Source organism: Artibeus jamaicensis, unplaced genomic scaffold (assembly GCF_021234435.1).
Source record: "Artibeus jamaicensis isolate MK-2021 breed Jamaican fruit bat unplaced genomic scaffold, CSHL_Jam_final contig_47, whole genome shotgun sequence".
In the NCBI taxonomy this organism is placed as follows: Eukaryota; Metazoa; Chordata; class Mammalia; order Chiroptera; family Phyllostomidae; genus Artibeus; species Artibeus jamaicensis.
Window position 1 is genome coordinate 1,582,781 of NW_026521848.1, and position 70,755 is coordinate 1,653,535.

At 44.1% G+C, this 70,755-nt stretch overlaps 4 protein-coding genes and 1 pseudogene across 4 annotated transcripts; 2 read left to right on the forward strand and 3 right to left on the reverse strand.

Moving 5' to 3' along the window:
• Positions 1 to 3,945: 3,945 nt before the first annotated feature.
• On the reverse strand, positions 3,946 to 5,405 carry LOC119037100 (interferon lambda-3-like). The gene is made up of 6 exons (XM_037129145.2): positions 5,396 to 5,405; positions 5,110 to 5,291; positions 4,705 to 4,782; positions 4,328 to 4,471; positions 4,131 to 4,214; positions 3,946 to 4,044 (listed from the first exon to the last, which is right to left on the reverse strand). Exons 1-6 carry the CDS (start codon positions 5,403 to 5,405, stop codon positions 3,946 to 3,948), a joined length of 597 nt encoding a protein of 198 aa, XP_036985040.2.
• Positions 5,406 to 8,276: 2,871 nt separating this feature from the next.
• LOC119037101 (interferon lambda-4-like) lies at positions 8,277 to 9,743 on the reverse strand. The gene is given in 6 exon segments (XM_053667520.1): positions 8,277 to 8,375; positions 8,535 to 8,609; positions 8,848 to 8,991; positions 9,096 to 9,167; positions 9,590 to 9,685; positions 9,687 to 9,743. Coding segments are annotated over 6 exon segments (543 nt in total).
• A 12,017-nt stretch (positions 9,744 to 21,760) lies between these two features.
• On the forward strand, positions 21,761 to 23,231 carry LOC119037102 (interferon lambda-4-like). The gene is made up of 5 exons (XM_037129146.2): positions 21,761 to 21,928; positions 22,351 to 22,422; positions 22,517 to 22,660; positions 22,899 to 22,973; positions 23,133 to 23,231. The coding sequence occupies exons 1-5, from the start codon at positions 21,761 to 21,763 to the stop codon at positions 23,229 to 23,231; spliced, it is 558 nt and encodes a 185-aa protein (XP_036985041.2).
• Positions 23,232 to 26,050: 2,819 nt separating this feature from the next.
• Positions 26,051 to 27,496, forward strand: LOC128627797 (interferon lambda-3-like). The gene is made up of 6 exons (XM_053667525.1): positions 26,051 to 26,066; positions 26,171 to 26,343; positions 26,651 to 26,728; positions 26,972 to 27,115; positions 27,228 to 27,311; positions 27,398 to 27,496. The coding sequence occupies exons 1-6, from the start codon at positions 26,051 to 26,053 to the stop codon at positions 27,494 to 27,496; spliced, it is 594 nt and encodes a 197-aa protein (XP_053523500.1).
• A 17,384-nt stretch (positions 27,497 to 44,880) lies between these two features.
• On the reverse strand, positions 44,881 to 47,630 carry LOC119037103 (DCN1-like protein 4; annotated as a pseudogene).
• Between the last annotated feature and the right edge of the window lie 23,125 nt (positions 47,631 to 70,755).

Here is a 70,755-nt window from a genome sequence, read left to right on the forward strand (position 1 = left end):
CAAGCCTTCAGATTTTACTTCCTGTCCTTAAACACTGCTCTGAGGGCAGCCAGGCCCCATGTAAAAAAGTTCAGCCACTCAAGGACTGCAAAGCTATGAAAAACCTGACACATGGAGAAGCCACCTGCAGGTGCTGGGGTCACCACCCACAGCTGGGCTCCCAGGGGACAGCCAGCCATGCGAGTGAGCCATCACTGACACACACAGATCAAGCCTTCAACCAATCAAGGTCCAGCAGACATCTTGCTGCAAACCTGACAGAGACTCCCAGTGAGGCTCGCTCACCTGAAGTTGAACAGGACAGACAGAATGTAAGACAGGGACAGGTAAGAGGGAGCCGGCTAACTTCCCCACGGGTAACAATAATCAACTTGAGCAAATGATTTTGGAAAACCCCACCATCTGAAGGCACTGGAGAGCAACCAGAAGCAGGCAGAAACTTGAGGGGATCCAACCTCGTAAAGAACAGGTACACAATCTGTGACTAAGTTGATATGGCTTTCCCTCTGGGGACAGCCTCCATCCATGTGACAAGGGACTCATGTGGCTTGAGCTCAGGCAGAGAGCCAGTCTTTGACTGAAGATCTCAGACACCAGAGTTTGGCCCAGTCAGAGCAGCTGGAGATTGAGGGGAGAAAGCCCAACATGGAGGGAGTCCCAGAGGCAGAGGACCCAAGTCAGTATATAAATTACCCCTGAATATTCAATGTATTGAGACAAAAAAGAAAGCTCTCAACACAAGCTTCTATATCCATTGAAAATGTGCTAGAAAGCTGGAGGCAAAGTAAGCTAACTGCTGTCATCTGTGTCACTCAGCAAGAAGAAACAAAAGTGGGAGGGAGGGTATTGCCTGTTCTTCAGAGGAACAACTCACAAGGGGCTGAGATCGCTTTCACTCCCAGGCGTTGCCAGAACTAACTGCCATACAGCATCTCAACTAAAACGTGTTGTTTTCAGTGGAGCACTCCTCAGTCCACTTGAACTCAGGGGTTCTCCAAGTAATGGAAGAGGGGACAGTGAGCACAGAGACAGCTAGCGAGTCTCTGCCACTCCTGCTGTGTGACGAGAGCTGTGGCCTCCACACAGTGACCATGAGGGGAGACGGTGCTGCCACACTGAGGAGGGAGGATCAGCCAGGTGTGAAGACACTGGGTCTACTTGACATGATGCCCTCTAAGCCAGCACGGCTCAATCTGAATATTGTGGGAGCCACATATGTAATTTTAAATTTCTGTGTGGCCATATTTTACCAGGTACACAGAAATATGCAAAATTATTTTACATACACTATATTTAATGCAGCATATCCAAAATATTATTTCAACAGATAATCAATGTAAAGTTGTTAATGAGATTTTACTTTTTTACAGTATAAGTACAATTCCGTACATACACACATCTATTTCCTACTTATGTCCATTGAGAGGGAGTAGAAGCAACAATATCCCTGCAGCAGTCAGCCTACCTGGCACCCAGATCTTGGTCTCTTAAAACTGCTCTCCACTTAAAGGAACCAGAACTACTTGGAGAAATGGCTGGTTACAGAGATGAGGCAGGTAAAGTACAAGATGAGCCTGGAACGTCTTGTTCCAGAAAGCAAGGGAGGTGCTCAGAGGATGAGGGAGACACATTGAAAAGGCACAGGAGCCATCTTGAAAGAGCTCCCATGGGCCTAGTCTAGGGCAATTTGAGCATTAACAGAATTATAGCAAAGAGTGTTAATGTACTGAACAAAATGAGAATTCAGCACTCCATGCTGTTATGAACAGTTGGTAAATACACAGAGGAGGGAGGGGGGCTGAGCTCTTCCTAAGCATGCAATGCCATGGATGACTCTTCCTGGGTGTGTGCTCAGCCCATTGCTCTGGTGGTGGCAGTCAGAGTAGCCAGGCCCCCGGCAGCTCCAGGCTGTAGACAGTGGTCACTGTGATTGTGGGGTTGCCTGTGGTCACACTATACCGACTTGGTCTTGTCTGTCACCAGCCAGTCCAGTCAGTCCCCCTCCTCCAGTGCCTCTCCTCTCTGCCAGAAGCTTCAAGTGAGATTAACAGAAATACTTTAAGGAAACAGAACCAAACTGTACATGATACATCTACTTGTTAAATGACCAGCAGAGAAGACGGTTCATGAAAGACTGGCCCAGCATTTTGAATGCATGCCTGCTGCCCTTCTCTGGCCACTGCCAGCCTGAGGGCCAGTGTCTCTTCCTTTGTACCATCCTCATGTGAGCAAAGTGCTGGGCTCTGCTCGGGACTAGAAGCAGACAGATGGCACCAGAGGGCCACAGCTAGTGACCAACTGTGTAAAGCCCTGAGGCAAGAATAGGACAGCATTTCCTGGGAACATTTTGGCCATGACTATGAACAAGAACAACCATGGCCTCTGGGAAGGACCTGCTGATGTCTCCAGTCCCAGTGGCCACAGGGCTGGAAGCAGGTTGGGTTCTCTCCACCCCTGCAGCTGTTGCCATTGGGGATTTGTAGCCCACAACAAACTGTTTGTAGCCCAACAACCACTTGAGGGGGTTTAGAAGCACATTCGCCTGCAAAGAGCCTAAGACCTTTTCAGCCTCGCAAATGCCTGCATTGCAGCCTGTGAGACTCAGTCAGAGGGTGCAGGTAAACCAGGCTCAGACTGCCACCCCACAGAAACTGTGGCATGATGTGGTTTGTTTACACATGAGGGATTGTAACACTTTGTCGTGAAGCAATTGCTAACTAATACAAAGAACATACAGATGAAAAAGGCTAGAATGTCAACGAATCAATGTAAAAAGAATGATGAAATCATTTGGGAACTGACAAACACCATCAATGCTTGCTAAAATGATTGGCTCAAAGTTTGAGGAATAGCAGGTATTTGCATAGTCTCAAAGACTCTCTGGATCCTTATTATGAAGAGAAAAATAATGATTTTGTGTGGCACAAAAATTATTATTTGTGGCATGTGGACTGTAGTAAACAACACAGTTTTAAATGCACGTTGCTGTCTAGACTTCCCGTGATGCACAATGATAAACGTCACTATTAAGGCATGTTTATTTCATGTTATTTTCCTCATAACAGAATGCATCTAAGTGATCCATTCAATACCCTCCAAGTGAGCACACGCAAACACACTCACGTGCATATGGAGGAAGGACAGAACCCAACCCAAGCCCAGGAACCTGTGACTATCCCATGTGATGTGGCAAGAGGACTTTGCAGATGTAACTAACCCTTAGAGATGCCAAAATAGAGAGATTGTCCTGGTTTACCCAGCGGGCCTCCTCTAAACACATGAGTCCTGACAAGCAGCAGGCTTTCTCCACCTGGAGGCAGAAGGGAGAGGGGGCAGGAGGGGAAGGCAGAGGGATTCCCAGCACGAGAAGGCGCTGACACACTGCTGCCAGCCTTGAGATGTGGGTCCATCAGCAAGGACCAGAGAGAGGCTGGCAGAGCTGAGAAGGAGCCCTGCGTCCAGCAGGAAACGGGGACCTCAGGGTGACAACAGCCAGGGACAGAGTCCTGCCAACAGTTTGCCTCAGCTGCAGGCCCACTGTCTGCAGGCCTCGCTGCAAGAACCCCACTGGCCACACGTGAATTTCAGCCCTGAGGGGCCCAGGTCAGAGACACAGGCAGAGCCCACCTGGAGCTCGTACCCGGGAGCTGTGAGATAATAAACTTGGGCTGTTTTCAGAGGCGGGGTTGGGGTGCCTTGTTCCAGCAGCAAGAGAAAACTAGTCCTCACACAGATGCAGATTCACAGCACAGGAAGCATGTCCTTCTTATCATTTATTTGAAATATCCTTACAAAAAGTAGAAAAATAAATATTTTATCGAGTCTGAGTTTGCGAATTCACACACACAAGTACATAAATAGTGGGTGGCTGGCAATAACTTAAGAACAGTGGCACGTACACAGATAAACTCTCCTGATGGGGCAGGTGGCGGGTGGGCCTCGGGGTCAGACACACAGGTCTCCACTGGCGACACAGTTCAGGTCACGGGCCAGGAGGCGGAACAGGTTGAATGTCACAGAGGCTTCAAGGCAGGCAGGGGACTCCTGTGGGGAAGACGGGATGGGCCAGTGACTACCCCTGATCTGGGTCCCAGTTGTCCCCAGACACTGGTCACTCCCTGGTCACTCACCCTCTTTGAAGCTTCTTCGAGGCGGCGCAGCCAGCGGCGGAGGTGGCCCCGGGGCCTGGGGCCTGCTGTGGCCTGAGCTGGGACCTGTGAGGAGAGGAGGGTGGTGTGTGAGGCAGGGCCTGGGACAGGGGTGAACCTATGGGGGTCAGGGGGAGTCAGAGCCCACAGACGTGGCCCAAGGGGCCCAGAGAACTCACACAGGCCTGAAGCTTGGTGTGGATGTAGCGCAGCGTATGAAGGGGCTGCTCCAGGATGTCCCCCAGGGTGGAGTTAGCCATGGTCCCCAGGACCTTCAGTGTCAGGGCCAGCTCAGCCTCCAAGGCCACAGGGCGCTCCCACACCTGAGGAGGGCAGAGACAGGTGAGAGCTGCAGGTGAGGGAGAGACAGGTGAGGAGGACTGAGGAAGGAAAAGTAAAGGTCATGACAGGTGAGAGGACACAGCCACTGTGGGATGAGAACAGGTCAGTGGGACAGGGTGGGAGGGCAATAGATGGGGACAAGTGAGAAGAAGAGGTGAAGGGGCCACAAAGGAGCCAGATAAGTGCAGGGCTGGCCCTCACTCTGCCAACTCACCTGCAGCTGCCTCAGGTCCCAGGTCCTGGGCAGTGGGTGGGAGCTGCAGCTCCAGTTCTTCAGCAGGAGTGACTCCTCCTGGAGAGGAAGGGGAGGGTCAGTGCACAGCTGGAGGGCTGAGGTTAGACCCCTGCAGTGCGATTGGAGGGAGACTACGACATAAGGAGGGAGGCTACGACATAAGGAGGGAGGCTAACTTCCAAAAGCAGGGTGGAGGCGTCTCCACTGCAGAAGAACAGGAGTCAGCCCAATGCAGCAACAGCAGGAGTCAGCCCACTGTGCCAAAGTGCAGGGCAGCCCAGGGAGGGGAGGGGACAGGTCCACCCTGAGCCACAGGGAGCATGGGAACCCCCAGAGGGAGGGTGGGGGTTGGCCCACAGCAGGTGGGGCAGTGGGGAGACTCACCAAGGCGTCCTTGGCCCTCCTGAAGGCCTTCATGTCTTGTGGGGGCAGAGACTTGAACTGGGCCATGGGGCAGCCCCTTGCACCCGGGAGGGCACTGAGGGGCGTGGGGACAGGAACTGCTCCTGTCCTGGTCAGCACCATGGTCATCAGCATCAGCACCAGCATGCAACCCACAGGCAAGTCTGTGTTACAGAAGGACAGACAGATGAGGGTACAGACAGTGTCAGGGGCTGAGGGTGGGGGCCGTGGAGAGGTGGGGGTCTTGGGCAATGGTGTGGGGGCTCACCCAGTTGCATCCTCATCTCTGTCTCTGGTGTCTGTCAGCAGAGTGGGACCCAAGCGTCCACTGAGAGGCTGTCACCAGGGTCTCTCACTCAGCCTTGTTTTGTGTCCGTGACCTCAGTCTCCTCTGCCAGGTCTGAGTCTGCTGCTCTGTCTGCGTCTCTGCACCTCCAGCTCTGCTCTGATGGAACAGCTGCCTGAGCTCCATGGTAGAGCTTTTAGCCTGGAGAGATGGGCAATCCCAGCTGATGTAGGAAAAGTGAAAACACACTGGCCACTAGGGGAGGCCCCAGGCTGGGAAAGCCCATGCAGGGCGGGGCCTTGAGCCAGGTGAGCAGCTGGAGGGAAAGAGAAACTGACCCAGATTGAGGTTCGCCTACAGGAGGTGAGGTCCTAAGATGACTCTCAGTGTAGGGGCAGCCTCAGCTCCACAAGGGGCAGTCACGGTGCCCTGACGGGGAAGGGACAAAGGGACTTGTTCTTCAGCAGGATAGCGCAGTTCAGGGAGAGGCGGGAAAAGATGCCTTTACGGGTGGTGACTGAAAGAACCTGGAACTTACAAGAAAAAGTTTACTCATGGGAGGGGAGAAGAGTGAGGGAAAAGGCTGCTGGTGGGTGGGAGGGAGTCAGAGAGGCGAAGCAGCCCATAGTTTAGAGAGGAGACCAGCTCTTCTCTTCCTTTTATACTTGGTCCCGAGAGAGAGGGAACGGGGAGAAGGGGAGCCTCACTAACATGTTACCTGTCCAGGCACCGAGGGACACAGAAATGGGAGGCTCTGCTAGGGAACTGGGGTGTAGCCAAGGACTTCAGGGAACCAGCTCAGTTTGTGACAAACTCCTTCATTCAATCACCAAGTGTTATTAAGCCCCCGCTTTGTGTGATGCATGGTTCCAGGTGCCAGGCACAGGGCATTGGAAACACACTGAAAAACAACCCTTGGAGGAACTTTTTACTGGACAGGAGGAAGGGAGAGCAGTGGGAAGGGCTTACACACATGGAATGCGTTCCATTGGTTAACAGAAAGTAAAGGAACTAAATCCAGGTGAGAGCAGGGTGTAGGAGGGGGTGCACTGAATGAGGTGGCCTGAAAAATCACATATGAACAAAGACTTAAACAAGTGAGGACAGCAGTTATGTGAAGATTGAGAGGGGAGCAGTCAGTGCAAAAGGAAAGCAGACACACCCCATTTTCTCCAGTGCGTTATGTCCCCCTTCACAAAGGCTTTGCCACAAGGCATTGAACTGTGAAACCCACGATGACATCAAGGGACTTCACTGTACTTCATTACATTTAAAAATGGAGTGATATTGGCCGAACGGGCCACAAACTTAGTGCTGTTAACTGTTGTAGAAACAAAGTCACTTGAAACAATGAATAAGCAAATATGCAGGAAACTGCAGGGACCTAGAGATGATAAGAGACCCGCCCAAGATCACGCAGCAAATACGTGGCAAGTGCAGCTCTTCACCACGTTCCGTCTCGCACTCCAGCTTCTGTGCAGCTAGACCTGGACACAGACACAATGAACTTGTAGCACAGAGGTGCTTCTTGAACCGGAATCCCACACCAACCCGTTTCCATTATTCAAAGTTCCAGGGAGAGAGTGGACAGACCCTCAGTTGAGAGAATCAAGCTCTGATAAACAAAAGTGTTTCAAAGCCAAGGACAGGGCAGTGCCCCAGTCACCTTCCAGGGCACTGGTCAGTTTCTGTCAATTGCAGTGGCCTTAACCCCGGGCAGGAGACATTGCATTAGCAGTGAATTCTGAAAAAAGACAAAGGATGTCAAAATTCCTAAATTCATACATTTTTGTTCTAAAGGAAGTTCCATGAGGTGGTTGAGAGTATAGGAATCAAATCTGGATGTGACCTTCATTAGCTGTGTGACCCTCCCAGCTGGGCGACCCTGGCAAAGAGGCCTGCAGTTAGCAACCATGATCGCCAGCCCACTGACTTGGACTCGTGAAAAGTGCAATTGCCTGTGTATGTACGTGTGTGGTCACCTAATAGAGACCATTAGTGAAGACCATCCTATGGCCTCAGCTGGAAGCTTTAGAAACACTACTCCAATGTGCATTACTCATCTGCAAGAAAAGGACAAGAATGACATCGTGTGGATGAGGAAACTGAGGCTCAGAGAGAAGTGATTACCCGGTAACACCATGACTAAGAGGGTGACTCAGAATTGAAACTCATGTCACCTGCTTTCCCTGGTTCAGCATTTTGAACTGAAAAGTGCCCCCCAAATGATCACAGGGCATCATCCACTGTAAATGCAAGTATATTTAATAATGGCAATAAGTCACCACCAGAAGACAGAATAGAGAATTACATAGGGATTTCACAAACACAAATGTCACGTGGGTAACAGAATCCAAAATACTCCAGTCAGCTGAGGACTGTGGGCCCTTCCACTGCCAGATCCCTTAGGGGATGAGGCCTCCTCCAAGGGGGGGAGATCAGAGTCGCAGATTCACAGAATCTGAAAGCAGACACTGAGGACTGAGATGAGGGCGCGGGACCTGCCATGGGAGAAGGAGTTCTGGGCTTCTGTGACCAGAGAAGAGGAGACCAGTTCGTGGTGCCTGCAGTCAGTGTACCGTGTAGACCCAGGACCCAAGTCCCTTGGTGCCAGAGGAGGCCCCTGAAGATCTTAGGGGGACGCATCAGATGGAAATGTCTTTGCTGCCGGGGGACACACGTCTTGGTCCTTGGGAAAGTGTTTGCTCCTCCTGGCGCACCCGGCTCAAACTAAGGAGGCTGGCGGGCAGAGGCAAAGTCCCCTGAGCTTCTCTGCGCCCGGGTGGAGACTCCAGGAAAGGGTGCCCCAGCCACGATCGCAGCCATCCGCCTTCCCCGCGGAGGCTTCGGAGGCTTCGCGGGGTCAGAGACAAGGCCCCGAGTGCGCCACCAGCTTCAGGTCCCACGTGAGCAGGCGAAGGAGGTTGAAAATGACGCTGGCTTGTTGGCATCCAGGCGAGTCCTGGAAGCCGGGAAGGAGGCAAAGCGAGGCTGAGGCAGAAATTTCCTCCACAAAAACTCTCCTCCATCCATTCCCAAACTACCCTCCATTTCAGACAGAGCCTCTCCTCACACAGCCCGGCCCCCGATGCCCACCCGCTTAACCGTCAGCTCCACTCACGGCTCTCCGTGTTTTGGGGCGCCTCCTGGGTGGCCGGAGGGGCTTCCTCGAGGAACCTGGCCTCGCCAGCTCCAGCTGCGGTGGGGACAGCAGGTAAACAAAACAGTCGAAGGACCCAGTGCCCCCGACTTCACCTGCGAGCCTCCCAGCCCCAGACCAAATCCCAGATCTGCGGACCCCAGGTGGACGCTGATCACTTCTGCACGGGTTTGGGGCTCAGCGGGACCGATCGCGGATCTGGCGGCCCCACGTGGGGCCGGAGGGCGCAGAGCAAGCTGGCGGGGGTGGACGGGCCGGGCGCGGGGACACTCACACAGGCCACCACATCCCTCTGCGCGGCCGCCAGCAGCTCCAGGGTCGGCACGACGCCAGGAAACAACTCGGGGCTGGGGAGGCTGCTCAACACGGCCTGGGCGTCCGAGAGGTCCCGGGCCACGAGGCGGAGTCGCGCGCAGGTCTGCGAGGACACCACGGAGTTAGTGGCGGCCGTGCCCCCCCCCCCCCCCCCCGCTCCCGGCTCCTGCCCTCAACCTCAACCCCGGAGCAGGACGGAGGCCTCACCAAGGGCCGCGGGGGGTCCCTCCTTGGGCGGAAGGAGCAGTTGCGTGGCCTCCAGCTCAGGGTCTCTTCCTCCTGGGGTGGGGGATGGGGACAAGGGAGGGGTGAGGGGGCCTCTTCGCCAGGGGCCCCTGAAGCGCTGGGGTGTCGGGGATTCCTGGACGTGGACGCGGACTGGCCAATACAGTCGTAGGTATTGTGCGCTGAATCACAAAGCGCTCAGAGAACGTAAACTGCGACTGAAACGCACCCCCTGCGGAGCCCGGCACCCCCACGTGAGCCGAACTGGCCTACAACAGGCGCCCATCTATGACTGGCACGAAGGTACTTTCTGTGCTGAAAATGCCCGCAGCCCGCAAAGGTCTCGTGGGCCGAATTCTGGACCCTGAGGCCCGAGATGCATCTGCAAGACGCTAGGGTCTCTCGGGGCAGGGACCCCATCCCCGACCCGGGCAGGCCCAGCGTCCCCTGGGACTGGGGGTCTGCGCATCACTCACGTAGTGGTCCCTCAGCGCCTTGACTGCCTCCAGCGCCCTGGGGTCCAGGCAGCGGTAGTGCGACAGGACGCAACGCCCAGGGTTCGCCACCAGGTTCTCTTGTCACCAAGACCCACAGTCCCACGGACGCCGGTGCTGCGCCCCTGGGCCTCATTTCTGCTCCTGTAGAAAGCGAGGCACATCAGGGAGGCCCGGGGAAGGCCCCGAGTCCAGCCCCTGCCTCTGGTTAGATTGGCAGAGGGACCGACCTTAGATCGTTGGTGCTGAGCACCCGCAGGGGAAGAGACGCGGTGGGCCTTGAGACCCCTGCTGCCCTGAGCCTGTCCCCTCACTCCTCACCTGCAACGTGCCCTCCATGCCTCATGCGGGAGCGGGGTCTGACTTGTACTGTCCATTTGGAGGTGTCCAGAGTGGTGTCCACCTTGTCCAGCAGGGCCTGCTTTCTCCAGGCAGCTGTAGTGTGGCCGGCTGAGAAATGGTGAGCGGCTGGGCTTCCCGGGTCAGGTTAAGTTCTTGGAACATCAGTGCTGGCCTCTGGCCTGTGGGATGCCGGTCTAGGCGTGAGGACTTTACCCTCCTGTCCCCAGGTGCCAGCCCTGGCACTGCCCTAACTGTCTGTCACCAGTTGTGGTTCTGACCCTCTCTGAATCCAGTCTTTTCATCACCTTCCTCGTTTGTTTGTTTGTTTGTTTGTTCTAATATAGTAAGAAGCCCTTGTAAGTCCTTACTGTGTAGCGGGCTGTGTGCTGTTCTAAGATACATACATCTCATTTAATTCTCAAAGAAGGACACTGCAAGGGTGTCCTACCAACGCTCCCACTTCATAGATGGGAAAACTGAGGGGTGGTAAAATGAAGGAAGTTTTCCAAATACACAATTAGTGTCAGCAGCAGGATTGAACCTACATGCTGTTGAGCTTCAAAGCTTGTTCTCTGTGCTGAGTTCACCCCTAAATATCTGATTCAGTCTTCTCTCTCTCCATCTTCATTTCATCCCATTTCTCTTCTTCCCTCTGTACACACCACTCATTTTGTTTCTTTCTTGTCTCTCTGTCTCTGCTTTGTCCAAGTCCATCTGTGTCTCATCCCTTTTTCTAGCCAATAGCCAGACCATGGTCTTCCTGTCTCTCTCTGTTAGTCTCAATTTACCTCTTGTTTTTGTTTTAAAGTGAAATCTACTCTTTCTATGATAAAATTAATAATGCAGATTCATGACTAAAGCTTAAAAAATACAGAAATGCATAAAAGGAGACGAAAACCCACTTACAACTTCACCCACCTCTCTCCTTTCACCCCACATCTGGAACAATTTTACCAATGTGTTGAAATTATATGTGTGTGTATAGATAATTTGTGACATAGTAGCACATTCATTTGAAAGATTTAGTCCATACGAAAGAAAACATACAAGTTGGAGAACTAAAAGGAATCTTTCAATCCCACTTCCTGGAAGTAATTCTTTTTAGCAGTTAGTAGCTATTAGTCCTCTTCCTGCCCCTCCACCCCACTTTTTATGAGTGATTTCTCCTCAATGGAACCGGCTGTGTAAAGATTGGTAGCCTGCTTTTTGTGCCTTGAACATGACCTCTCATTTGCATCTCCCCACATCTTTGTACTGCATCAGTTAGGGCCGTAGCAGGAGACAGATGGCCCAATCAATTTAGGGTAACTTGAAGTCGATTTCATACCAGGAGAGTTTACAAAGGGGTTTGAGAGTGAGGTGGGGGGTTGTACAAGGGCTTGGGTCCTTCCTGGGGGAGGGTCTGCCACCCCTAGGCCTGGAGGAAGGGGATCGGGGAAGGGCAGTCCTGTGCACAGGGCAGGGAAACAGACCAGTTGTGGTGGCCCTGAAGGAAGGAAGCCTGGGGAACAATTGCTCTGACCTCTCAGAGAATAAAGAGTGTCCTTCTCCTCTCCCTGCTCCTACTGCTAGGCTACCAATTGGCTGCACCCAGTGGAGGGCAAGGGCCAGCTTCCTACAGCCCAGAGCAGGGTGGAGATGTGGGAAGAGTGGACCTGGCAGGGCAATGGACAACATGCCATATATACTGTTATTGATGCTCCCATTCAACAGGATCACTGAGTAACCAATGCCCGTCAAGTGAGCATTGACATTACTTGTGGTATTTTGCTCAAGCCATGGTTATCAAGACTGGGGGAGAGGGAGGGATCAGTCTCTCCATTCTCCTAACAATGTCTTTCATAGAGCTGCAGGTTTACATTCGAATGAAGTCCAACTCTTCAATTCATTTTTTCATGGATTATGCTTTTCATGTATGCAAAAGTCATCACCCTTATATTTTTTTCTATGATATATTCTAGAAGTTTTATAGTTTTACACTTCACATTTGGGTTTATGATACATTTTGAGTTAATTTTTGTGGAAAGTATAAATTCTGTATTCAGATTCATGGGTTTTTTGGGCGGCAGGTAAATATCTACCTGTTGTAGTACCATTTGTTGAGAAGACTGTCTTTTCTCCTTTGAATTACCTTTGCTTCTTCCTCAATAACCAGTTCACTATGTTTCTGTGGTCCTGGTTCTTGGACTCTCTATTCTCTTCATTCATGTCTACCCTTTCTTCAACACCCCACTGTCTCGATTACTGTAGCTGTAGAGTAAGTCTTGACTTCAGGTGTCAGTCCTCCAACCTGGGTCTTCCCCTTTAGTATTGTGTTAGGCAATCTGGGTTATTTGAATATCAGTATAAACCCTTAGTTTGTCAATTTCCACAAAATGACTTGCTTGGATTTTGATTGGGTTGTGTTGAATAGATAGATCAAACTGAAAAGAACTGACATCTTAACAATATTGAGGCAACTTCCGCCAAGATGGAGGCATAGGTGGATGTGCCGTGCCTTCTCACACAACCAAGTTTAGAGACAACTAAATATTAGCAATAGAAAACACAGCCAGAACATGGAAAATTGAACTTTTCGGAAGTCCGTTAACAACAAATTCTTCAGCCTGACTGGTAAGGGGCGAAACCAGCGGCTGGTGAAGCGGGGTTGCACAGGAGGACTCGGTCAGACACACTCAGGCGCGCGGAATCCAGAGGCGCAGAATCCAGGCGCAGGGTTGGACCTAGTGAGCGACCGAGTGAGCGACCAGGCGAGCAACCGCGGGGGAGACAGCGGGGGAGCAGTGCTGCGTGTTGACTGTGGTCTTGCATTTGTGTGCGGGTGGATAGGCAAGGGAGTGGGCGGTTGGACTGGGCCCGGCGGGTCCCCGCGGCAAGCAGCAGTGGAGGGCGCCGCCATTTCCCTGCTCTGACCCCACCTCCACATACAGAGTCATAACCCAGCGACTCTGAGTGGCCCGGCCCAGGTGAACCACGTAAGGCTCTGCTCTTCACCCAGCTGTGAGAAACAGCAGAGGGGGTCGCCATTTCCCCACTCTGACCACGCCCCCACATACAGCGTCACAACCAAGCCACCTGGGAGTCCAAGGCGCCGCTCCTCACACTTAAAGGGCCAGAACAGACCAAAAATGTCGCAAGAAGATCTCAAAGCCCCAGAGCCAATAGATCTAAGTGATGAAGAAATAGCAAAACTCTCAGACGCACACTTTAAAACACTGGTCATCAGGTTCCTAACAGAACTGGTTGATTATAGCCACAAATTAGACAAATATATGAAGGTGAAACTAACTGAAATGAATGGAATTGCACAGGACACCAATAGCAATGAAAAGGAAACTGGGACTCAAATCAATGGAGTGGACCAGAAGAAAGCAAATAATGGCCAAACAGAAAAGAGTCAGGAAGCAAGAATTCAAAGAAATGAGGAGAGTCTTAGGAACCTCCAGGACATCTTTAAACGCTCCAACATTCGAATTATAGGGGTACCAGAAGGGGGAAAGGCACAGCCAGTGGAAAACTTATTTGAACAAATAATAAAGGAGAATTTCCCCAATCTGGCAAAGGAAATAGACTTCCAGGAAATCCAGGAAGCTCAGAGAGTACCAAAGAAGGTGGACCCAAGAAGGAACACACCAAGGCACATCATAATTACATTAGCCAAGATCAAAATGTAAGAGAGAATCCTAGAAGCAGCAAGAGATAAGGGGACAGTCACCTACAAAGGAGTCCCCATCAGACTGTCAGCTGATTTCTCAAAAGAGACCTTACAGGCAAGAAGGGGCTGGAAAGAGGTATTCCAAGTCATGAAATCCAAAGACCTACAACCAAGATTGCTCTATCCAGCAAAACTTTCATTTAGAATGGAAGGACAGATAAGGTGCTTCTCAGATAAGATCAAATTCAAGGAGTTCATCATCACCAAGCCCTTATTATATGAAATGTTAAAGGGATTTATCTAAGAAAAAGAAGTTAAAGAAACATGAACAGTGAAAGGACAACAAACTCACAGTTATTAACAACCACACCTAAAATGAAATCAAACTAAAAGGACAGCTAGATCAGGAGTGGAAACATAGAAATGAAGATCTCAAGGAGGGTTAGCAACAGGGGAGTGGGAGGAGGAGAAGGGGGGAGAAGGTACAGAAAATAAGTAGCATAGACAGTAGATAGAAAATAGAAGGGGGGGCAAGAATAGCATGGGAAATATAGAATTTAAAGAACTTGAGACACTTGGTCATAAACTAAAGGGGGGTAATGGTGGGGATGGGGGGTAGGGTGGAGGGGAATGAAAGGGGGAATAGAACAACTGTAACAGCATAATCAATAAAATTTAAAAAAAGAAAAAAATATTGAGTCTTCTTATCCATGTACATGGAATATCTATCTATCTATCTATCTATCTATCTATCTATCTATCTATCTTATTTATTTTTATTGGCTTCTGAACCAGTTTTCTCAAATTGGAATCTTTAAGTCTCACAACATTTATTAGAGAGGCTAAAGATAAATGCTTTTTTGGAGCAGAACTGTTAGAAAATGGCTGGTTAAATCATGTTCAGCAAGTTTCTCTGCAGCAGACCTGCTAATATCCTGTGGCTCTCCAAGAGTGTGCTGGTTACTAGACCTTGGTACCCTTCTCCAAGAAACAATTAATGGGAGGAAATACCAGCTTTCTGAGCTGTGCAACCAGGAAAGGCTATTTTCCTGACAGTATTATTTTTCAAGCAAAATTATGAAAAAGTAAAAATGTATCCGATAGTGAAAATGAAAGCTGTAATTAAAGATAATTATTGACAACTAGAACATGATCCACTCTACTTTGGATGGCACTTTCTAGTTTTCCAAGGGAATTTTCTGCATCATCCTCAGCATCACTCACCCTTCCCAGATGAGGAATGAATTATTGGAATTATTTGCCCTTTTTGCAAAGAATGTTGCTGTCTGGGGAAATATCTGTATTATGAGATCTTTGATTTTTTCCATGGGTTTTTGCAATTTTTCCCGTACAGACTTGTTTATATTTTGTTAGATTCTTACCTAGGTATTTCATCTCGGAGGTGTTAATGAAAATGTTGCTTTTAATTTCAAGTTCAAATTGTTCATTGCCATTATACAAGAAAGCAATCGACTTTTGTACATTAAGGTTGTATCTTGCAACTTTGCTATAATCACTTGTTGGCTCAGAAATGTTTTTAAATGAATAATATTAAATACATAGGACTATAAAGAAAACTGATTACATTGTAACACAGTTACCAAAACATAAAAACAACATTGTGATAGGTAATATACTATGTTATTATTACATTAGGTAGCAAGATATAGCGACAGGTTTAATAACTAAGGTACTGGAGGTAGTAATGAGAGTAAATGATATTTCAGGGTATGTGCCATGAAAACATCTATGGCTTCTTTTAGTGAGAAAGTCACAGGTTATGCTAATAATATTGTGGTATGATTGCTATTATTTCTTACATTCCTAATGGAAGGAATACAAAATTGTGGCGACAGGTTAATGAGGATAAAAATGCATTTTTTCACCATGTATGCTCACTCTTTCCCAAGTCCTGTTGAGAGGTAGTTCATGAACCCCAAGTTAAGCTAGACCTACAGCAGTTACCTGGGATGAAATGGATCTATATGAATGGACATGCAAAAACCCTCAAGATATATTATAGAGTAAAGAAAGTAAATTGCTGAACAATACACTTTGTGTGACATACTTGTATTTAGAAGTACTCACACACACAAAAGTAGTTCAGTGAAGAACAGTAGCCTTTTCAATAAATGGGGCTGGAGCAATCGGATATCCACAGGGCAAAAACTGAACCTTGACTCAAAACACACACCTAAACTAAAAATGACCTCCAAATGGATCATGGACTTAGATGTAACATATGAAGGTATCTAACATTTAGAAAAAATTATGAGAACATTTTTGGGACCCATGCCTAAGCAAAGACTTCTTAGGCTTGACACCAAGGGCTCAATCCATAAAAAGAAAAATTGATCAGCTGGCCTGACAAAGGACTGGTATCTAGAAGAGATAAAGAACTCTCAAAACTCAACAGTAAAGATGTTAAACAATCCACTTGGAAGACGGACAAAAGACACAAAGGCACATTTCACCAAAGTGGATGCACAGAGGGGAAGCAGCACATGAGAAGGTGCTCAATACCACTAGCCTGTAGAGGAATGCAAATTAAAACCACAATAAGACATCATTACACACCTAGCAGGATGGCTAAAATTTAAAATAAAAAACAGTGATAGCAAATACTAGCAGGATGCAGAGAAACTGCATCACCCATACACTGTTGGTATGAATGCAAATGGTACGGCCACTCTGGAAAATAGTTGGGCAGTTTCTTACCAAACTAAACATCTAAATACCATATGACTTAATAAACGCATTCCTGAACACTTGTCCCAGAGAAATGAGGACTTATGGTACCACAGAATTCTGCACATGAGTGCTTATAGCAGATTTGCAAAACAGTCAAAAACTGGAAATGATCCAGATGTTCTTTAACAGGTAATATTTAAACTGCAGCATATCCATGCCATCAGCAATAAGTAGGAGCAAAGGCTTGATACACACAGCTATCTGGGTAAGTCTCCAAAGAATTATGCTGAGTGAAAAAAGCTCATCCCCAAAGGCAACCTACTGTATGATTCCACTTATACAGCATTCTGGAAATGGCATCAGTGATTGCCAGGGTGTAAGGAGTGGAGTCATGTGACTATTGAAAGGGCAACATGGGGGACCTTTTGTGGTGATGGAATTTTCTGTATCTTGACTGTATCAGTGTCAATATCCAGGCTGTGATATTGTGTTATATAGAGTTTTTCAAGTCATCACCATGGTGGAAGGGAACTGGGTAAAAGGCACACAGAATCTCTGTATCATTTCTTACAATGGCATGCAAATCTACAATTATGTTAAAATAAAAAGATTAATCAACACAATCACACACAAGCATTACATATTTTGGGAAGAGCTATATGAGATATATCAAGATGTATAAAGAGGTGTGCATACCTATGACCCATATTGATTAATAATGAGGTGTCTGTGGGGAGAGCATGGGAATTGGAGGGATGATCATCGGAATACCTTGTTTTATCAATAATATTTTCATTTCTTCCAAGGAGAAGAAATTCTACCTGAGTGATTAGAACAACAAACTCACTGGATATGAGGAAAATACTAGCTCCTTGATTGCTTAATTCCTGGTAGGGTAAACAATTTTTGAGAGCTTTCTTAGAGTAGAGCCCATTGGTCTGACCTCTAGACCTGATGATAGTGGCTGAGTAGAACACTGGACTGGCCCTCCACCACTCTGCCACTGTGCAGGTGACCTCTGTTGACCCCTCCACATTGATCAGTGGCCTGTACTGGATCCTGGAATACAGCATCTTAGAGGCTTCCCAGCCCTCTGGTTTGTGGTCAGGTTCAGCCAATGGGAGGTACTGGCAGGGGATTGAAGGGAGGAAGAAGAGCAAGGCTGGGGGCTTTATCCTGAGTTCCCCTGGTTCCCTCCCTGCAGAGGTGAGGTCTGACAATGGCTGTGTTCCTCAATCTAGTCGCACTGTCTGACTCACCTCACCCAGGATGGTACCTGTTCTCCATGGAGCTAGCCTCTGGATGTATCACCAGCTCTGGTTGGTTGCCTTAACTCTTCCCTCCTTTCCCCAGGTTAAACATTTTGGCTTTCTGCAGACACCACTTTTTGGATATTTTTAATTGAATTCTTTATTAAGATAATAGTAGTTTCGTATGCTTTATAAGAAATAATACAGAGAGCTCTTGTGCACTGTCTCCCGAGGTTTCCTCAGTAGTTACAGTTAAGAAAATAGGGGGAGGGGAAGAACAGAATAGGAAATGGAGAATCCAAAGAACTTACATGAGGACTTTCAGCCAAGATGGAGGTGTACGTGGAAATACTGTACCTCCTCACACAACCAAATTTAGGGACAATAAAGACTTAGAAACAAAAACACAACCAGAACAGAAAATTGAACTGTACTAAAGTTCAACAACAGCAAACCATTCATCCAGACAGGTAAGGGGTGCAGAGTCGGCGACGGAAGAAGGGTCCTGGCAGACCCTGGCAGAAAGGTGGTGGTTTACAACCCAGGGTGGGGAGGAAACCAGCAAACCCTGTGAAGTGCACAAGCCTCTTGACTGACAGAGGACACACATTCGTGCGCAGATAAACTAGGCAAAAAATGGGCAGTGAGACAAACTGCACAACCCAGGGCCCCAGCAATGAGAAATAAAGCCTAAAATCACAGATTGAAAAAACTTGTGGGGGTTGAGGTGCTGAGAGAGACTCCCAGTCTCACAGGGGAGTTCGTTGGAGAGACCCACAGGGTCCTAGTACATACACAAACCCATCCACCTGGAAACCAGCACCAGAAGGGCCCAATTTGCTTGTGGAAAGTGGCAGAGGGGACTAAAATCTGTGAGAGAGAGGAACAAGGCCACCACTCCCTCTCTGACCCCTCCCCCACATAGAGCATCACAACCCAGGGATGATGTGGGTTGCCCCACCCTGGCGAACACCTAAGGCTCTGCCCCTCATAAATAACAGGTGCAAACAGACCAAAAATGGCTCAATCAGAAGAACAAATCAAAGCCCCAGAGCTAATACTTTTAAGCGACCAAAAGATAGCCAACTTATCAGATGCACAGTTCAAAACACTGGTGATCAGGATGCTCACAGAACTGGTTGATTGTGGTCACAAATTAGATGAAAAAAAAGATGAAGGCTACACTAGGTGAAATGAAGGAAAATGCACAGGGAACCAATAGTGATGTGAAGGAAACTGGGACTCAAATCAATGGAGTGGACTAGAAGGAAGGAAGAAACAACCAAATAGAAAAGAATGAAGAAACAAGAATTCAAAAACACAAGGAAAGGCTTAGGAACCTTCAGGACATCTTTAAACATTTCAGCATTCAAATGATAGGGGTACCAGAAGGGGAAGAGGAACAGCAACAAGTAAAAAACTTATTTGAACAAATAATAAAGGAGAACTTCCCCAATCTGGCAAAGGCAATAGACTTCCAGGAAATCCAGGAAGCTCAGAGAGTCCCAAAGAAGGTGGATCCAAGAAGAAACACACCAAGGCACATCATAATTACATTAGCCCAGATTAAAATGAAGGAGAGAATCTTAGAAGCAGCAAGAGATAAGGGGACAGTCAAAGGAGTGCCCATCAGACTGTCAGCAGATTTCTCAAAAGAGACCTTACAGGCAAGAAGGGGCTGGAAAGAAGTATTCCAAGTCATGAAAACCCAAGACCTACAACCAAGATTGTTCTATCCAGCAAAGTTTTCATTTAGAATAGAAGGGCAGATAAAGTGCTTCTCAGATAAGATCAAATTCAAGGAGTTCATCATCACCAAGCCCTTATTCTATGAAATGTTAAAGGGACTTACCTAAGAAAAAGAAGATAAAAAAGATGAACAGTGAAAGGACAGCAAACTCACAGTTATCAACAACCACACCTAAAACAAAAGCAAATTAAGAGGACAGCTAGATGAGAAGTGAACCATAGAAATGAAGATCATGTGCAGGGTTAGCAACAGGGGAATGGGAGGAGAAGAAGGGGGGAGAAGGTACAGAAAATAAGTAGCATAGACAGTAGATAGAAAATAGATGGGGAAGGGTGAGAATAGTAGGGGAAATATAGAATCTAAAGAACTTGAGACACGTGTTCATGAACTAAAGGGGGGGATGATGGGAGAGGGTTGTGCAGGGTGGAGGGGAACGGAGGAGGGGAAATAGAACAAATGTAATGGCATAATCAATGAAAAAAAGTTTAAAAAAATCTGCAAGGCTGAGATTAAGATGGCAAACACCCTTACCCTGCAGGTGGGTGAGGATGACACTGGGGCGGTCCCTGAGCACCTGATTACTTAGGAGCTGTTGGAACTGCAACAGGCACTCATGGCTGAAGAAGAGGCGAGAAAAAAGGAGACAGTAGGAGAAGAAAAAAAGGTGAACCCTCCAGAAATTCACAGTGAAAGATTTAGCAGAAGATTTGCAGACCTCAACAAGCTCCTTAAAAAGCTTGAAAACATGGTCCCCCACAACAAAAGGTTTCAGTTAATAGAGAGGAATGTTCATGATGCATTATGTACTTGCAAGGAAATCTGTGATGGAGAGAAACAAGCCAAACAAAGCCCCAGGGACATTTTATGACCAGACTGACACCTCCTCAAGGGGAGCCTCAGGCAGGCCCTTCAGGAGGCCATCCCAGAAGACACTGTTATCATGGGCCAGGCCGGCTCCGTGGGTGCCCCTGTCCCCGAAGCCCTTCCAGAGGCACAGGCGTGGAGGCGGAAAAAAGCGATACAACGATCCTGACTCTATGTCGGCCTAGGGTAGTGTGTGTGCTTGTGCCTTCCCTTTTAGCAAAAGAGTTTGAAAAGCAAAAAAGAAATTAAATACAAAATGTTTATAGAGTAAGGATGTAAAGACATAAAATTTTTTTGCACAGCTGTGCAATATTTGTCTTAAGCTAAGTGTTGTTACTAAAGAGTAGAAAAGTTAAAAATTTTAAAGTTTATAGAGTGAATGTTACAGAAAGCTAAGATTACTTTGTGATTTCAGAAAGAAAAATATTTCTAATCAGCTCAGTGTAGCCTAAGTGTGCAGTGTTGGTAAGGTCCGTGGTGGTGGACGCACGGTCCCAGGCCTCGCCCTCACTTGCTGACTCACTCGCTCACTGACTCACCCTCAACAGCCTCCAGCCCTGCAAGTTCCATGGTAAGTGTCCTACACGGGTGTTCCATTTGAAAAATCTGTTTCTATCACGTTTTTATGGCACCTTCTCTATTTAGAAAACACAGAAACCATTGTAGCCATTGCATCACAACTGGTACGGTATTCCATACAGTCACGTGCTACCCAGGTTTGTGGCTTGGGAGCCACTGGCTGTACCACTGGCTGTACCACGGGTGTGTGCCAGGCTGTGCCGTCTGGGTTTGTGTGTGTGCACTCACTGATGCTCCTACACGACAGATCGCCTAAGGATGTATTTCTCAGATGTGTCCCCAGAACAAAGATCCCCCAGGACAAAAAAGACAAGAGAGAAGTGAAGGGGGGAATATTCATGCAGAGACAGAAAACAGGAAGAGACAGATGTAATAAGAGAGAGAGCACTGGGAACCACCAGTATGAACTTCCCAAGCAAACTCTTGTCTGGGCACCTCTGCCAAGTCTGTAGCTTCCAAGAGAAGGAAATGGTGTGTTTTCCGTTCACTCCTAGAGGGCAAAAGAAAGACCAACACAAGCAGAAAAGACAAACACACGTTTAGAAAACAGAAACAAGCCGTTGCCTAAGGTTAGAGACTTGGGGCAGCACCATGCTTGGCACCCAGGGACAGGTGGGTAAAGTCCCCAGGCCTGGGCCAGCATCCTACTGGGCCAGCAGCCAGCACTGATGTTTGAAAACTTGACCTGAAGGGGGAAGCCCAGCTGGGGTTCATAAAAGCCATCATGGAGGGAGCAGGCCCTGCTGGACAAGGTGGACACCACTCTGGACGCCTGGCAGAGGACAGCACAAGTCAGACCCCACTCCCTCTAGAGGCACAGAGGGCACGTTGCAGGTGAGGAGTGAGGGGCCAGAGGGTCGGGGCAGCAGGGGTCTCAGGGCCCACGGCATCTCTTCCTCTGCGGGTGCTCAGCGCCAGCGACTTGAGGTCTGTCCCTCTGCCAGTCTATCCAGAGGCAGAGGCTGGACTCGGGGCCTTCCCCTCGGCCTCCCTGATGTCCCTCACACTCTACAGGAGCAGAAATGAGACCAAGTGGCACAGCCGCGGTGTTCATGGGGCTGTGGGTTTTGGTGACCCTGACTGTGGTGGCGGATGAGGGCGTAGCTGAACCCCAGCGCTGCCTCCTGTCCCACTACCGCTGGCTGGACCCCAGGGCGCTGGAGGCAGTCAAGGCGCTGAGGGACCACTACGTGAGTGATGCGCAGACCCCCAGTCCCAGGGGACGCTGGGCCTGCCCGGGTCGGGGATGGGGTCCCTGCCCTGAGAGACCCTAGCGTCCTGCAGAGGCATCTTGGGTCTCAGGGTCCAGAATTCGGCCCACGAGACCTTTGCGGGCTGCGGGCATTTTCAGCACAGAAAGTACCTTCGTGCCAGTCACAAATGGGCGCCTCTTGTGGGACTGTTCGGCTCACGTGAGGGTGCCCGGCTCCGCAGGGGGTGCGTTTCAGTCGCAGTTTACGTTCTCTGAGCGCTTTGTGATTCAGCGCACAATACCTACGACTGTATTGGCCAGTCCGCGTCCACGTCCAGGAATCCCCGACACCCCAGCGCTTCAGGGGCCCCTGGCGAAGAGGCCCCCTCACCCCTCCCTTGTCCCCATCCCCCACCCCAGGAGGAAGAGACGCTGAGCTGGAGGCCAAGCAACTGCTCCTTCCGCCCAAGGAGGGACCCCCCGCGGCCCTTGGTGAGGCCTCCGTCCTGCTCCGGGGTTGAGGTTGAGGGCAGGAGCCGGGAGCCCGGGGGGCACGGCCGCCACTAACTCCGTGGTGTCCTCGCAGACCTGCGCGCGACTCCGCCTCGTGGCCCGGGGCCTCTCGGACGCCCAGGCCGTGTTGAGCAGCCTCCCCAGCCCCGAGTTGTTTCCTGGCGTCGTGCCGACCCTGGAGCTGCTGGCGGCCGCGCAGAGGGATGTGGTGGCCTGTGTGAGTGTCCCCGCGCCCGGCCCGTCCACCCCCGCCAGCTTGCTCTGCGCCCTCCGGCCCCACGTGGGGCCGCCAGATCCGCGATCGGTCCGCTGAGCCCCAAACCCGTGCAGAAGTGATCAGCGTCCACCTGGGGTCCGCAGATCTGGGATTTGGTCTGGGGCTGGGAGGCTCGCAGGTGAAGTCGGGGGGCACTGGGTCCTTCGACTGTTTTGTTTACCTGCTGTCCCCACCGCAGCTGGAGCTGGCGAGGCCAGGTTCCTCGAGGAAGCCCCTCAGGTCACCCAGGAGGCGCCCCAAAACACGGAGAGCCGTGAGTGGAGCTGACGGTTAAACGGGTGGGCATCGGGGGCCGGGCCGTGTGAGGAGAGGCTCTGTCTGAAATGGAGGGTAGTTTGGGAATGGATGGAGGAGAGTTTTTGTGGAGGAAATTTCTGCCTCAGCCTCGCTTTGCCTCCTTCCCGGCTTCCAGGACTCGCCTCGATGCCAACAAGCCAGAGTCATTTTCAACCTCCTTCGCCTGCTCACGTGGGACCTGAAGCTGGTGGCGCACTCGGGGCCTTGTCTCTGACCCCGCGAAGCCTCCGCGGGGAAGGCGGATGGCTGCGATCGTGGCTGGGGCACCCTTTCCTGGAGTCTCCACCAGGGCGCAGAGAAGCTCAGGGGACTTCGCCTCTGCCTGCCAGCCTCCTTAGTTTGAGCCGGGTGCGCCAGGAGGAGCAAACACTTTCCCAAGGACCAAGAGGTGTGTCCCCCGGCAGCAAAGACATTTCCATCTGATGCGTCCCCCTAAGATCTTCCAGGGGCCTCCTCTGGCACCAAGAGACTTGGGTCCTGGGTCTACACGGTACACTGACTGCAGGCACCACGAACTGGTCTCCTCTTCTCTGGTCACAGAAGCCCAGAACTCCTTCTCCCATGGAAGGTCCCGCACCCTCATCTCAGCCCTGTGTCCACTCTGAGATTCTGTGAATCTGCGACTCTGATCTCCCCACTGGGGAGGCCTCATCCCCTAAGGGATCTGGCAGTGGAAGGGCCCACAGTCCTCAGGTGACTGGAGTATTTTGGATTCTGTTACTCATGTGACTTTTGTGTTTGTGAGATCCCTATGTAATTCTCTATTCTGTCTTCTGGTGGTGACTTATTGCCATTATTAAATATACTTGCATTTACAATGGATGATGCCCTGTGATCATTTTGGGGGTACTTTTCAGTTCAAAATGCTGAACCAGGGAAAGCAGGTGACATGAGTTTCAATTCTGAGCCATCCTCTCAGTCATGGTGTTACTGGGTAATTACTTCTCTCTGAGCCTCAGTTTCCTCATCCACACGATGTCATTCTTGTCCTTTTCTTGCAAATGAGTAATGCACATTGGAGTAGTGTTTCTAAAGCTTCCAGCTGAGGCCATAGGATGGTCTTCACTAATGGTCTCTATTAGGTGACCACACACGTACATACACAGGCAATTGCACTTTTCACGAGTCCAAGTCAGTGGGCTGGCGATCATGGTTGCTAACTGCAGGCCTCTTTGCCAAGGTCGCCCAGCTGGGAGGATCACACAGTTAATGAAGGTCACATCCAGATTTGATTCCTATACTTTCAACTACCTCATGGAACTTCCTTTCGAACAAAAATGTATGAATTTAGGAATTTTGACATCCTTTATTCTTTTTCAGAATTCACTGCTAATGCAATGTCTCCTGCCCGGGGTTAAGGCCACTGCAATTGACAGAAACTGACCAGTGCCCTGGAAGGTGACTGGGGCACGGCCCTGTCCTTGGCTTTGAAACACTTTTGTTTATCAGAGCTTGATACTCTCAACTGAGGGTCTGTCCACTCTCTCCCTGGAATTTTGAATAAATGGAAAATAGGTTTGGGGTGGGAGTTAATCATCAAACAGCACTTGACGCCTCTTTGCTACAAACTCATTGCTTCGAAATCCACAAGACCTAGCTGCACAGAAGCTGGACAGTGCAGGGTCTCTCCTTGGCTGTCAGAAAAAGGTTGGTTAGAATCTCACCCTCATCACTTGTTTCTTTTCTGAGTCCAGACATTGACTCAGTATTATTGTTTTTAAAAAATTATTTCGAGAAACTGTATGTATAGAACAGGTCACAACACTAAGCCTCTCTCCTTCTGCCAGTGTGACTCCATATTTAACATGTAAGGAGAGTCCAGTGTGCCCTTGGTGATACTGTGACTTCAATACTGCAGGTGGCACGGGCTTTGCGACGAGGTGAGACATAAATACCTGACAAAACAAGGCGGTCTCTGTTTTCCCTCTCCATACCTCTCTCTCTCTCGCTTCTTTAAGTCTTTGCTCACATGTGATTTCTCAGACCACCTCACTCAGTGCAGCCCTCTCCTACCCTCGGCTGCCACTGGGCTTCAGTTCTTTCATTTTCCAGACTCTGATGTATCGTGCGCCCTATGCTAAGCCCATCCCCCGCTCTCTCCATCCTGCCTCTGTAGTAAAAAGTCCTCAAAGAGTTGTTTTCTAGCTGTTTCTCCCCCCCCCCCAATGCCTGGAACCTAGAACCATACCTGACACAAATCGGGGGCTGAATAATACTTGGTGAATGAATGAAGGTGTTTGTCACAAACTGAGCTGGTTCCCTGAAGTCCTTGGCAACACCCCAGTTCCCTAGCAGAGCCTCCCATTCCTGTGTCCCTCGGTGCCTGGACAATTAAGATGTTAGTGAGGCTCCCCTTCTCCACATTCTCTCTCTCTCAGGACCAAGTGCGGAAGGGAGGGAAGAGCTGGTCTCCTCTCTGAACTCTGGGCCGCTTTGCCTTTCTGACTCCCTCTCACCCACCAGCAGCCTCTTTCCCTCTCTCTTCTCCCCTTCTGGGAATAATCTATCTTGGAAGTTCAAGGGTCTTGGTGGCAACACCCTTAGAGGTGCCTTTCTCCTCCTCTCACTGGAATGTGGTTTCCTGCACAAAGACAAGTCCATTTGTCCCCACATCATCAGGGCACCGTGACCACCCTTTGTGGGGCTGAGAGTCATCTTAGGACCTCACCTCCTGTAGGTGAACCTCAATCTGGGTCAGTTTCTCTTTCCCTCCAGCTGCTCACCTGGCTCAAGGCCCCGCCCTGCATGGGCTTCCCCAGCCTGGGGCCTCCCCTAGTGGCCAGTGTGTTTTCACTTTTCCTACATCAGCTGGGATTGCCCATCTCTCCAGGCTAAAAGCTGTACCATGGAGCTCAGGCAGCTGTTCCATCCGAGCAGAGCTGGAGGTGCAGAGACGCAGACAGAGCAGCAGACTCAGACCCAGCAGAGGAGACTGAGGTCACAGACACCAAACAAGGCTGAGTGAGAGACCCTGGTGACAGCCTCTCAGTGGACACTTGGGTCCCCCTCTGCTGACAGACACCAGAGACAGAGATGAGGATGCAGCTGGGTGAGCCCCCACATCATTGCCCAAGACCCCCACCTCTCCACGGCCCCTGCCCTCAGCCCCTGACACTGTCCGTGCCCTCATCTGTCTGTCCTTCTGTAACACAGACTTGCCTGTGGGTTGCATGTTGGTACTGATGCTGATGACCATGGTGCTGACCAGGATGGGAGCAGTTCCTGTCCCCACGCCCCTCAGTGCCCTCCCGGGCTGCCCCATGGCCCAGTTCAAGTCTCTGCCCCCACAAGACATGAAGGCCTTCAGGAGGGCCAAGGACGCCTTGGTGAGTCTCCCCACTGCCCCACCTGCTGTGGGCCAACCCCCACCCTCCCTCTGGGGGTTCCCATGCTCCCTGTGGCTCAGGGTGGACCTGTCCCCTCCCCTCCCTGGGCTGCCCTGCACTTTGGCACAGTGGGCTGACTCCTGCTGTTGCTGCCATGGGCTGACTCCTGTTCTTCTGCAGTGGAGACGCCTCCACCCTGCTTTTGGAAGTTAGCCCCCCTCCTTATGTTGTAGTCCCCCTCCAAACCCACTGCAGGGGTCTAAGCTCAGCCCTCCAGCTGTGCACTGACCCTCCCCTTGCTCTCCAGGAGGAGTCATTCCTGCTGAAGAACTGGAGCTGCAGCTCCCACCCACTGCCCAGGACCCGGGACCTGAGGCAGCTGCAGGTGAGTTGGCAGAGTGAGGGCCAGGCCTGCACTTATCTGGCTCCTTTGTGGCCCCTTCACCTCTTCTTCTCACTTGTCCCCATCTATTGCCCTCCCACCCTGTCCCAGTGACCTGTTCTCATCAGCCCACAGTGGCTGCGTCCTCTCACCTGTCATGACCTTATACCTTTACTTTTCCTTCCTCAGTCCTCCTCACCTGTTTCTCCCTTACCTGCAGCTCTCACCTGTCTCTCCCCTCCTCAGGTGTGGGAGCGCCCTGTGGCCTTGGAGGCTGAGCTGGCCCTGACACTGAAGGTCCTGGGGGCCATGGCTAACTCCACCCTGGGGGACATCCTGGACCAGCCCCTTCACACGCTGCGCTACATCCACACCAAGCTTCAGGCCTGTGTGAGTGCTCTGGGCCCCTGGGCCACGTCTGTGGGCTCTGACTCCCCCTGACCCCCATAGGTTCACCCCTGTCCCAGGCCCTGCCTCACACACCACCCTCCTCTGCCCACAGGTTCCAGCTCAGGCCACAGCAGGCCCCAGGCCCCGGGGTTACCTCCACCGCTGGCTGCGCCACCTCGAAGAAGCTTCAAAGAGGGTGAGTGACCAGGGAGTGACCAGTGTCTGGGGACAACTGGGACCCAGATCAGGGGTAGTCACTGGCCCATCCCGTCTTCCCCACAGGAGTCCCCTGCCTGCCTTGAAGCCTCTGTGACATTCAACTTGTTCCGCCTTCTGGCCCGTGACCTGAACTGTGTCGCCAGTGGAGACCTGTGTGTCTGACCCCGAGGCCCACCTGCCACCTGCCCCATCAGGAGAGTTTATCTGTGCACGTGCCACTGTTCTTAAGTTATTGCCAGCCACCCACTATTTATGTACTTGTGTGTGTGAATTTGCAAATTCAGACTCGATAAAATATTTATTTTTCTACTTTTTGTAAGGATATTTCAAATAAATGATAAGAAAGACATGCTTCCTGTGCTGTGAATATGCATCTGTGTGAGGACTAGTTTTCTCTTGCTGCTGGAACAAGGCACCCCAACCCCACCTCTGAAAACAGCCCAAGTTTATTATCTCACAGCTCCCGGGTCCACGCTCCAGGTGGGCTCTGCCTGTGTCTCTGACCTGGGCCCCTCAGGGCTGAAATCCACGTGTGGCCAGTGGGGTTCTTGCAGCGAGGCCTGCAGACAGTGCGCCTGCAGCTGAGGCAAACTGTTGGCAGGACTCTGTCCCTGGCTGTTGTCACTCTGAGGTCCCCGTTTCCTGCTGGACGCAGGGCTCCTTCTCAGCTCTGCCAGCCTCTCTCTGGTGCTTGCTGATGGACCCACATCTCAAGGCTGGCAGCAGTGTGTCAGCGCCTTCTCGTGCTGGGAATCCCTCTGCCTTCCCCTCCTGCCCCCTCTCCCTTCTGCCTCCAGGTGGAGAAAGCCTGCTGCTTGTCAGGACTCATGTGTTTGGAGGAGGCCTGCTGGGTAAACCAGGACAATCTATTTTGGCATCTCTAAGGGTTAGTTACATCTGCAAAGTCCCATTGTCACATCACATGGGATAGTCACAAGTTCCTGGGATGGGGTTGGGTGCTGCATTGGGCTGACTCATGTTCTTCTGCAGTGGAGACGCCTCCACCCTGCTTTTGGAAGTTAACCCCCCTCCTCATGTTGTAGTCTCCCTCCAATCCCACTGCAGGTTTCTAAGCTCAGCCCTCCAGCTGTGCGCTGACCCTGCCCTTGCTCTCCAGGAGGAGTCACTCCTGCTGAAGAACTGGAGCTGCAGCTCCCACTTGCTTTCCAGGACCTGGGACCTAAGGCAGCTGCAGGTGAGTTGGCAGAGTGAGGTCCAGCCCTGTCCTCCCCTGGCCCTGCTTCTCTGGCTCCTTCGTGGCCCCTTCACCTGGTCTTACTTCTCTCCATCTCCTTGCCCTCGTACCCAGTCCCCCTGACGTCTCTCCCTCACATGCCCACATTCTCTGAGTTCTCTCACCTTTTCTCTGATGCTTTACCTTTAACTGTTCTTTCCTCAGTCCCCCTCACCTGTTCTCTGTTGCAGATAGCTCTCATCTGTCTCTGTGTCCCCTGCTCACGTGTGGGAGCACCCCGTGGCCTTGGAGGCTGAGCTATCCTTGACACTGCAGTTCCTGGGGACTATCACTAACTCAACCCTTGGGGTACCCTGCACCCTGGGTCATTGCCAGTAAGCAGCTTCACATGCTGTGCCACATCCAATCCACACCAAGCTCCAGGCCTGTGTGAGTGCTCTGGGCTCCCAGTCTGTGTTTATTGGCTCTGACTCCCTCCCATCCCCTGAGACCCCCTTTGTCCCAGGTTCTGCCTCACATACCACCCTCCTCATCCCACAGGTCCCAGCTCAGGCCACAGCAGGCCCCAGGCCCCCAGGCCATCTCTGCCAGTGGCTGCATGGCCACCATGAGGCCCAGAGAAAGGTGAGTGACTGTGGAGTGACCAGTTTTGGGGACAACTGGGACCCAGATCATGGATAGTCGCTGCCCCATCCTGTCTTCCCCACAGGAGTCCCCTGGCTGCTTTGAAGACGTGTTTGCCTGACCTGAGGCCCACCTGCCCAGCGTCTTAGATTTTATTTATGCATTGCTTACTTTTATTAGTTTATTACCACCCATTCACTATCTATGCATTTATCTGTATGAATTGTCAAACTTGCACCCAATAAAATGTTTATTTTTTTACATTTTGTAAAAATTGTGCAAATAAACAGTGAGAAAAAGATACTGTTTGTGCTATGGGTTGTGTGCGTTTCATGAGTATTTGAATTTCTAGGGTTGGTTCGGAAGAGGTCTGACTGTTGTGTCCTCTCTGGTGCTGACCCCATGCACCATCGACCAGTCTTATTTACCCCCAAATGCCTCTTTTGACATTCTGTGAGTCTCTGGCTGTTGGCTCTCCCCTCCTGAGCACATCTGATTTCTGAGGGATTTGGGGAGTGCTGGTGTCAAAGTTCTCAGTTACAGTTCCATGCCACCTAATCACTGGAACAGGTTTTGCTACAATTATTTCTAGACGAGTTCAAAGGGCAAACTAAAAGGGACTAGAAGAGCTGCAGAAGGATTGCGTACATTGTAAAGGGTCTGTGTAAGTCATAGAGAGTTTGTGTAAGTCGAAGAGGGTTCATGTAAGTTGAAGAGGGTCCATGCAAGCTGAAGAAGGAATGTGTAGAGGAAGGGAGCAAAGAGAGAAGGAATTGAGGAAGTCCAAAAAAAGGTGAGAAAGGATAAAGGAAAGCGACATGCAGGATGAAAAATCACTGGCGAGGAATTCTCAAGAAGTGAAATGGGAATGGAAAAGGAAGAACTGAGGAAGAAAAAGAAAGGCACATAGAGAGGTGTAAAGCAAACTGATCATTTTAATGACAAGTGAAAAAACCAATAGCTCTCTTTGGTTTTCCAAAACCAATTGTTATTTCCCAATAGAAACCCAGAGATAATTAGACAGTGGAGAAGAAATTAATAGGTTTCTTGGTCTGATACACTTTCATTTGTAATTTTGAGTGTTATCTTAAAATTTAAGTTTTTTTTGTCAATTGTTTCTTTGTCAGGAAAAATAAGTTTCTTTGTCAATTGTAATCTGACCTATAACCATGTCATTTAAAATATTTTCGAGGTCAGTTAGAGACTCATTGTTTTACTTTGGTGAATCTGTAAAAGTGTTACATCTTCTGATTGATTCTAAAATATGAATGTCTGAGAATAAATTTTCAGCTCATACCTTTGGAATAGATGGGGATTTGTGAGGCTGTGGGGAATGACTCAGTTTATAGAGATGCTGGCCGATAATGGGGATAAACAGGAATTTACCGTAGGACTGAATGAACTGAGGGTAATTATTGTTCTTGTGACTTTGTTCAAAATACTGCTAGTTAGAAAAACTTGTTTGATTTCTTAGAGCAATTTGGTAAATTGTAATCATATTGATACATTTATATTTTTCATTCTACTTGATCCCTCCAGAATTTAAAAATTCTTTTTTTTGTAATTAAATTGTTTTTACTTAGTTATTTTTCAAGTACAGTTTTTTGTCTATTTCTCCTATCCAAGCCCACCCCCTGTCCCTCGCTCCTCCCTCCCCCACGCCCCCCAGTCCTCGTCCCTGCATCCCTCACAGTTGTTCCCCCAAATCCCTCCCCCCTTCTTCCTCCTTAAATTCCCTTCTCTCTCCCCTCTGGTCACTATCCCCTTGTTCTCTATTTCAGTATCTTTGTTTTTATTCTGCTTGCTTGTTCATTTTGTTGTTTAGCTTCCTGTTAAAGGTGAGATCATATGGTATTTGTCTTTCAACACCTGGCCTATTTCACTCAGCATAATGCTTTCCAGTTCCATCCATGTTGTTGCAAAAGGTAGTAGCTCCTTCTTTCTCTCTGCTGCATAGAATTCCATTGTGTATATGTACCACAATTTTTGGATCCATTCATTTACTGATGGGCACCTAGGTTGCTTCCAACTCTTGGCTATTGTAAATTGTGCTGCTATGAATATTGTGGTGCATAGGTTCTTTGAAATTGATGTTTTATGATTCTTAGGATATAATCCTAGCAGCGGAATTGCTGGGTCAAAAGGCAGGTCGATTTTTATTTTTCTGAGAAAATTCCATACTGTTTTCCATAATATCTACAATCCCACCAACAGTGCAGAATTTAAAAATTCTTAATGAGTATTATTATTTTCATGGCAATATGTTTATTTGCATGAACTCAGTAGGAATCTGATTTCTTCCAGTTTGCAATTGTGGCTTTATTTACCAAGACTTACTGGCATGTCATATCTCAGAGAGACATGCCTAGACTCTGGCTGTCAAAAAACCTTCAAGAAACAAAGATTGACTTTGAAACCAATAACAGCCTCTCGGAAAAATGGCCTGGTACCTTGCTTATTCATATGGTCCATGGCAGTCTTTCCAGGTAAGGGACAAAAGTTACTTTCTTGAGAGATGGCAAGGAAGAACAAGACATTTCGGGGACCTGGAGAACTTGAGGAATTTACCAAAATCTATGGATTGCAGTCAAAGGCTTATGACAACTGTGTGGCTTAGCTCCTCTGTCCTGTGGAATTAATTAAAATTCAATCTAAAAATTGCTTATAACATTCCAGCAAAAAAGATTTAAGAAAACCTACATGATTAGTTGCTATTCCTGTTGTGTTGATACAAATAGTCAGGCCAGATTGAGACTGGACTTAATACAGTAAATGAATTGGTCTTCACTGGGCTCTAATAAAACTGGGGATGATTTTAGGAGGAAAATTGTGTTTCAGTAAAATCCATAACACACGGTTATGAATAATAAACCCTAATTCAGTGAATTGTCTGTAAAATTTTATTTTTCACCTATAAACTAAACTGAATCCTAGTTTTCTGAAATGTTTTTGCCAAAACCTTCTAAATTCCATAGAAATGGAAGAAAAATTGACAGTGGGGATTTGTAACACTGGAAAATTGTAATGGGGGAAGTCATAACCCACTCACAATTCTTTTGACATTGTTCCTCTAAGTACTAATTCTGACTAATTATGTAGCTTGTAGGTGAACAGCATGCTTGTACAAGATTCCTAGGAACAAATTTAAAAGATATAGATTTCAACCTTCAAGCATCCCAGCTCTGGGAGATTTGCTGACCTTCGTCCCCGGGAGCCAGGATGACATGAAACCAGGATAATGTGAAGTGAGGATGATGCACACCAGACCATCACTTGCCTTATTGAAATGGACGGTGCTTATTTGCAGGTAGAGAACTTTTCAACTCCTTCTCTTGACCTCTTTGTTCTGTTTTCCTCTCCATCCTCATTAAAACTCCTGCCTCTACTTAGAGGAGGAGATGGGCTTTGAGACCTGATTCGCCCATCTTCCAGGTGGCTGGCGCATGAAAATAAGCCACTTTTAAAAAAAATATCAGCACCTGCCTCTCAAGTATTGGCTTTCACAGCAGCAGGCAACCAACTGTGCATTCAGTTACAAGATGATGGTGAGTTCAACCTCCATGAGGGAGAGATGCAGGATATGCATTTATACCTTTTGTGGAATAGGCAAAATATATGCAACACAATTACCATCTCACCTAACCATCTCACGCAATGTGGTTGTGGTGGTTAAAAATGCAAGTTATGACGTCAGAGAGATCTTGGGATTTCGATTTCTGCTCACTTAACCACTGTGTGACTTTAGGGAAGTCACTTAAATTTTTGGTTTTCAATTAGTAAAATAGTTATAATTTCCTTCCTCAATGGGTGGCTGTGTGAATTAAATGTGGTAAATCATGTCAAGTGCTAAGGCACAATTTTTGGCACAAAACAGGACTCAGTATTAAACCAATTAATCCTCATCTAAAGCTCTAATCTGTGAACTGTCAAATAAAAGAGGAAGCTTTATCCCTATCTCTAAAATGGATAAAAGAGACACAGTTGTTGCCAGCCAAACAAAAATTTCTCACTTCCTTCTTTTTGGCAGAGCCCCTCCCCCACATCATTCCTGGTGAACCTTGGGTGGCCTAAACCAATCACAGGATTCCCATTCTTCCTGCTAAGGACGTGTGTGGGTGTAACTATGTGACTGTACCAGCCAGGGGCCCTGCAGGAGACCCATGTCACCATCAGACAGGGTAAGGGGTTTATTTAAGCAGCACTGGATAGATGTGAGGAACACCAGCACAGCTAAGCAGCCCAGGCCCAGCTAACAGCCAGACGCTATTCCCCTTCCCAACCCAGAAAGGACACAACAAGGAGTGGCTACTACTTCCCAGGCAGAGAGATCCTGCCAGCCCACAGCCCAGGAGGGAAGGAGGCAGGAGAGTACAAATGGTGGACCAAAAGAAGGGGCTCTGTGGAAAGGAACCTCCCAGGGTGATCTGATTGTAAATTCCTAACTGGGGAGGTATTCCTAAATATTCCTAAATATTTTCAAAATATTTTTCTTTGCTTTCCATGTAAATTTAGGTATCTGTGAGTTTCTTCAATTTAAAGGAGCATCCTATGTTTTTGATTTGAATTTTATTGAATCTACGCATTTATTTAGTAAGAACTGATAACAATTTTGAGTCTTCTGATGCATAAAAGCATATATCTATTTTTAGATCTTCTTTGATTTCTCTGATTAATATTTCTCAGCTTTCAGCATATACAACTTGCACATATTTTGTTGGAATTATTCCCAAGTATTTCATATTTCTGATGGTACTATAAGTAGAACTTGTATATTTTCAATGTTTAATTGGTAGCATATAAAAATATAGTTTATTTTTGAATAATGATCTTGTTCTCTGTGACATTATTAAACTTATTAATTATAATAGCTTTTTTGTAGATTCTTCAGGATTTTCTATGTAGATGTCATGTTGTCTGTGAATAGGCAATTTTTCTTCCTTTCCAATCTGCATGCCTCTCCCTCTCTTCCCTTATTGCACTGACAAGAACCTTCAAATGTTGAGTAGGTCTGATGAAAGTGGACACCTTTGTTTTGTCCCCAGTCTTATGGGAAAACATTTAGTCTTTCACTGTTACGTGTGATACTGATTCTCCCTTATACCTCTACCCTTCCTTGAATGTGGAAATGATGCCTGAAGTTATGACAGTCATTTTGCTACTAATAAAAGAAAATCTGTTTTGACATTATGGAACCACTAGACTAAAGCAGCAGCTGTCTCCTCCAGATTTGTTGTTAATTGTGGGGGGAAGTCCCTATTTTGAGATATTCTATTACTTAGAGCCAAAGGTGTTTCTAAGTGACACAGTCAGTGATTGCCAAGGGTAGGTGAAGGCCACTCACTCAGTCAGATAATTTGGGGTTGACTAGGTATCTAGAAGCAAATGACTATTTAAAATTCTCAGTGCTTCTGGCACCATTAGGCTGTTAATATGATGTGAAAAGAATCAAAATTCTAAAAAGCATATTTTGGCTTCATGTGTATTATTTTCTCTAAGGAAATTCCCCCTCTGCCCAGTTATTCATTTTATGAGGGCAATCATCAGTATAATAGATACAGATAGAGATAGAGAAAGAAATAAAGAGAGAGAGAGAGAGAGAGAGAGAGAGAGAGAGATTTTAAGGAATTGTCTCACATAATAATTATGGAAGCTGGCAAATCCAAAATCTTCAGGATGAACTGGGAAGCTGGATACACTAGTAAGTGACAACACTGCAGTTCAAGTCGACAGACTTCTGGCAAAATTTCCTCTTAACCGAAAGAGGTCAGTCTTTTGTTCCATTCAGGTTTTCAACTGATCGGATGAGCCAATCACAGGATGAAGGGAAATCCACTTTATGCAAAGTCCATGATTTCCATGTCAATCTCATCCAAAAACACCCTCACAGAAGCATCCAGAGTAATGTTTGGTCAAATATCTGGGCATCATGACCCAGCCAACTTAATACATAAAATTAACCATCACAGTAAGTGCCTAATTCTTACTATAAAATTCTTTTCTGCTTAGAATAGTTAGAACAGTTTATTTCTCCTACAAATGAACCCCGGTGGATATAAATATCAATCTTCTTGCAAGATATTTTAATTATTTATTTTTGCAACATCTCTTTGTTAAAGTTGAAGGGAGTCAGAGAGGTAACCTGTGGTGAGGTCTGGGCCCAGATCCCAGATCTGCCAATTACTGGGTCTGTGACTGATCAGATCATCTAACCCCTCTGTACCTCACTTTCCTTGAATACAATGATAAAAATAGCACCTGCCTCATAAGGTTATTAAAAATATGCAGTTATTTAATACATAGCAATTACTTAGAATAATTCTCGGCACATCATCAGTGCTTCACTGTTGTTATCACTTATCAGTTGCCCTGAAGCTTCATCACCCACTTGAGCTTAATTATTTCTCCAAACACTAGGATAATGCGCTCTTGATCAGTCTTTCCAAGGAATTCTAAACCAGGAGAAGGAACAGGCAATAGGAATAAGAAAGGGAACAGAGATAGACAAATAGATTCAGACTGTAGGGGAATCTAGCTACGAAAAAGATTTCAAGAAAAAGAGCAAAGAAACATATTTCTACATTGTTGTCAAGTAACACCAGAAACACTGGGAATTTGTTGTCTTGATGGGATATCTGGGCTGCTTATATTAGACCCATAATTGATACTTCAAAATCTTCCAGGCATTTTGTAACCACCCATGAAATCACTGATTCAGATAAGGATCATCCCTGGATGCTAAAACATTTGGGTGAAAAGGTATTGAGAAACAGGACATTCATACAGTCTCCAGGATCATTCCACAGATGGTGGATGTAAAGGAAGGAAACTTTTACAGTGGAGAAATCTGGCGGACTCCTCCTTAACCCAACCTCTGAAAATAGACAAACTGACATCCAGTTCTCACGGATGTGATACACTGAGAACATAGCATCATCTATGGATCACTCCTGGCATAAACATTGAACCTGAATTTTAATCATGACGAAAGAATCAGACAAATCCAAGCATATTCTACAGAACAACGGCCTTGGGCTCTTCAAAATGTCAATGTCGTAATAGAATAAAACAAAACAGAAAGGCTGTGGAACTGCTCTGGATCAAAGGACACAAAGAGATGACTTTGGCATCTAAATGCAATGCACAGTCAGTTCTTGGCTGCACTGGGTCTTAAAAAAATACATTTTTAAAGAATGGTTCTATTATTGGTATAACTTGATAAATTTGAATGTGGAGTACATTTTAGGTAATATAGTGTTGATAATGTTACTATCATGTTATAACTTTGGAGTATTGTGACTTGTGTAGGAGAATGTCCTTGTTTTGGGGGGATTTCATAGAAAGTATTGTGATTCTTGCAATTTTTTTTCAAGTGGGAGAGAGAGAGGGAGGCAAAAGGTTAACATCGTGTGTGTAGGTGAGGGGCATATGAGTGTTCATTGTACTAACTTTTCTGTAAGAGTGAAAATTTTCAAAATAAAAAGTTGGGAGCAAACCAATAAGTATTTCTTTTAAAAAAACTTCTATAATGTTCAAAAACTTATAATGTTTTTTTTTTTTGCACCTTGGAGTACCTCCAGCGGTATATTTAACAATTCATTCAATCCTTATTGAGTGCCTATTGTGTGCTAGGCACTGGGTATGTAAACAGTGGTGAACAAAACACAAAACTCCTTGTTCTCATAGAACTGACATTCTAGTAGAGAATGCTTCTCAACCTGACATTTCTGGTATTCTCCACACCGGCACCCTCACCATCTGGCTATAGGTGTGTGGCAAAGATGACCAGTCTATATTCATGCTCCACTTCTTTAATAGCAGAACCTTGATTTAACTGCAGGTGGCAATGCACTCAGCTAAAAGACATTTACCAACCTCCTGTTAAAAGCACTGTTAAATTGAGACTGAGAGGCAACAGAAATCTGCTGTTAAACCAGAAGATTTGTCTTGTCGAATTTATAAAAAACTCAATTCAGAGTTCATGCTTCAAAAAGACTGCTTGTAATATGACAGTGGATGTTTATGGCAAATCAAATAAAGAAATTTCTGACATACTGCAGCAGTGGACATCTAGAAGTTGTATTCTGTTACAATAGAGTACTACAATGTGGAGTTCAAAATGCAATGGACAGGGAGAAATGATGAAGACTTGGGTAATAAAAACCAAGATTCCATCCAAGATGGAGGCATAGGTGGAAACATCGTGCCTTCTCCACATCCAAATTTAAGGACAGCAAAGACTTAGAAACAAAAACACAATCAGAACAGACAGAAAATTGAGCTGTATGGAAGTCTGACAACGAACCATTCATCCAAACTGGTAAGAGGGGCAGAGTCAGCAGCCAGTGGAGAGGGGTCAGGGCAGGAAATAAGTGGTGGTTAGCAGACCTGGGCATGGGGAGGAAACAAGGAAACCCAATCCAGTGAGGCATGCAAGGTGGTTGGCTGACCAGGCAGTCACACATTTGCGAGCAGATAAACAAGAAAAAAATGGGCAGTGAGATAGACCACACAACCCAGGACCCCAGCAATAGGAAATAAAGCCTAACAGCACAAATTGAAAACATTTGTGGGGGTTGAGGTGCTGAGAGAGACTCCCAGCCTCACAGGAGAGTTTGTTGGAGAGACCCATGAGGTCCTAGAACATACACAAGCCCACCCACCTAGGAACCAGCATCAGAAGGGCCCAATTTGCTTGTGGGAAGTGGAAGAGGGGACTGAAATTCGAGAGACAGCAGAGCAAGTGCCATTGTTCGCTCTCTGACCTCGCCCCCACATACAGCATCACAACCCAGCAACTGAGTTGCCCTGCCCTGGTAAACACCTAAGGCTCCACCCCTCATATGTAACAGGCATGACCAGACCAGAAAAACATGGCTCAAACAAACAACAGCTCAAAGCCCCAGAGCCAATACATCTATGCGACCAAGAAATAGCCAACCTATGAGATGCACAGTTCTAAACACTGGTGATCAGGATGCTCACAGAACTGGTTGATTTTAGTCACAAATTAGAGGAACATATGAAGGCTAAACTAATTGAAATGAAGGACAATGAACAGGGAACCAATAGTGATGGGAAGAAAACTGGGACTCAAATCAATGGAGGGGACCCGAAGGAAGAAAAAAATAACAAAACAGAAAACAATGAAGAAACAAAAATTTTAAAAAATGAGGCTTAGGAATCTCCAGGACATCTTTAAACTTTCCAACATCCGAATTATAGGGATACCAGAAGGGGAAGAGGAAGAGCAACAGGTGGAAAACTTATTTGAACAAATAATAAAGGAGAATTTCCCCAATCTGGCAAAGGAAACAGACTTCCAGGGAATCCAGGAAGCTCAGAGAGTCCCAAAGAAGTTGGACCCAAGGAGGAACACATCAAGGCACATCATAAGTACATTAGCCAAGACTATAATTAAGGAGAGAATCTTAGAAGCAGCAAGAGATAAGGGGAAAGTCACCTACAAAGGAGTTCCCATCAGACTGTCAGCTTATTTCTCCAAAGAGACCTTACAGGCAAGAAGGGGCTGGACAGAAGTATTCCAAGTCATGAAATGCAAGGACCTACATCCAGGATTGCTCTATCCAGCAAAGCTTTCATTAAGAATGGAAGGACAGACAAAGTGCTTCTCAGATAAGGTCAAGTTCAAGGAGTTCATCATCACCAAGCCCTTATTATATGAAATGTTAAAGGGACTTATCTAAGAAAAAGAAGATAAAAATATGGACAGTAAAAGGACAGCAAACTCACATTTATTAACAACCACACCGAAAACAAAAGCAAACTGAGCGGACAGCTAGATCAGGAGAGGAGCCACAGAAATGGAGATCATATGGAGGGTTAGCAACAGGGGAGTGGGAGGAGGAGACAGGGAGAAAAGGTACAGAGAATAAGTAGCATAGAAGGTGGGAAGAAAATAGGGGGAGGAAAAGAGTAGTGTGGGAAATGTAAAAGCTAAAGAACTTATGACACATGGACATGAACTAAAGGGGGGGAGTGTGGGCAGGATGGGGTGTGTAGGGTGGAGGGGAATGAAGAGAGAAAATGGGACAACTGTAATGGCATAATCAATAAAATATATTTAGGCTTCTGGGCAAGATGGAGGCATAGGTGGAAACATTGTGCCTCCTCGCACAACCAAGTTTAAAGACAACAAAGTTTTAGTAACAAATACGCAACTAAAACACAGAAAATTGAACTGTACGGAAGTCCGACAACAAGAAAGATCAGAAAGGAAAAAGTGGCTGGACCCATCCAGGATCACAGGTAGCCGCTGGCAGATCTCAGGCGTGGGGTGACAAAGGGTGGACCCAGTGAGGGTGCAAGACAGCTGGCTGACCATGGTCACACATTTGTGCTCAGATAAACCAAGCGAAGGAGTGAGCAGTAAGACAGACCACACAGGCTAGGGCCCCAGCGACGGGAATTAAAGTCTAAAAGCACCAATTGGAAAAACTTTTGGGGTTGAGGTGCCGGGAGAAGCTCCCAGGCCCACTGAGAGTTTGTTGGAGACCCACAGGGTCCTGGAGGGTGCACAGGGCCACACATCCAGGAGCTGGCAGCAGGGGGGCCTGGTTTGCTTGCGGGAAGCAGCAGAAAGGACCGAAACCTGAGAGAGAGCGGAACAAATGCAATTGCCCTTCTCTGACCTTGCCCCCACATACAGCATCACAACCCAGAAACTGGGTTGCCCCATCCTGGTGAACACCTAAGGCTCTTCCCCTCATGTTTAACCAGCGCAAACAGACCAAAACAATATGGCTCAAGAAGAACAGCTCAGAGCCTCAGAGCCCATAAATCTAAGTGAACAAGAAATTGCCAACCTATCAGATGCACAGTTCAAAACACTGGTGATCAGGATGCTCATAGAACTGGCTGATTTTAGTCACAAATTAGAGGAACAAATGAAGGGTAAACTAATTGAAATGAAGGGAAATGCACAGGGAACCAATAGTGATGAAAAGGAAACTGGGACTCAAATCGAGGGAGTAGACCAGAAGGAAGAAGAAAATGACCACACAGAAAAGAATAAAGAAACGAGAAATAAAAAAAAAAAAAGAGGAGAGGCTTAGGAACCTCCAGGACATGTTTAAATGTTCCAACATTCGAATTATAGGGGTACCAGAAGGGGAAGAGGAAGAGCAACAAGTGGAAACCTTATTTGAACAAATAATAAAGAACTTCCCCAATCTGGCAAAGGAAACAGACTTCCAGGAAGTCCAGGAAGCTCAAAGAATCCCAAAGAAGTTGGACCTAAGAAGGAACACACCAAGGCACATCATAATTATATTAGCCAAGATTAAAATGAAGAAGAGAATCCTAGAGGAAGCAAGAGATAAGGGAACAATCACCTACAAAGGAGTTCCCATCAGACTGTCAGCTGATTTCTCAAAAGAGACCGTACAGGCAAGAAGGGGCTGCAAAGAAGTATTCCAAGTCATGAAATCCAAAGACCTACATCCAAGATTTCTCTATGCAGCAAAGCTTTCATTTAGAATGGGTTGTCCCCCCATCATCAAATGTTCATTGTGGATGAAATGTAACATCTCTCCTGTGACAGTCCTTTATTTTAGGATTAACTGTGCTTAGTGTTGAAAAGTCTCCATTTTCTAACAATAATTTAAAATAATCTCATTTATGATTTCTATTTATACATTCATTTCTAACTATAATTGACCAAATTTAAGAACTGCTGAATTTGCAGTGCAATTTTTTTTTCAAATTTCAAGGGATAGCTCTGAAAACAAGTCAAGTGGTCTACAGATCTGAACCTACTGCCAATCACCACTGGAACAGCACCATGGGAATAGAGCCCCTTTCAACACATTGGTCTCAAGAACTATGCTTGACATTAACATCTGCTATTCTTTTTAGATATTAATGTAGGCAAATTGGTATGAATTTATAAGGTAAAAGTGAGTCTACAATTTCTAAACTAGAAATAATTAAATATGGCCCTGGCTGGTGTAGCTCAGTGGATTGAGTGCGGGCCTACCAACCAAAGGGGTCACAGTTCAATTCCCAGTCAGGGCACATGCCTGGGTTTCAGGCCAGTTCCCAGCAGGGGACACACAAGAGGCAACCACACATTGATATTTCTCGTCCTAACCCTTCCCCTCTAAAGATAAAAAAAATAAAAAAATTTAAAAAAGGAATGATTAAGTATGCTCAGTCACTACAGAATCTTTCAAAATTCTGGTTTAATATTTCACAGCAAATCAAACCTTCCTACTTGGTAGAAGAAAACAAGTAATTGTACCAGATCATGATTTTGTATTTGTGCACACACCGCATATACATACAAAAATTCTGTCTTTGGTGGTTCGGTTACAGGAAAATAATAATATGAAAATCTGAACACTGCTTGTAAAGAAACTGTGAAATAGTGGTCAAGAGTAGCATCGTCTGTGTGCTTTTCTCATTTAATGCCATTTATAGGTTCATATTTTAAAATTTAACCTTTATTGTATTTTTTCCATTACCTTTTAATCCTCTTATAGCCCCATCCCCCAACAACCACCACACTGTCAACCATACCCTCTTTTTCCATTTAGCTCAATCCCTCCACCCCCTCATCTTCCCACACTACTGTCATCCTGCTCTCCATCTATGAGTCTGTCCCCATTTTCCTTGTTAGTTCAGTTTATTCATTAGATTCCACATATGAGTGAAATTATATGGTATTTGTCAAAGTTTAATATTTAACCCAAAAGATTTTTTTGGCCACATTTTGAAATAACCCAAACCTCTTCCAACCATTACACGTTCAATCATGATCTTGCTCACAGCAGTAGCATTCACTTATTCAAATGCCCGTGAGATTGTTCCTTGGTTAAGTCATTAGACTTTTGTGTTTTCATAAAAGCTTAGGGACTAAATTAGTCATTGAATAACACCAGATACTTGAGGGGAAAACATGTCATTATACATTTCCTAAAAACTGCAAGGCAAAGAAAAAGACAAAATATATACCCACAATCCCATCCTGTTTTCTTGTTTCCTTATCCACATAAATAATGGCTACTACATCTGTGTGCAAAGTACTCAGGTAATGCAGAGTGCTCTCCAGGAAAGGTCCTACTGTGTGATAGTTCAATGCTGGTGGTTTCATGTCCACTGCCTGCAATGGACATTCCACCAGGAAAAAGCCTAGCATGAAAGAAACAAAAAGGAAAACAAAACAAAACACCTCTCATTTATAATAGGGTGCCTTTTTCAAAGAACTAGAAAATTAGATAGCCTGAAAGCTTAACTAAAAATTCAATCCACAACTAATATCACTCTTCAATTATCAAATGCCAGCAAACCATTGGCTTTCCATGGAGGAGGCAGAGAAGGCATCAGCAGATCACACACTGAGAAGAATGCAAAAGAGAAAGAAAAAAAATCAAACAAAATTTATAAGAGTTTATAACAATTCCATTTTTTAAAAAGGCACAATTTTAGTTTATTCATTTGCACTTATATTAAAATTACTACAGCTTTTCAACATAAAAAAAAAACTCCTTAGACTTCCGCCAAGATGGAGGCGTAGGTGGAAACATTGTGCCTTCTCATACAACCAAGTTTAAAAACAACAAACTTTTAGCAACAAAAACTCAGCCAAAGCACAGAAAATTGAACTATATGAAAGTCTGACAACAACGAACTCTTCAGCCAGACCCATAAACCGGCGAAGGAGCGAGCAGTGAGACAGACCTCTCAGGCCCCAGCAGCTGGAAGCAGCAGAGGGGACCGCTATTGTCCCTCTCTGACCCTGTCCCCACATACGGCGCTACAAACCAGTGACCTGGGTGGCCCCACCTTGGTGAACACCTAAGGCTCCACTCCTGATACGTAACAGGCCCAAACAGAGCAAAACATTATGGCTCAAGAAGAACTCAAAGCCCCAGAGCCCATAACTCTAACCTATGAAGAAATAGCCAAACTTTCAGATGCACAGTTCAAAACACTGGTGATCAGGATGCTCACAGAACTGGTTGACCTTAGTCACAAATTAGAGGAACATATGAAGGCTAAACTAATTGAAATGAAATGAAATGCACAGGACACCAATAGTAATGGAAAGGAAACTGGGACTCAAATCAAGGGAGTGGACCAGAAGGAAGAAAAAAATGACCAAACAGAAAAGGATGAAGAAACAAGAATTTGAAAAAATGAGGAGAGGCTTAGGAACCTCCAGGACATCTTTAAACGCTCCAACATCCGAATTATAGGGGTACCAGAAGGGGGAAAGGAACAGCCACCAGTGGAAAACTTATTTGAACAAATAATAAAGGAGAATTTCCCCAATCTGGCAAAGGAAATAGACTTCCAGGAAATCCAGAAAGCTCAGAGAGTCCCAAAGAAGTTGGACCCAAGGAGGAACACATCAAGGCACATCATAAGTACATTAGCCAAGACTATAATTAAGGAGAGAATCTTAGAGGCAGCAAGAGATAAGGGGACAGTCACCTACAAAGGAGTTCCCATCAGACTGTCAGCTTATTTCTCCAAAGAGACCTTGCAGGCAAGAAGGGGCTGGAAAGAGGTATTCCAAGTCATGAAATCCAAAGACCTACAACCAAGATTGCTCTATCCAGCAAAACTTTCATTTAGAATGGAAGGACAGATAAAGTGCTTCTCAGATAAGATCAAATTCAAGGAGTTCATCATCACCAAGCTCTTATTATATGAAATGTTAAAGGGACTTACCTAAGAAAAAGAAGATAAAAAAGATGAACAGTGAAAGGACAGCAAACTCACAGTTATCAACAACCACATCTAAAACAAAAGCAAAGTAAGAGGACAGCTAGATCAGGAGCAGAACCATAGAAATGAAGATCACATGGAGGGTTAGCAATAGGGGAGTGGGAGAAGGAGAAGGGGGGAGAAGGTACAGAAAATAAGTAGCATAGACAGTAGGTAGAAAATAGATAGGGAGAGGGCAAGAATAGTAGGGGAAATATAGAATCTAAAGAACTTGAGACACGTGGTCATAAACTAAAGGGGGGGAGTGGTGGAGGAGGGGTGTGCAGGGTGGAGGGGAATGAAGGGGGGCATAGAACAACTGTAATGGCGTAATCAATAAAATATGTAAAAAATAAAATAAAACCCTTATGCCTTGCACAGTGGAAATGATTGGTGACATGGTGCATGTCTATGTGCTCAAATAATTGTAAATTTCATCATTTAAAATGTGAATATTTGAGTAAACCAAATTACATTTGGCATATGCCTCTGCAAAGTTATAACTCCCACCCCTTTCCAAAAGTTCGCCTCTACAACAATAGGATGAATTCTGGCAAAACTTACTTATGGTAACAGTTGTCCTGTCTTGTTTTCTGAAATGCTACATTTGAGACCAAATTAAACATAATTGGTTCATTTGAAAAAAGGAACTAGAAATATGGCACAAAAATATTTTTACAATATATTTTGTAGAAATAATCTCTAGGCGAAGTTTTTTCTTTTTATACATATACACAAAATTTACACATAATCACAGTGAGGACATTGGTAAATTCACCAATCTGTAGTATAAATACAAACTACAAAGCAGCTTTCCAAGAGAACAATGCTACACAGCAGGCAGAGCCGGTCCTTTCAACAGCAAACACGAAAAACGTCCTTGCAAAAGCAGACAGTGCAAGAAAAGCAGCCTGCACTTTGATACAAATGGCAATTTATGGCTAACGGTTGGCATAACTGTGGGAACTGTAAATCTTGTGGTGCTATGCATGCAGTCCTAGGACATCTGTTTGTTTTTATACCACATCACAAACTTGTCCAACAAAACTGGCCATGCTCCATCTTTCTCATAGTTGCTGAGGTCAAGATCAATTGTTCTGCTAAACTCTAGCATATTGCATCACTGGTCTTTGATAATAACTTTATATTTTGATTGCTCTAACAATTGGTGAAAAACTGGAAAAAAAGGCCAGATTTTTCCTAATAATAGTCCCAACATGCACTTGGCAATGTTTATGTCTTGGCTGTGCTGGCCCTTTTCCTGTGCAAAGTCAAATAGATATCTGTATATAAGTTTAAAGTTTGTAGAATCACTTACTAATGATCTTAAGTAATCCAAAGTATTTCCAAGTGTTACTGTTGTAACACGTTGTAGAGAAGTCATTCTTTTTAACCATACCTGGAGAGTAAAATAACCAATATTTTGTGCATCCAATTTCCAAGCTTAAACAAGCACAACTCCAGTTTCTGGTTCAATGCCAATGTCTTCACAAAATTTTGCCATGCCTTCAGGACCTACATCATCAGTACCTGCATATTCATAGACCTACTCTAAGCATCTCTTTCTTGAAAAGGATTCTTCTTCAGTCTTATTCTAGTTGAATCATATTTTGTTTTTTAATACATTTTATTGATTATGCTATTACAATTGTCCCATTTTTTACTCCCCTTCATTCCCCTCCACTCTGCTCCCCCATCCCACAAGCATCCCCCCCTTAGTTCATGTCCATGGGTGATACATGTAAGTTCTTTTGGCTTCTCCCTTTCCCATACTATTTTTAACTTATCCCTGTATATTTTCTTTTCTTTTTTGACATTAAACTTTATTGTTTTTTAAAAAGTATTTTAAAGTATTTTTTATTGATTACACTATTACAGTTTTCCCAATTTTTCCCCTTCACCTCCCTTCACCCTGCCTTCTCAACCCTCCAGCTTTCTGCCCCTTCTTAGTTCATGTCCATGGGTTATACATATAAGTTCTCTGAGTCCTCTGTTTCCTATACCATTTTTTCTCTCCCCATCTATTTCATGCCTACCAATTATGCTGCTTCTTCCCTGTACCTTTTTCTCCCTATTCCTCCCTTCCCCCTCCCCACTGAAATCCCTCCATGTGATGTCCATTTCTCTGATTCTATTCCTGTTCTAGTTGTTTGCTTAGTTTTTGTTTTTATTGTTTTTCTTTTCTTTTAGGTTCATTTGTTGATAATTGTGAGTTTGTTGTCATTTTACTGTCCATATTTTTTTAATCTTCTTCTTTTTCTTAGATAAGTCTTTTTAACATTTCATATAATAATGGCTTGGTGATGATGAACTCTTTTAACTTGACCTTATCTGGGAAGCACTTTATCTGTCCTTCCATTCAAAATGATAGCTTTGCTGGATAGAGTAATCTTGGATGGAGATCCTTGCCTTTCATGACTTGGAATACTTCTTTCCAGCCCCTTCTTGCCTGCAGGGTTTCTTTTGAGAAATCAGCTGACAGTCTTATGGGAACTCCTTTGTAGATAACCGTCTCCTTTTCTCTTGCTGTTGTTAAGATTCTCTCCTTATCTTTCATCTTGGGTAACTTATGATGCCGTGTCTTGGTGTGTTCCTCTTTGGGTACAACTTCTTTGGGGTTCTCTGGGCTTCCTGGAAGTCTATTTCCTTTTCCAGATTGGGGAAATTTTCCTTCGTTATTTGTTCAAATAAGTTTTCAATTTCTTGCTGTTGTTCTTCTTCTTCTGGAACCCTTGTAATTTGGATATTGGAATGTTTCAGGTTGTCCCAGAGGTTTCTAAGTCTCTCTTCACTTGTTTGAATTCTTGTTTTTTCATTCTGTTCCAGTTGGATGTTTTTTTTTTTCTTTTGTTCCAGATTGTTGCTCTGAGTCCTGGTTTCCTTCCTGTCAGTGTTGGTTCCCTGAATATTTTGCTTTATTTCATTTTGGGTATCTTTCGTTTGTTGACCAAGCTCAAGCAGTTCTGTAAGCATTTGGATGACCAGGGCTTTAAATTCTCCATCTGATAGGTTGGCTATCTGTTCATTGCTCAGTTCTCTTTCTAAGGTTTTGCTCTGTTCTTTCATTTTGGCCATATTTCTTTGTCTTGGCACACCTGTTAAGTTGTAAGGGGTGGGGCTTAGTTATTCACCAGGACAGGGCAACCCTCTTTGCTATGATGCAGTGCTGCCTGTGGCACAGTCTGTCTTGCTCCCCCGTTGTTCCTCCCAATTTATCCATATGTAAATGTGAGACCCTTGCTCCGAGAGCTGCTGCCTCACCCAGTCCACCAGCCACTGCCTTGCTGCAAGTCCTCTCCACCCCTCCTACCAGTCTGGATGAATAGTTGTTTAACTCCTTGGTGGTCAGACTTTCATACAGTTTGATTTTCTGGCAGTTCTTGTTATTTTTTGTTTTTAAGTTTGTTATTGTCTTTCTTTTTGTTGTGTGAGGAAGCAAAGTGTATCTACCTACACCTCCATCTTGGCTGGAAGTGAATCATATTTTCTATACATGTTATCGTGTCTACTTTTCTTGGCAGATAAATCATCTCCAGGGGCAGGTCTTCTCTTTTTCCTTGGTGGCATGACTTTACTAAATAAGTCTGAAGAACTACAAGACCACAGGCTTCCTGTTTGGTGATCATCTATGCTAATGACTTTTGGTAGATTTAGCTTATCAAGGGTGTGTTTGATCTTATGAATATTTGCCAGTGTTGAGAGATGAGAATTCAGCTAAAAATTGACAGCAGCAGCCTGTCAGTACATTTTTAGACAGCTCACACCCCACTAGCTGCCCAGGATCCCACATTCACCTCATGGAATCCTCACTGTCTTCAAGAAATAATCTTGAGAATAGAATCCATGTGCTGAGATTGGCAGAGCAGAAGGCTGAAAGGAGGCTGGAGTCCTGGTAATCCGGTGGAACCGAAATACTAGCCCTACCTCTGGATTTGTTTTACATGGGGGGAGGGGTGAATAAACCTGTATCTATCAGCTGGTCTGTGTCCTAACAGTCTCATATCATTCCCGACAGACAGGGTATCAGTCAGGAACACCAACAAATTAGCCAGGAGTAATGGAGGAAAGTGGTAACAATGGCCATTGTTTACCGAGTACTATTACATACCTGACATTAATTTAAGTATTTTGCATGTATTAACTTATTTAATCCTTACGACAACCCCATGAAATAGGTGAATACCCACTCATTCTACAGGTGAACACACTGAGGTACAGAGCAGTTGAGTCATTTGGCCAAAGTCACAGAGTTAACAAATGATAGAGTCAGCCCATCTGACACCTGAGCCCATTCTCGTACAGCAAACTACACTCACTTGAAAACAAGGGGGAGCCCCAGGGCACAGTTATGGGCTTACCTGGGCAGGCCTGACAATCCACTCCTCCCAGAAGCCTCTGTTGTAGTCTCCTCCCACATTGACAGTGGTTTGGACATTTGACTGGCTTTGGTCAATGGGGTATTAAAGTAGAAACTTGACTAGTGCTCATGTACTGGGACTTGGGCACTTGAAAATGCTCTCACCATAAAAGGAAGCTCGGCCAACACTACTGATTGAAGGCCACCAGGAAAGACAGACCCAGCCATAGAAGCATCTCAGCTTCCCCAAACACCAGCCAGCCCACCAGCTGACTATAGCCTCCTGAATGAGCACAGGAGAGATCAGGAGAAGAAACAACAACTCAGTCAACAATGAGAATCTTGAGAAATAATAAAACTCTTGTTTTTATCTATCGAGGTTCGGGGTCATTTGTCTTGAATCAGTAAATCATTGAAACAAGCCCAGAGATACAGAAAGTGACTTCAGGAAATATATAGACAAGAGACGATTAAATTCCCCAACCATTTGTTGTAGGCCCCAGAGAAAGTTGGGTGGGAGACAAAAGGCAATCAGAACACGTAAGGAATCAGACATCCCTGCCCTTGAAGAGCTGACATTTTCTGGTCCCAGAAGATTCCCTTCCAGGCTTTACTGACCAGATGCATCCACATGATGCTGGATTCAAAAGTGAGCACAGTATTCCCGGCAGTGATGACCTCCCCCCCACCACATGATGTTCACGAAGGACCTCCTTCTTCCCTCCTCAGAAGAGGAAAAGAGGAAACACAAGAAGCACCCACTGCAGAGCCCTGGTTCCTACTTTGTGGGTGAGAAAGCCCAGGACACTGTAAAATCACCACTGCTGTCAGCCGTGCACAGACGGTGGTTTTGTGTGTTGGCTGCTCCACTGTCCTGTTGGCCTCCAGGAGGAACAGCCAGGTTGGCAGAGGTTACTCCTCCAGAAGGAAGCAGCACTAAAGTACCTGAATCAAGGTGAGCGGGCAACCATCCCCATAAACACATTTTGTGTACCAAAAACAAAGTGGGTCACAATACCCACAGGAAATAAAAACATATAGCCACACAGAAACTTGCACACAAATGTTAATCACAGCATTACTCATGATAGCCAGTGAGTGGAAAGAACTCCAAAGTCCATCAGCTGATGAATGGATAAACAAAATATGTTATATCCATATAATGCAATATTATCAGCCATAAAAAGGAATGAAGAACTGGCACATGCAACAACAAGGATGGACCTTAAGACATTGTGCTAAGTGAAAGAAGCCAGACATATAAGACTGCATATTATATGAATGAATTTGCATGAAGTGTCTAGAATAGGCAAATGCATAGAGAAAGAAAGTAAATTAGTGGTTGCCTTGGGCTGGGTTCAGGGAAGGGGTCAGAAGAAATGAGGAGTGACTGCTTAAGCACATAGGATTTCTTTTGGAAGTGATGAAAATATTCTAAAATTGATTGTGGTTGTGACTTCACTACTCTGACTATTTAAAAACCCATTGCATTGTACACTTTATTTTTATTTATTTGTTTGTTTGTTTATTTATCTTTAAAGGGGAAGAGAAGGAGAGAGGGAGAGAAATATCAATGTGTGATTTATTTGTTTGTTTGTTTGTTTATTTATCTTTAAAGGGGAAGAGAAGGAGAGAGGGAGAGAAATATCAATGTGTGGTTGCCTCTTGTGCATCCCCTGCTGGGAACTGGCCTGCAACTCAGGCATGTGCCCTGACTGGGAATTAAAGTGCGATCCTTTGGTTTGCAGGCCCGCGCTCAATCCACTGATCTACACAAGCCAGGGAGCATTGTACACTTTAAATGAGTGACTTATATGATATGTGAATTATATCTCAATAATGCTGTTACCAAATATATATATATAATATACAAAGTATATATACAATATATGGTAATATGGTATATATAATGGTATATGTATATATCATATGTTGTATACAGTATATGATATATATGTATTATATTATATATTATATATTATATACAAATTATACAAGTATATAATTTTTTGCATATATATGTATATACACAGTGTGTATGAAGGAAATATGATTATAAAATATGTAAAGCAGAGTTAAGTATGAAGCCTGGCTTTTCCTTACAAATCCTTTGACCTTGAGTAGGTTGCTTCACTTTACTGATGCTCAGTTTTCTCATCTATAAAACTGAGATAACAATAATACCTACTTCATGGAGTGACTGTGAGAATTAAATGAAGCAAATAACAGTAACTGGGAGATAATAAGTGCTCCATAAATGTTCAGTGTTGTTGTAAAAGAAAAAGTGAGTCTTGGCCTGTGTAGCTCATTTGGCTGGGGTGTCATCCATAAACCAAAAGGCCATGGGCTCAATTCCTGATCAGGGCACATGCCTGGGTTGCAAGTTAGGTCCCTAGTTGGGGTTCCTGTGAGAGCCAACTGATCAATGTTTCTCTCTTACATCAGTGTTTCTCTCCCTCCCTTTTTCTCTTTCTAAAGCCAGTGAGCATGTCCTTGAGTGAAGACTTGGAGGCCTGAAAAGGCCAGACCTGAAAGGGCTGTGTAAGTCATGGCAGGGAATTTAGATTTTATTCTGAGTGGACTGGGAACCATGAGAGGAATTTGAATAGAAGTTAGACATAATCACATAATCTCTGATGGTATGTGGAGAACATATTAAGCAGGGGGGGCAACCAGGGTGCAGGTGGCTGTGACTATTTAGGTAACCAGCATAGGGGTGTGGAGAGAATGAGGAGTGAATCTGGAAACACTTTGAAAGTACAGCTAGCAAAATTTGCCGATAAACTAAAAAGTGTGTGTGTGTGTGTGTGTGTGTGTGTGTGTGTAAGAGAGAGAGAGAGAGAGAGAGAGAGAGAGAGAATGAAGTTCATCAAGGATGACTCAATGGGTAAAATGAAACCTCAAATGCATCAGCAGAAAACGAAGAACAATACTTACTGCACAGGGTCATCATAAGGAGTCCATATAATTGTGGGCACAAAGCACTTGCACATTTATGTACCACTGTCATCATTACTTCTTACAGAGTTTTTGAGAAAACTCACCCAAGCCCATCTTCCTTGTTCTGGTACCCCCCAAATCTTATGTGTGTGAGTCTCCCAAGATTTCAGAAAAGGCCTCCCCATGCCCCAGTTGCTTCAAAAACATCTGCTGTCTTACAAGAAAAACCAGAGTGACTCAGGGCAACTTTCTCCCCACCCCACCCACCATTCTGTGGGTTCTAAGGATTTGCTGGTCTACAGGTCTCTTCCCAGAAATCCAGGCTCCCTGCTTCAGCCCACCTTTCTGTTTCTCTTTCAAATTTAATTTCCTATCTGTCATCTCCTGGCCACTGCCTACCTGGACTTCCCCAGACTTGCCCAAACCCTGTGGCAAATTCCAAATTTAGGTGATGTATTTGCATTACTTACATAAAATGAGATAGACCCCTGGCCAACCCAGCACTTTAAAGCCTTCATTTACTTTACAATCACCAGGGAAACTCTAAATATAACAAAGTCTGGGCTGTGGTCCCAGAGATGTGATTGGTCTCTTAAGTTTACACTCTACTAGTGGTTCTCAGACTTTCAGGTGTATCTGAATCAGCGGTGCTCTTGCTAAAACGTAGATTGCTGGACCCCATGCTCAGAATTTCTGACTGGGTAGCACAGAGAATTTGCATTTCTAACAAGTTCTAAGGTGAAGCTGATGCCACTAGTCCAAGGCCCACACTTTGAGAAATGCTGTCCTGTACCAAGAGGCAGTAATATGTGATGGTTCAAACTCTTGCTCCTCATGTGACCAACAGGTTCTTGGCATCACCTTGGGAGAGTGTTAGAAATGTAGAATCTCAGGCCCTACCCACAACCTACTGATCTGGAGAGCATTATGCTAAGTGAAATAGCCAGGCGGTGAAAAGCAAATACTATATGATCTCACTTATAAGTGGAACCTAATCAACAAAACAAACAAGCAAGCAAAATATAACCAGAGATATTGAAATAAAGAACAAACTGACAGTACCCAGAGGAGAGGTGGGAGAGGATAATGGGGGGGAAGGGGGAAGGGTTGTCAAGGAACATGTATAAAGGACACATGGACAAAGCCAAAGTGGGGTAGGATTGGGGTGGGAGGTGGGGACGGATTGGTGGGGGGAGTGGCAATAGGAAAATGGAGACAACTGTACTTGAACAACAATAAAAATAAATCAATAAAATTGGTTACTTAATTTTAAAAAAAGAAATCAACATTTTAGCAAGATTCCCAGATCTGTACCCATGTTAAAGTTTAAGAAGCATGGGGTTCAATCCCAGTTCTGCCGATTGTATTTTTATTGTCATTCAATTATAGTCGTCCCCAGTTTTCCCCCATTACTCTCCCCTGACCTACCAACCCCCCACCTCCCACATTCAATAACCCGCCCCCGCTGTTGTCTTTGTCCATGGGTCCTTTATACATATTCCTTGGCTTGATCCTTCCCCTTCTTTCCCCCATTATCCCTCTCCCCCCTCTGCTCTGGTCACTGTCAGTTTGTTCTTTATTTCCATGTCTCTAATTCTGTTTTGCTCATTTGTTTTTGTTGATTAGATTCCACTTATAGGTGAGATCATATGGTATTTGTCTTTCATCACCTGCTTATTTCACTTAGCATAATACTCTCCATTTCCATCCATGCACTTGCAAAGAATAGGAGTTCCTTCTTTCTTCCTGCTGTGTAGTATTCCATTGTGTCAATTTACAACAGCTTTTTGATCCACTCATTTACTGATGAGCACTGATTAGGCTGTTTCCAGCACTTGGCTATTGTAAATAATGCTGCTGCGAATATTGGGATACATAGGTTCTTTTGAATTGGTGTTTCAGAGTTCTTAGGGTATAATCTCAGTAGTGGAATAGCCAGGTCAAAGAGCAGTTTTGTTTTTAGTTTTTGAGGAAATTTCATATCGTTTTCCACAGTGGCTGCACCAGTCTGCATTCCCACCAACAGTGCACTAGGGTTCCCTTTTCTCTGCAACCTTGCCAGCACTTGTTTGTTGATTTGTTCATGATGGCCACTTTGATTAGTGTGAAGTGGTATCTTATTGTGGTTTTAATTTGCATTTCTGATGGCTAGTGATGCTGAGCATCCTTTCATGTCTCTGGGCCTTCTGGATGTCCTCTTTGGAGAAGTGCCTATTCAGGTCCTTTGCCCATTTTTTAATTAGATTATTTGTCTTCCTCTTGTGGAGTTGTGTGACTTCTTTATATATTTTAGAGATTAAGCCCTTGTCTGAGGTATCGTTGGCAAATATATTTTCCTAGACAGCTGGTTCCCTTTTCGTTTTGCTAATGTTTTCTTTAGCTATGCAGAAGCTTTTTGATTTGATGTAGTCCCATTTGTTTATTCTTTCCTTTATATCCCTTGCTCTAGGGGACATATAGGTGACAATTTTGCTGCATGGAATATCTGAAATTTCCCTGCCTCTGTTCTCCTCTAGGACTTTTATGGCATCGTGGCTTATATTTAAGTCTTTTATCCACCTTGAGTTTATTTCAATGCATAGTGTAAGCTGGTGGTCTGGTTTCATTTCTTTTGCATGTAGCTGTCCAGATCTCCCAACGCCATTTGTTGAGGAAGCTATTTTTACTCCATTTTATGCTCCTACCCTCTTTGTCAAAAGTAAATCATAGAGACATGGGTTTATTTCTAGGCTCTCTATTGTGTTCCATTAGTCTGTGTGTCTGTTCTAAAGTCAGTACCAGGCTGTTTTTATTATAGTGGCCTTGTGATATAGTTCGATATCAGGTATTTTGGTACCTCCTAGCTTATTCTTTCTCAAAATTGCTGCAGCTATTTAAGGTAGTTTGTGGTTCCATATACATTTTTGAAATATTTGTTCTATGTCTGTGAAATATGCCATTGGTATTTTAATAGATTGTGTTGAATCTATGAATTGCTTTGGGTAGTATGGACATTTTGGTGATGTTAATTCTTCCAATCCATGAACAAGGTACATGCTCCTATTTATTTGTGTCTTCCTTAATGTCTTTCTTTAGTGTTATGTAGATTTTTGAGTACAGGTCTTTTAGCTCCTTGGTTAGGTATGTTCCTAGGTACTTCATTTTTCTTGTTGCTATAACAAATAAGATTTTTTTCTTGTTTTCTGTTTCTCATATTTCATTGCTGATGTACAAAAATGCCTTCAATTTTTGAATATTGACTTTGTATCCCACCAGTGAATTTTTGCCAAATTCACTTATTAGGTCAAGTAGTTTTTTGAGGGAGTCTATAGGGATTTCTATGTACACTATCATGTCATCTGCAAACAGTGACAGTTTTACTTCCTCCTTTTCATTTTAGGTGACTTTTATTTCTTCTTCTTGTGTGATTGCTGTGGCTTGAACTTTCAATACTGTGTTGAATAGAAATGGACAAAGTGGACATCCTTGTCTTGTTCCTGACCTTAGCTGCAAAGCTTTTAGCTTTGCCCACTGAGTATGATGTTGGCTGTGGTTTCTCATATATGGCCTTTATATATTTATTTTTAAATATATTTTATTGATTATGCTATTACAGTTGTCCTATTTCCCCCAATTCATTTCCCTCTACCCTGTACACCCCTCCCACCCATATTCCCCCCATTTAGTTCATGTCCATTTGTCACAAGTTCTTTCACTTCTACATTTCCCACACTACTCTTGCCTTCCCCCTGTCTATTTTCTACCTACTGTCTATGCTACTTATTCTCTGTACCTTTTCCCCCTCTCTCCTCCTTCCACTCCCCTGTTGCTAACCCTCCATGTGGTTGTGTTCCTGTTCTAGTTGTTTGCTGAGTTTGCTTTTGTTTTAGGTGTGGTTATTAGTAATTGAATTTGCTGTCCTTTCACGTCCATATTTTTTTTATTAATTTTATTTAGTTATTTTTCAAGTACAGTTTTTTGTCTATTTTTCCCTTCCCAGCCTCCCCCGCCCCTTGCTTCCCACCTCCCTCCCATTTCCACCCCCCTTAGTTCTCGTCCCTGTGTCCTTCTTATTTGTTCCTCCAAATCCCTCCCCCTTTTTCCCCTTAACTTCCCTTCCTTCTCCCCTCTGGTCACTATCCCCTTGTTCTCTATTTCAGTGTCTTTTTTTTCTGCTTGCTTGTTTGTTTTGTTGTTTAGCTTCCTGTTAAAGGTGAGATCATATGGTATTTGTCTTTCAGCACCTGGCCTATTTCACTCAGCATAATGCTTTCCAGTTCCATCCATGTTGTTGCAAAAGGTAGTAGCTCCTTCTTTCTCTCTGCTGCATAGAATTCCATTGTGTATATGTACCACAATTTTTGGATCCATTCATTTACTGATGGGTACCTAGGTTGCTTCCAATTCTTGGCTATTGTAAATTGTGCTGCTATGAACATTGTGGTGCATAGGTTCTTTGATATTGATGTTTTAGGATTCTTAGGATATAATCCCAGCAGCGGAATTGCTGGGTCAAAAGGCAGGTTGATTTTTATTTTTCTGAGAAAATTCCATACTGTTTTGCATAATGGTTGTACCAGTCTGCAATCCCACCAACAGTGAACTAAGGACCCCTTTTCCCCACAACCTCTCCAACATTTGTTGTTTGTTGCCTTGTTTATGATAGCCATCCTGACTGGTGTAAAGTGGTATCTCATTGTGGTTTTAATTTGCATCTCTCTGATAGCTAATGATATTGAGCATCTGTTCATGTGTCTCTGAATGTTCTGTATGTCCTCCTTGGAGAAGTGTTTGTTTAAGTCCTTTTCCCATTTTTTAATTGGGTTGGGTGTCTTCTTAGAGTGGAGTCGTGTAAGTTCTTTGTATATTTTGGAGATTAAACCTTTGTCTGAGGTATCATTGGCAAATATGTTTTCCCATACAGTTGATTGTCTTGCTAATTTAATACTGTTTTCTTTAGCCACGCAGAAGCTTTTTATTTTGATGAGATCCCATTTATTTATTCTTTCCTTTACATTCCTTGCTCTAGGGGACATATCATTAAAGAAGTTGCTGCGTGAAATATCTGAGATTTTCTTGCCGATGTTCTCCTCTAGGACTTTAATGGTGTCATGACTTACATTTAAGTCTTTTATCCACCTTGAATTTATTTTGGTGTATGGTGTAAGTTGGTGCTCAAGTTTCATTTTTTTGCACGTAGCTGTCCAGTTCTCCCAACACCATTGTTGAAGAGGCTATCTTTACTCCATTTTATGTTACTGCCCCCTTTGTCGAATATTAATTGACTGTAGAGAGTTGGGTTGATTTCTGGGCTCTCTGTTCTGTTCCATTGGTCTAGGTGCCTGTTTTTATGCCAGTACCAAGCTGTTTTGATTACAGTGGCCTTGTAATACAGTTTGATATCAGGTATTGTGATCCCCCCTAGTTTGTTCTTCTTTCTCAAAAGTGCAGCTGCTATTCGGGCTCGTTTATGGTTCCATATAAATTTTCGAAGTGTTTGTTCTATGTCTGTGAAATATGCCATTGGTACTTTAATAGGTATTGCATTGAATCTGTATATTGCTTTGGGTAGTATGGACATTTTGATGATGTTAATTCTTCCAATCCATGAACACGGTATATGTTTCCATTTGTTTGTGTCTTCCTTGATTTCTTTCTTCAGTGCTGTGTAGTTTTCTGCATACAGGTTTTTTACCTCCTTAGTTAGGTTTATTCCCAGATATTTTATTTTTCTTTTTGCTATATCGAATGGGATTTTTTCCTTGATTCCTGCTTTTGCTGATTCACTGTTGGTATACAAAAATGCCTTTGATTTCCGGATATTGACTTTGTAACCAGCTGTTTTGCCAAATTCATTAATTAGTTCGAGCAGTTTTTGGGTAGAGTCTATAGGATTTTCCATGTACACTATCATGTCATCTGCAAACAGTGACAGTTTTGCTTCCTCCTTTCCTATTTGGATGCCTTTTATTTCCTTTTCTTGCCTGATCACTGTGGCTAAAACTTCCAATACTATATTGAATAGAAGTGGTGAAAGTGGACATCCTTGTCTTGTTCCTGATCTTAGTGGAAAAGCTTTTAGTTTTTGCCCATTGAGTATGATATTGGCTGTAGGTCTCTCATAAATGGCCTTTATTATTTTGAGAAATGCTCCCTGTATTCCCACTTTGCTGAGTGTTTTTATCATAAATGGGTGTTGTACCTTATCGAAAGCTTTTTCCGCATCTATTGATATGATCATGTGATTTTTGTCTTTGCTTTTGTTTATGTGATGTATTACATTTACTGATTTGCGAATATTGAACCATCCTTGCATACCTGGGATGAATCCCACTTGGTCATGGTGTATGATCTTTTTGATATATTGTTGGATGCGATTTGCCAATATTTTGTTGGGGATTTTAGCATCTATGTTCATCAGCAATATTGGCCTGAAGTTTTCTTTCTTTGTTGTATCTCTATCTGGTTTTGGAATTAAGATGATGCTGGCTTCATAAAAAGAATTTGGGAGTTTTCCATCCTTCTGGATTTCTTGGAATAGTCTGTGGAGAATAGGGGTTAGCTCTTCCTTAAATGCTTTGTAGAATTCTCCTGTGAAACCATCTGGTCCGGGGCTTTTGTGTGATGGGAGTTTTTTGATTACTGCTTCAATTTCTTTTGCTGTTATTGGTGTATTTAGATTTTCCGCTTCTTTTTCACTGAGTTTTGGAAGATTGTATTTTTCTAGAAATGTGTCCATTTCCCCTAGGTTCTCAAATTTCTTGGCATACAGTTCTTCATAGTAATTTCTTACAATCCCTTCTATTTCTGTGGTATCAGTTGTAATCTCTCCTCTTTCATTTCTGATTGTGTTTATTTGTGTCCTCTCTCTTCTTTTCTTGATGAGCCTACTTAAAGGCTTGTCTATTTTGTTTATCTTCTCAAAGAACCAACTCCTGGATTCATTGATCCTTAGAATTGTGCTTTTCGTTTCTATGTCATTTAATTCTACTCTAATCTTGGTTATTTCCTTCCTTCTGCTTGCTCTGGGCTGTCTTTGTTGTTGTTCCTTGAGTTCTTGCAGGCGTAGGGTTAGGTTGTTTGTTTGAAATGTTTCTATCTTCTTTGGGTAGGCCTGTATTGCTATAAACTTCCCTCTCAGGACTGCCTTCGCTGTGTCCCATAAGTTTTGGGTTGTTGTGAGATCATTTTCATTTGTTTCCAGAAACGTTTTGATTTCTTCCCTAATTTCATTCTTGACCCATTCGTTTTTTAATAGCATACCATTCAGTCTCCATGATTTTGGGTGCTTTGGGTTTTTTTCTTTGGGTTGGTTTCCAATTTCAGTCCCTTGTGGTCAGAGAAGATGCTTGGTATGATTTCAATTTTCTTGAATTTGTTGAGGCTCGTTTTGTGTCCTATCATGTGGTCTATCTTTGAAAATGTTCCATGTGCATTTGAAAAGAATGTGTATTTAGCTTCTTTGGGATGAAGGGCTCTATATATATCAGTTAAGTCCATTTCATCTAGGGTGTTGTTTAATGCCACAATATCTTTGTTGATATTTTGTTTGGAAGATCTGTCCATTTCTGATAGTGGGGTGTTAAAATCCCCTACTATAATTGTGTTGCTGTCAATATCTTTCTTGAAGTCCTCTAAGATTTTCTTGATATATTTGGGTGCCCCTATGTTTGGTGCATATATGTTTACAATGTTAATGTCTTCTTGGTGGATTCTTCCCTTGAGTATAATGAAGTGACCTTCTGGGTCTGTCTTTATGGCCTTTATTTTGAGGTCTATTTTGTCCGATATGAGAATTGCTACCCCAGCTTTTTTTTCTTGTCTGTTTGCTTGGAAAACTTGTTTCCAGCCTTTCACTTTTAGTCTGTGATGGTCTTTTGTCCTGAGGTGGGTCTCTTGTAGGCAGCATATGTGTGGGTCATGCTTTCTTATCTATTGAGCTATTCTGTGTCTTTTGATTGGAGCATTTAATCCATTTACATTTAAGGTTATTATTGATAGGTACTTATTCATTGCCATTTTTGTACCTGTGTTTCTCTCTGTCTCCCTCTTATCCTGCCTTCCCTTAAAGCAGTCCTTTTAGTATTTCTTGTAGAGCTGGTTTGGTGGAGGCGTATTCTTTTAGACTTCCTTTGTCTTGGAAGTTCTTTATTTGGCCTTCTATCTTGATTGAGAGCCTTGCTGGGAAAAGTACCCTTGGTTGTAGGCCTCTGGTTCTCATTACTTGGAATATTTCTTGCCATTCTCTTCTTGCTTGGAGTGTTACCATTGAGAAATCAGTAGCTAACCTTATTGGGGCTCCCTTGCATGTTTTCTTTTTTCTCCCTTGCTGCCTTTAAGATTCTCTCTTTGTCTTGGAATTTTGCCATTTTGATGATTATGTGTCATGAAGTGGGCCTCCTTGGGTTCCTCTTGATTGGGACTCTCTGTGATTCCTGGATTTGTGAGACTTTTTCTCTTATCAAATTAGAGAAATTTTCTCTCATTACTCATTCAAATACGTTTTCTGCCCCTTGTTCTTCTTCTTCTCCTTCTGGTATTCCTATTACTCGAATACTATTACGTTTCATATTGTCTTGCATTTCTCTTACTCCCTCTTCATTCTTTCTGAGCCTCTTTTCATTTTCTTGCTCTTTCTGTGAGATGCTTTCTACCTTGTCCTCCAACTCACTAATCTTATCCTCCACTTCATCTATCCTACTTTTGAAACTTTCTACTGTGTTCTTCAATTCGGAAATTGTATTCTTCATTTCCTCTTGTCTCTTGCTGATAGTTTCCATTTCCTTTTTCATGTTGCTGTAGTTTGCAGAGAGATCATTGTAGTTCCCCTGTAGTCTGGTAGTTCACTGTGAGCTCTTTGAACTTCGTAATAACCAATGCTTTGAATTCACTATCTGATAGTTGATCAGCCTCTAGTTCATCTAACATTCTTTCTGAAGTTTCTGCTTTTTCTTTCATTTGGGGATTGTTTCTTTGTCTTCCCATTGTTTGAGACTCTTCTTGTTAGTCTCTGCTTCTAAAATTGATCTGTTCTGAAAACCTGGTTTTATGATGTGAACTTCTGTGGCATGATCCTTGTGAAGTTCAGTGGTGCAGACTCCTTGAAGTTTCTTGATGTTCTTCGTCTCCACCTACTCTCACACTGGTCCTTGCGCTGATCCCTGCATTGGTCGCCTACCACTGCTGAATGTCCCGGCTCTAGTAGCCGCCTCTTCAAGCACCCAGGCCCGTTACTACGGCAGCGGCACAGGGGCTGTGAATGTCCTGGCTCCTGTATCTGGCTCCTCTGCCGCCCAGGGCCGTCACAGGGGTTTGGAGTGTCCCGGCTTCCGCACCTGACTCCCCGGCATCTAGTCCTGTCTCTATGGCAGTGGCACAGGGGCTGAGAACTTTCCCAATCTTTTTGGAATAAAGGTAAACAATTGTATTGTCAGGGGTTCAGGACAACCTACTTTTGTTATAGGTTGTATTGTAGGACAGCCTCTGATGATATGTCAAACTCTGGACCATTGTGAATACCTTCCTTGGGATCCTTTACTACCACACTAGCTCAAAAGACTGGGTCTGATAGATCCAGGCTGTGCACCTCCTTGGATGGTGGCTGATTGTAACAGAAATAACTACAAGGAGAACAAAAAGCAGCCATACCTCTGGTTTGCCAACATTTTGTTGAGGATTTTAGCATCCGTGTTCAGCAGCAATGTTGGCTTGTAGTTTTCTTTCTTTGTTGTATTTTTATCTGGTTTTGGGATTAGGATGATGCTGGTCTCATAAAAAGGGTTTGGGAGTCTTCCCTCTTGGATATTTTGGAATGGTTTGAGAAAGATAGGGCTTAGCTTTTCCTTAAATGTTTTATAAAAATTCTCCTGTGAAACCATCTGGTTTAGGATTTTTTTTTGTGTCAGGAGTTTTTTTATTACTTCTTCAATTTCACTAGCTGTAATCAATTTGTTCAAGTGTTCTGCTTCTTCTAGTTTGGTTTTGGAAGATTATGTGTTTCTAGAAATTTGCCCACTTTACTGAGGTTTTCCAATTTATTGACATATGTTGTTTATAGTAATTTCTTATGATCTTTTGTATTTCTGTGATATCAGTTGTAATTTCTCCTCTTTCATTTCTGACTTTATATATTTGAGTTTTCTTTCTTTTTTTCTTGATGAGTCTAGTTAAAGGCTTGTCAATTTTGTTTATCTTTTCAAAGAACCTTCTCCTGGACTTACTGATCCTTTGAAATATTCTTTTAGTCTCTATGCCATTTAATTCTGCTCTGATCTTTATTATTTCCTTCCTCCTATTTTCCCTGGGCTTTGTTTGTCATTGTTTGTCCAGTACTTATAGATATAAGGTTAAGTTGTTTATTTGAAATGTTTCTATCTTTTTTTTTAAGATTTTTATTTATTTATCTTTAGAGAGGAAGAGAAGGAGAGAAACATCAATGTGTGGTTGCCACTCGTGGGCCCCCTGCAAGGAACTGGCCTGCAACCCAGGCATGTGCCCTGACTGGGAATCGGACCATGATCATGTGGTTCACAGGCCTGTGCTCAATCCACTGAGCTATGCCAGCCAGGGCCATTTCTATCTTTTTTTAGGTAGGCCTGTATTGCTATGAACTTCTCTCTCAAAACTGCCTTCACTGCGCCCCATAGGTTTTGTGTTGCTTTGTGTTCATTTTCATTTGTTTTCAGAAACTTTTAGATTTATGCTTGATCTCATTGCTAACCCATTCATTGTTTAATAGCATGCTATTCAATCTCCATGAATTTGAATATTTTTAATTTTTTTCCTTGAGGTTGGTTTCCAGTTTCAAGCCCTTGTGATCCAAGAGAATGCTTGATAGGATTTCAATTTTTTTTAATTTGTTTGGACTTGTTTTGTGTCCTATCACATGGTCTATCTTTGAAAATACTCTATGTACATTTGAAAAGAACATAAATTTTGGTTCTTTGTGGTGAAAGGTTCTGTATATCAATTAAGTCCATTCTTTGTGGTGAAAGGTTCTGTATATCAATTAAGTCCATCTGATCTAGTGTGTTATTCAGTGCCACAATGTCCGTGTGGATTCTTTATTTAGAAGGTATGTCCATTGTTGACAGTGGGGTATGAAAGTTCCTTACTATGAGTGTGTTGCCGTCTGTAACTTTCTTGAAGTCCTCCAAGATTTTCCTTATACATTTGGGTGATCCTATGTTGGGTGCATATATTTTTACAATATTTATGTCTTCTTGATGGATTCTTCCCTTGAGTGTTATGAAGGATCCTTCTGTCTCTTTTTATGGTCTTTGTTTTGAAGTCTATTTTGTCTGAAATAAATATTGCTACCCCAGCTCTTTTTTCTTTCCTGTCTATTTGCTTGGAATACTTTTTCCAACCCTTCACTTTAAGTATGTGTAGGTCTTTTGTTCTGAGGTGAGTCTCTTGTAGGCAGCATATGTGTGGGTCATGTTTTCTTATCCATTCAGCTACCTTATGTCTTTTGGCTGGAGAATTTAATCCTTTACATTTAAAGTTATTACTGATAAGTACTTATTCATTGCCATTTCCTCCCTTTGTAACCATGTTCCTCTCTCTCTCACTCTTTTTCTTCATCTTCTTAAAGCAGTACCTTTAGCATGTCTTGTAATGCTTGTTTGATGGGGGTGTATTCTTTTAGCCTTCTTTTGTCTGGGAAACTCTTTATTTCGCCTAGCATTTTAATTGAGAGCCTTACTGGATAGAGTATTCTTGGTTGCAGGCCCTTGGTTCTCATTATTTGAAATATTTCTTACCAGTCCCTTCTGGCTTGGAGATTTTCCATTGAGAAGTCAGCTGCTAGCCTTATTGGGACTTCCTTGTATGTTACTTCCTGATTCTCCCATGGTGCCTTTAAGATTCTCTCTTTGTCTTTGAATTTTGCTATTTTAAAACTATGATGTGCCCTGGCTAGTGTGACTCAGTGGATTGAGCACCTGACTGTGAAGTAATGGGTCACCAGTTTGATTCCCAGTCTAGGACACGTGCCTGGGTTGTGGGCCAGGTACCCAGTAGGGGGCGTGTGAGAAGCAGCCACATATTGATGTTTCTCTCCCTCTCTTTCTCCCTCTCTTCCCTTCTCTCAAAATAAATAAATAAAATAAAATATTTTAAAAAATTTTAAACTATGATGTGTCTTGGAGTGGGCCTTTTTGGATTCATCTTGATTGGGAACCCCTGTGCTTTCTAGACTTGTGTGACTTTTATTCTTATCAAATTAGGGAAGTTTTCTGTCATTACTTTTTCAAACAGGTTTTCTGTCCCTTGCTCCTCATCCTCTCCTGGTATCCCTATTACATGGATATTATTATGTTTCATGTCCTACAGTTCCCTTAACGCCTCTTTGTTTGAGTCTTTTTCCCTTTTTTTGTTCTTTCTGGGAATCTTTTTCTACCTTGTCATCTGGGTTGCTAAAGCAATCCTCTGCTTCATCTAGCCTGATTTTGAGTCCTTCCAGTGTGTTCTTCAATGAATAAATTATATTCTTCATTTCTTCATGGCTCTTACTGATAGTTTCTATGTCCTTTTTTATGCTGATGTAATTCACAGTAAATTCCTTTTACCTTCCCTGTAGCTTTCTGTAATTCTCACTGAGCTCATTGAGCTTCCTTATAACCATTGTTTTGAACTTAGTATCTGATAGTTTACTTGCCTGTATTTTATTTGGCACCCTTTCTGGGGATTCCTCCTTTTCTTTTGATTGGGGGTTGTTTCTTTGTCTCCCCATTTTAGTGGAGACTCTCCTTGTTTGCTTCTGCTTCTTAAATTGATCTGCTTTGACTCCCTGTCTTTGTGTTGTGAATTTCTATTGTAGGAGACCTGTGTGATTCAGTGGTGCAGCCTCCTTGATCTCCTGAACTTGAAGCTCTTGGTATGCCTTTATGCCATTTATGTTGGCTCCCTGGATGTAGTTGGGTTTTGATTGCTGTTGGGTTGTTCTTTGGTGGGTCCTTTCCTGCAGCTGGTTGACTGAGGTTCATTCCACCCACCACATCTTGTATGCCATTTTTCAGGTGCTGCCAGAACAAAACCACAAAACCAAGGAAACAAACCCATACCCACACACAAACCCCCACCCTGCAATCCCACTATCAATAGCAAATGAATGAGTATTAATAAGAGTGTAAAGAGATTAAGAATATTATAAGAAATGAGAAGTGAATACCAGGTGACCTACTGAAAAGATAATGATTTTGAGAGGGTAGAGGGAAGAGCACTAATAAGAGTATGGAATCAGAGCAATGCAAAGAGAGAAAGTAAAGTTTACACCATAAGTAAAAGAAGAAATGAAGAAGGCAGAATGGAGTAAGAGAAGGGAAGTATATTAGTTTTAAACGGAAATTTTAAAAAATAAAGTGAGAGAGAGAAAGAAAAAGGAAAAAAGTAAACAAATAATAAAAGAAATAAGAACCAAATTGGATTGAAAGATCCACCACAACACTATCAACAACAAATGAGCTAAAATTAATGTAGGCGGAATGGGAATAAGAAGGAAAAAGAAAGAAAGGAAAGCTTAAGAGATGTGTAGAGGAAAGGTAAGATGATAGAGGGAGAGGGAATACTATCAAGAATGAAAACCAGGCTAAGACAGGGAAAAATTAAAATTTTAGGTGAAAAGAAAAATAAAAATGGAAAAAAATAAAAAGGGCAGAATAAAAGAGAAAAAAACAGGCTATAAGACAAGGTGAAATTAAAATTTGAGATGAAAAAAGAGTAGGAGAGGGGAACGGTAAAATTTGAGATTTGAAATACAAAAATAGTGAGAATCTAGAGATAAAATTGAAAAAAGTGCAGCAACAACTACCCTATCCACAACCAATGAGCAAAGATTGCTAAAGGTGGAGAGAGAACACAGGTATTTTAAGAGTGGGAAAAAAATGACTTTTGACTGACAAGTAAATTAGTTTTGAGAGGCTGGACCAGGTAGAAATAGGAAGAGTACAGAGCAAAAATAAGTGTTAGCAAAAGAGAAAGCAAAATTTAAAATGAAAATAATAAGAGGAGAGAAGGAAAAATGGGGTAAGAGAAAGAAGGAGCCAAATATGTGAGTTGAAATTAACCATATTATAAAATCTAGTGACTTAATATGCACAAATTTGAAGGACAAGAAATGAATGTTAAAAAGATGTGCTTGAAAGAAAACATCACAAATCACGGAGAAGACCACGCTGGATTTTGGCTCAGTAACATCTAGTATTTACCACTGTTTTTTTCTGTCTGGATCCGCCTCTGATGATGTCAGATGATGACCCCCACCTGGCTTTAGGCAGCCTGTTCAAGACTACCAGTGATCTATCATCTGTGGCTCATGCCTTCAGTTGTTAATCTACTCATTCTGCATTCAGCAGTCAGGCTTAGGTACCACATGGGGCAGAGTAACTCCTGGGGGTGCAGCTATTGTTTCCCCTCAAGCTGCTGCTGCTGCTGGGAAGGGCGTGGTCTGCCTGAGCAGAAGGCTCCTGCAGTGCAGAGGATGACTCAGCCCCAGGATCCTGGCAGCTTCTCTCTGAGTTCTCTGCCCAAAGCCTCTGTCCCCAGACTCTCCTCAAGCATCTGTAGTCCTCTCTACTCCTCTCTTTGCCAGATCCCAGTGTAAGTGGCTACAAATGAAAATGTAAGCATTGGCCCTTTAAATGGCTCTTTGCTTCTCTAGTTGTTCATCTCTGGCAGAGAGAAACCCTGCTGCATTTTGCAGCTGGATGTTATCTGTGTACTTTTCACACTCTGCTGCTCTAGGCTGGGGATCCCAGCTTAGGGTCTAGACCCCATACTTCTCAGGGGGGATCTTACCAACTATTTAAATATACTTCCATAATCTCAGCTGCTGTCGGTGTGTGCCCAGCCAGCCCTCTCGAGTTTCCACCACACTCCCTACCAGTGATGTTGTGCTGAAGCTGTTTCTTCTCTCTATGGTTGTATGGCTTCTCTCTCATTATTGTTTAGTTGTTTGTTCTGGATGATTTCTCCACAATTGAGTTGTAACTCCAGATTGGTCCTGGGAGGAGGTTAGAGTGACTTCCACTCATTCCTCTGCCATCTTGGACCTCTGCTGATTATTAACTGTGAGCTTTGGAAGCATCTTCTTGAGTTTCCTCATCTGTAGAATGGGGGTAATATATAAGGTTGTAGTAAGGATTAAATGAATTCACATAAGTATAGCCATACATACTATAGGATATTCACTGTTCACATAAGAAAACTCCAAACCTGTAGAGAAATTTTGTAAGAGTTATTTGGGCCAAACTGACAACGTATGTCAGGGAACTAGATTGCAAATGCTCCAGAGAATAACAGTATTTCAGTTTCTTTCATGCATTTGAAATTAAAGAGAAGGATGTGAGGAAGATTCTATGAAGGTGGGAGAAAGCAAGGCAGGGACTAGATTACAGGATAGTTAGCAATATGCTCTTTTGAGGGTGGTTACATTTCTGAGGGATCTGAAAAAGAAGCATTTCAAAGGTGCGCAGAAAAAAATGGACAGGGCTTCCTTAAGGCAAAGATAAACCTTTTACTACAAAGTTATGTGCCTGGGGCTTGACTACACACCATGACCTGCACAGTTAGGAATTTATGATAAGATCACCTTGTGAGGTTAACTTTCTTTCTTCGACCACACCCTAAGCTATTTCTGTTATAATTATCAGCTTCCCTGTTGTTTCTAATATTCATTCAAGGCTAGAACACTAAGCAAGGCTGAAACCTGTCCCTAGGGCGTTAGGAGTAATGGAGATGTCAATAAAAGTGTAGAAGCAGACTGAACTGGAAATGTAGACACCAAGAAAGAGGCCAGAGCCTGAAAACAAGACAGCAGCATAGAGCTAGATAGAGACTGACACCGAAGAAATCAAAAGCTGAACACAGAGTCACTCATTGTAGGAGAAGCCTGGCTTTCCCACTTACAAATCCTTTGACCTTGAGTAGGTTGATGCTCAATTTTCTCATCTACAGAACTGGAATAAAAATAATACCTACTTGATGAAATAATTGTGAGAATTAAATGAAGCAAATAGCAGTAGCTGGGAGATAATAAGTGTTCAATAAATGCTCAGTTTTGTTGTTTAAAAAAAGCAAGTCCTGGCCAGGGTGGCTCGTTTGCTTGGAGTATCATCCCATGAAACAGAAAGTCACAGATTTGATTCCTGGTCAGAGCTCATACCTGGGTTGCACTTTATGTCTCTAGGTGGGGTTTCTGAGAGAGGCAACTGATCAATGTTTCTCTCTGACATCAATGTTTCTCTCCCTCCATTCTCCTCTCTTTGAAGTCAACTAGCATATCTTTGGGAATTAAAAAAAAAAATGAACCACAAGAGGAAATGGCCACAAAAATAGAGAGTAGCAGCTGGTGGCTTCTGCAATAGAAGCCTCCAGTCCTTTTGGGAAGATTGTGAAGGAGCTTCCTGGAGTTTGGTCCTAACCCCTATAGGTTCTGAACAGCCAATATGGGGATTTCCATCCCCACACTGGAGAGGCCCTTGTTGTGTGTTTGGGTATTATTCCAGGTTATTAGCTTTATAATCTACCACTCTGCCCTCTCTGATAATCTATGAGCTTCCCAAATTCACTTTATATATGGTGTCAGATGGTACGAGATTTATCAGGAAGATCTCTTAGTAAGTTATGTAATGTTAATCACTGGGTTGTACCCCTGAAACTAATATAATATTGTTTGTAGAGTGTAATTAAAAATAAAAGGTTATTTAAAGACAAAACATTTATGCTTTTGGTGTCAAGTCTAAAAACTGTCTAACCCTAGTCATGAAGATTTTCTATGTTCTCTTCTAAAAGTGTACATTTTACATTTTACATGAAGATCTATGACCCATGCTGAGTTAATTTTTGAATAAGGTATGAGGTTTAGGTCCAGGTTCATATTTTTGCCTGTAGATGTCTAATTGTTCCAGCACCATTTTCTGAAAATACTATCCTTCCTTTATTGAATTGCTTTTGCATCTTTTGTCAAAATCCATCTGGCCATGTTTATGTGGCTCTGTGCCTGGATTCCCTATTCTGTTCCATTGATCTACGTATGTGCCTGGGCTTTCCCCAGACCCATGCTGTCTTGATTACTGTTGCTATCTAATAAGCCTTACTATCAAGTAGCATGGTTCTTCCAACATTCATTCTTCTTTTTTAAAATGGTGCTTTAGCTGTTCTAGTTTCTTTCCTTTTCCATGTAAATTGTAAAAGAAGATTGTGTGCTTAAAAAATAATGTTGTGGTGTTTCTGATAGGAGTTGCATTGAATTATAGATCAGTTTGGTGATTTTGTCATTGCAGTCTGTGGATGCAGTATGTTTCTACTTTTATTTAGGTTTCCTTTGATGCCTTTTATCAGGATATTATAGTTCTTAACATACAGATATTATTTACATTCTGTTGATTTATACCTAAAAAGGGTTTTTTTAGCCATTGCAAATGGTGTTGTATTTTCAACTTTAGGTTCAATTCTTTATTGCTGGTGTAAAGAAATATAATTTATTTTATATGTTCACTTTGTATCTTGTGTACTTGGTAAACTCACATATTAGTTCTAAGAGTCTGTAGTTTTATGATCGTTTTTTACATAAACCCCCATACTATCTACAAATAGGAAGCTTTATCTTTTCCCTTTCAATTTTTATGCCATTTATTTGTTTGGTTTTTTTTTTTTTTTTTACTGCTTAGGACATCCAGTACTATGTGAAGTAAGAGTTGTGAGACCTCACACACATTAGGATGATTATTATTTAAATACACACACACACACACACACACACACACACACACACACACACACACACACACAGAGTCCTGGCCAGGTGGTTAAGTTGGTTGTAGCATTGTCTTGTACACCAAAATGTTGTGGGTTCGATTTACGGTCAGAGCACATACCTAGGTTGCATGTTCCATCCCCAGTAGGATTGTGTATGGGAGGCAACCAACTGATGTTTCTCTCTCATGTTGATATTTCTCTCTCTGTCTCCCTTCCTCTCTCTCTAAAATCAATAAACATATCCTTGAGTAAGGATTTAAAAAAAAAACAGAGCACAAGTGACAGCAAGGATGTAGAAGAACTGGAATGTAAAATGAGAGCAGCCACTACTTGAGGAACCACTATGCAGTTCCTCAAAAACTTAAAAATACTATGTCACCCAACAATTCCACTTCTGGGTATATGACCAACAAAAGAATTGAAAGCAGGCATTCTAACAGATATTTGTATGCTCATGTTCAGAATAGCATTATTTGCAACAGACCAGGGATTTCAAAGTAATTTTCACCAGGGGCCACATCGGCCCTGCAGTTTCCTTCAAAGGGTTGAGTGTAATTTTAGGACTCACCATGGAGATCCTCAGAGACACTGCCCCACCCAGATTACAGGCTCAACCAAGCTGCCTTTCCATATGAATAACTTGTCTTGGCTCATACTTCACAGCTTCCTAAATCCTATCAAACAAGCAACAGCTGGCCTTGGTGAGCTCCAGGCTGGGCACTGCCAGAAGCCAGATTAGTTACACAGATTGGCTTCACCTGGGGAATCTCCAAGCCCAGCACAAGTAGCATCCATCTGCAGATCGCTTTATAGCTCCGGCAGGGTGGCCCTGGGAAAAACACAGGTGGGGCCTGACTTTGTCCTACAACACCCAGGAAACCCCAGGGCTAGCACACCCAGTGGACAGGTACAAACCACTTCAGAGCACTACCACCCAGCCTCTGCACAGCTGATCCTCCATGGAGGGTGGAAGTTGATGGTCAGTGGTCACAGCCAATTCTTGCAGCTGACTGGCCTGGATAAACCCCTCTCATTGATCTGCCAACAGAACCAAGGCTCGGCTATAAGAGGAAGGTGTACTCAGCCCACATGTAGGGCACACCTGGAGTACCCAGCTTGGGTGAGAAGGGAGGCTGTGCCACTGCACCCTGAAGGACACCTACTATATTAGGCCATACTACCAAGACACAGAGTCAAAGAAGTTCCACCTAATACATGGGAAATAAACACAGGATGGCTGCCAAAATGAAGAGACAAAGAAACATGGCCCAAATGAAAGAACAGATCAAAACTCCAGAAAAAGAGGTAAACAAAATGGAGATAAGCAATCTTCCAGATGCGGAGTTCAAAACACTGGTTATAAGGATGCTCAAGGAACTATGTGAGGACCTCAGCAACATACAAAAGATCCATTCAGAAAGGAAGGTTACACTAATTGAAGTAAAGAACAATTTGCAGGTAATCAACAGTAGAGAAGATGAAGTCAAGAATCAAATCAATGATTTGGAACATAAGGAAGCAAAAACAACCAATCAGAACAACAAGAAGAAAAAATAATCCAAAAAAATGAGGGTAATATAAGCAGCCTCTGGGACAACTTTAAGAGGTCCAACATTCCCATCATAGGGGTGCCAGAAGGAGAAGAGAAAGAGCAAGAAATTGGAAATCTACTTGAAAAAATAATGAAAGAAAACTTCTCTAACTTGGTGAAGGAAATAGACATGCAAGTCCAGGAAGCAAAGAGACTCAATCAAGTTGGACCCAAAGATGACCACATCAAGACACATCATAATTAAAATGCCAAAGGTTAAAGATAAAGAGAGAATCTTACAAGCA

Bases quoted from the DNA above. Each gene is read 5' to 3' on its own strand.
- LOC119037100 (XM_037129145.2), bottom strand. The intron at 4,783-5,109 runs GTGAGTCTCCCC...CTTCCTCTCCAG, and splicing joins GGAGGGCCAAGGACGCCTTG to GAGGAGTCACTCCTGCTGAA. The intron at 4,472-4,704 runs GTGAGTTGGCAG...TGCCCTCCTCAG, and splicing joins GGGACCTGAGGCAGCTGCAG to GTGTGGGAGCGCCCTGTGGC.
- LOC119037102 (XM_037129146.2), top strand. From the start codon at position 21,761: ATGAGACCAAGTGGCACAGCCGCGGTGTTCATGGGGCTGTGGGTTTTG. The intron at 22,661-22,898 runs GTGAGTGTCCCC...TCCCCACCGCAG, and splicing joins AGAGGGATGTGGTGGCCTGT to CTGGAGCTGGCGAGGCCAGG. The intron at 22,974-23,132 runs GTGAGTGGAGCT...CCCGGCTTCCAG, and splicing joins GCCCCAAAACACGGAGAGCC to GACTCGCCTCGATGCCAACA.
- LOC128627797 (XM_053667525.1), top strand. The intron at 27,116-27,227 runs GTGAGTGCTCTG...CTCTGCCCACAG, and splicing joins ACACCAAGCTTCAGGCCTGT to GTTCCAGCTCAGGCCACAGC. The intron at 27,312-27,397 runs GTGAGTGACCAG...TCTTCCCCACAG, and splicing joins TCGAAGAAGCTTCAAAGAGG to GAGTCCCCTGCCTGCCTTGA.